This window comes from Euphorbia lathyris, chromosome 1 (genome assembly GCF_963576675.1).
Source record: "Euphorbia lathyris chromosome 1, ddEupLath1.1, whole genome shotgun sequence".
NCBI classification, from domain to species: domain Eukaryota; kingdom Viridiplantae; phylum Streptophyta; class Magnoliopsida; order Malpighiales; family Euphorbiaceae; genus Euphorbia; species Euphorbia lathyris.
Genome location: NC_088910.1, coordinates 33,212,302 through 33,284,390, shown reverse-complemented (window position 1 = coordinate 33,284,390; position 72,089 = coordinate 33,212,302). Strand labels below are relative to the sequence as shown.

At 36.6% G+C, this 72,089-nt stretch overlaps 4 protein-coding genes and 1 pseudogene across 6 annotated transcripts; 4 read left to right on the top strand and 1 right to left on the bottom strand.

Annotated features, from left to right (window-relative positions):
* The first annotated feature begins 3,984 nt into the window (after positions 1-3,984).
* On the top strand, positions 3,985-6,251 carry LOC136217642 (pectinesterase PPME1-like). The gene is made up of 5 exons (XM_066004257.1): positions 3,985-4,440; positions 4,565-4,638; positions 4,702-4,852; positions 4,939-5,177; positions 6,104-6,251. The coding sequence occupies exons 1-5, from the start codon at positions 3,985-3,987 to the stop codon at positions 6,249-6,251; spliced, it is 1,068 nt and encodes a 355-aa protein (XP_065860329.1).
* Positions 6,252-11,400: 5,149 nt separating this feature from the next.
* On the bottom strand, positions 11,401-14,913 carry LOC136227256 (probable aldo-keto reductase 1). Of its 3 annotated transcripts, XM_066015924.1 has the most exons (6): positions 14,377-14,912; positions 14,116-14,258; positions 13,028-13,195; positions 12,729-12,941; positions 12,473-12,645; positions 11,406-11,826 (listed from the first exon to the last, which is right to left on the bottom strand). In XM_066015924.1, exons 3-6 carry the CDS (start codon positions 13,169-13,171, stop codon positions 11,805-11,807), a joined length of 552 nt encoding a protein of 183 aa, XP_065871996.1. In that variant the 5' UTR covers positions 13,172-13,195; positions 14,116-14,258; positions 14,377-14,912; the 3' UTR covers positions 11,406-11,804. The 3 variants fall into 3 exon arrangements, with proteins under 3 accessions (XP_065872000.1, XP_065871996.1, XP_065871992.1); XM_066015928.1 differs by having other exon boundaries at positions 11,401-11,855; positions 13,028-14,258; positions 14,377-14,913; XM_066015920.1 differs by having other exon boundaries at positions 13,028-14,258.
* Positions 14,914-41,147: 26,234 nt separating this feature from the next.
* LOC136217633 (putative pectinesterase 63) lies at positions 41,148-46,493 on the top strand. The gene is made up of 5 exons (XM_066004244.1): positions 41,148-41,222; positions 44,250-44,798; positions 45,603-45,809; positions 45,897-46,144; positions 46,325-46,493. Exons 1-5 carry the CDS (start codon positions 41,148-41,150, stop codon positions 46,491-46,493), a joined length of 1,248 nt encoding a protein of 415 aa, XP_065860316.1.
* A 17,218-nt stretch (positions 46,494-63,711) lies between these two features.
* Positions 63,712-63,830, top strand: LOC136215791 (5S ribosomal RNA; annotated as a pseudogene).
* A 619-nt stretch (positions 63,831-64,449) lies between these two features.
* On the top strand, positions 64,450-68,111 carry LOC136227246 (polyadenylate-binding protein 1). The gene is made up of 6 exons (XM_066015913.1): positions 64,450-64,761; positions 64,846-64,948; positions 65,472-65,542; positions 66,121-66,312; positions 66,401-66,531; positions 67,719-68,111. The coding sequence occupies exons 1-6, from the start codon at positions 64,633-64,635 to the stop codon at positions 67,762-67,764; spliced, it is 672 nt and encodes a 223-aa protein (XP_065871985.1). The 5' UTR covers positions 64,450-64,632; the 3' UTR covers positions 67,765-68,111.
* The last annotated feature ends 3,978 nt before the right edge of the window (positions 68,112-72,089 follow it).

The following is a 72,089-nucleotide window of genomic DNA, read 5'->3' as shown; positions in this document are numbered from 1 at the left end:
TTTTAAATGTCTCAAAAACTTCTGTTTTTTCCTTCAAAAAATACACCCAAGTTTTTCTACTATAATCATCAATGAAAAGTAGAAAATATTTATTTTTATCTAGAGACTGTGGAGTGATCGGTCCACACACGTTTGTGTGAACTAGCTCAAGTGGCGCTTTTGCTCTTGACATGGACTCCTTTGGAAAACTGGTTCTGAATTGTTTTCCAACAAGACATCCTTGACACAGTTGATGAGGCTGGTCAATATGAGGCAATCCGTTTACCATCTGCTTCTGTCCCAACTACTTCAATCCTCCAAAATTGAGATGTCCGTACCGTAAATGCCAAAGCCAGGGGGGCTTTGCACACAAGCTTTCAAACATTTGGCCACGTCCGTCTGAATGTTAATTGTGAACATTCTGTTTCTCGCCATGGGTACTCGTGCAATTCAGCTCCTTTTTCTCATTCAACAGGAGTAGTTTTCGGTCCACCATGTGAACTTCATAATTTTTCTCCAGTAATTGTCCCAAACTCAAAATATTGCTTTTCATGTTGGGAACATAATAAACATTATCAATAAACTGGTGAGCGCCATTTTTGAGCCGAATAAGAATGGTTCCTTTGCCTGTAATATGAACCTTAGAGGAATCTCCAAATACAACATTACCGCGAACAGATTCATAGAACTTCACGAACATCTTCTTATCACCACACATATGGTTACTTGCCGCATTGTCAAGATACCATATATTATTTTCGCGATTTTCTTCACCTTCGTAGGTAAGTAACACAGTGCCAGTTACTTCCTCATCTTGAATATTATTGGCAGTCTCTTCTACCTCCTTAGACGGACTCCAACATTCTACCGTGTACTGACCATACTTGGAGCAATTATAACACTGAATATTAGACTTGTCATGTCCTTCATTCGGCCTCCAGTTTCCTCTTCCTTGACCGCGTCCTCGGCCTCTTCCTCTACCTCTGGTGAATTGAGTGCTTCTGTCATTGTTGTTGTTGTCGTTTTCATTTCTGCCTTGATTTCTGCCACGTCCTCGTCCTCTACTATTTCCTCCTCGACCTCTTCCACGTCCTTTACCGGACTGACTACTTTCACCATTTTTAAACACAGCCTTTGTTGCTAAGACTTGTTCTGCGGAATCTTCTCTTCGTTTCTCTTCGTTTCTCAAACTGCTCCTCTCGTGCTTGTAGTGACCCTACAACTTCGTCAACTGACATTTCACTGATGTCTCTAGACTCCTCCATAGCCACCACTACATAATCAAATTTTGGTAGTAGTGATCGCATAATTTTTTCAACAATTCTGGACTCTTCAATTTTTTCTCCATACTGCCGCATCTAATTTACGACAGATTTTACTCGAGATGAGTAATCACTAATGGCCTCCCTCTCCTTCATCCTCATCATCTCAAATTCTCCTCTCAGCATCTGCAGACGAACTTTTTTAACTTTCTCCTCCCCTTGAAGAGAAACTCGTAAAATTTCCCAGGCTTGTTTGGCAGTCGTAGCTTCGGCTACTTTCTCGAACATTAATTCATCCAAACCTTGATGGATGAGAGTAAGCGTCTTTTGATCGCTTTTGCGATTTTTCTGCAGAGTATCTTTTTCTGCCTGTGACAGCGCTGCCTCGTTGGCTGGGACTACGTAGCCTTTTTCAACAATGTCCCAGACATCTTGACATCCGAGTAACGCCTTCATTCGAATACACCAACTTGAATAATTGGTTTTGGTGAGCTGAGGGTATTGATAAGGAAGTTTGAGACCGTCTGACATTTTTTATAAGGTCTGTTTGGCGGAAGACTGTCTCTCGTAATATGGCTCTGATACCACTTTGTTGGAGCAATAAAATTAATAATGTAAATACACACTATAAACTTTTAATTGATTAATTATTTCTTCTCTCTTCTCTTAATACAATTCCTCACTCACACCATCTTACAATGCAAAGCCTTATTTATAGGCTACTAGTTTGGACGAATTTTTAATTGAAAAAAAACAATACACCTAACCTACATACTTTGACCATAGACTCCATCACACAAATATTGATTTTTTTGATTTTCCATACTTATAAGAAATGTGAAAGGATGAACCAATCCATCAATTATTTTTTGTCCATTTTTGACTTCCCATACTCACAAACATGTGATTGCATTTATTATTTTGTTTTTCTTTTTCTTTTTTTTTATGAAATTAAAATTAAGTTTAATTTATTTTTAACAGAATCGACTGTTCTTCCTGAGTGTAGTTGTGTAACGATCCGGTCCGGAATGGGTGGCGCCGGGGTAGAAGGCCTGAGCAAGGAGCGGCCCTAAGGGATGGCGATGAGGACAGGAATGAACTGAATCCCACATCGCAAATGGAGAGGGAGTGATTGGAGCTTATTAGTAAGATGTGAATCCAATACATGTAGACGCGTTTTAAAGTCGTGAGGCCCAATGTGTTGGAATTGGGCCAGAGCGGACAATATCTACATGGTATTGAATCAGGATGTTACAAGTTGTGGGGAGCAGCTTGCATATTCGTGTGAGCCTGCAAATGAATAGCCGAAACAATCGGTGGGTTAGGCCTATTCCCATTTGAATTGCGGTAATGTTGGGAGGTTTGGGAATGTTTTCCTTCCACACCAGTGGAATTTGGTAATTTCTCCAAGTTGACATATGATTTCTTCCACTGAGATCGCACCTTCCTTTCTTTTTGCTAGAGAACTAGCAACACTTGAGTCAGCCTGATCCTTTTTGTTTTCACATAGATGGTCAATCTTGCGGTTAACCTCCAACAAAGTAATATCATACTTGTTGGCCAGAGCATGAAGCATTTTGGTCATGTTGGCAGTGTACCAAAATTTTATTTCATCTTTTTGTTTCCTATAAACAATGCACCAAAGCATATTGTACTGAATTAATTAGTAATAAACTAAGAATTGAAACTTAGAAAGAAATTGTACTAAAAATGAATAAAACTTATAAGAATTTAACAAATGAACAAAGGAGAATTCTTTGGAATATAGAAAACCAACGGAAAAAATTGCTAAATAACCATTATAGTTTTAGTTTTCAGTCTGATTTTGTGTATTGTTGCGTGTACTTGCATGGTGTTAAAACCTCTTATTTATACGGTAAACAACTGCTTTCAACTTCATCCTACGCCTACAAAGCATACTCCATGATCCTATTGGGCTTTTTTTGGAGACTAATAGATAGGCCCAACTGCAGCAATTAGGGTTTCGGACGGTTAGGGTTTCTTGATGAGTATAAATGTAACATCTTTTTTTGTAATCCGCATCTCTTTCATTATAGTGAAATATCCTGCCTTGGTAGTGCCCCCAGATGTAGTCATTCATATTGAGTGGCGAACTAGGTAAATAATTTTTATGTGTTTGCTTGTTTTTCGTTTATCGTAATTCCATTTATTCCTAACAGATCCAATAAAACTGCCCCTATACCAATTCCAAATGTTTCACATCCAAAACCTCCTACCACTTTCCAAACTAATTGCACATGTGTCTATTTATACCATTAATTAAATAATTACTTATTAACTGATGTAATTAATCAAGAAATCATTTAATTAATTATATATCAATTATTTCTGTAAAATTACAAATTTGAGTCAGAACTTCTGATAATTTACCAATTCGGTCCGTATCGCTACATGTTACACAATTTAGACCAAAAATAATAATTAATTACAAATCCGCCAAGATAAAAATAAGAGTGTAACATAATAATAATAATAATAATAATAATAAATGTAATTTACTCTATAGATATAGAAAACTGATTTTGGGATTGATATAAATAGGTATAGAAAAAAAACAACCATTGCAAAAATAAACCTGGATAACCGTAAAATTAGGCATATGTAGTGGTAAATTGATTGATTATGTTGTGAATCGCATAATTATTTATTTAAGAACCCTATAAATTAATTAAAAATAAATAAACAATTACAAAAAGATAAAAAAAAAATGGAGATACGAAAGATGGGTGCAGTCCGATTTACAGTGTTCCTTGTTGTTTCAATGGTTATTATTACAAAAGTACAGTCAAATGATTTAGCCCCAATTCCACCAGCTAGAGCTGCAGTAGAATCTTGGTTTCAACAAAATATAAAATCAACCACTCTTAATCCAGTGCTTCAAACAGCAGAGAAGAATCGGAAAGAAATAAAAGTCGGTCCCGGCGGGCAATTTAAGACGATAAATGAAGCTCTCAAAAGTATTCCACCGGGAAACACAGGCCGCGTCGTTATAAATATCGCGAAAGGAGTATATAATGAGAGGATCAAAGTCGAAAGAACTAAGCCTTTTATTACATTTCGCGGGGAACCCGGAACTATTGTTCAGGCTTCTGGTACCGCTAAGCAATATGGTACTTATGATAGTGCCACTGTTGATATTCAGGGTGATTATTTCATCGCGGCTCATATTATTTTTAAGGTACGTAATTTATAATATAACACACGAGTTTAATTCTAATATAGTAGGTTTTTAGGAGAAAATTTACACTATTCCGAAAGTAATACACCCAATCAATAAAAAAAAATTATGTATTCTATTATAGAATACGGCACCGAAGCCAACTAAAGCGGATGCCGCAGCTCAAAGTAGTGCAGGAGTTCAAGCAGTTGCGTTTAGGTAAAAATATCAATTTCTAACACGATAACACAGTAAGAATTTACCTAACGCGTTTATTCTCAGGATTGGTGGGAACATGGCAGCATTTTATAGTTGCAAATTTTACGGATATCAAGACACGCTATTGGACGAGAAGGGCCGACACTTTTTTAAGAGTTGCTATATTGAAGGCACTATTGATTTTATTTTCGGCAGTGGAAAATCGTTATATTTGGTAATTATTAGTAATATTTATAGTTGCATTATGATCTAAGTTTTAATTAGGAATTAATTAATCTTAATTAAAAAAAAAAATTGCAGTTGTCGGAGATACATACTTTAAAACAGGAATGGACTACAGTGATAACAGCTCAAGGAAAGGTAGAAGCAAATGAAGATTCAGGTTTTTCATTTGTACATTGCACCGTCACCGGAGAAACTCCGGGAGTGACATACTTGGGCCGAGCATGGCAGAAAATGGCGGAAGTGGCTTTTTTGTATTCCAGCATCGGCAACGCTATTCATCCTTTAGCTTGGGATGCCTTTAATAAACCTAAAACGTAAGTATATCTCGATTTAGTCGCTCATGAGCAGTTCGACTTCATTAAAGTTTGATTATCTTTGCTCGTTTTATAAACGAGAGCCGAGTTTGAACATGGAAAAATTCGATGTGAAAGCTCGTAGGCAGATTTGGTTATAGGTTTATGAACAAATAAATCTCAGTTCGAAGAAATAATATCTACCAAAACATTCAAAACATTCACCGAAGAAGCTAAATCCTTTTGAAAAAAGCTACTCAGCAACGTTTTCTAGTTCAGAAAACTCACCAAGAAGTTTGCTATAAATAGACTTCTGAACAAGCTCGGCTCCATTATTATTTTAATGGTATTTATATAAAAGTCGAAACAACACGTAGCTGTCACCTAGCTAACCGAAACAATACATGTAAGCTAGGTTGCAGCCATGTGTCGTTTTGACTACTGCTGATGTGGCAGTCATGTCACTTTTTCAGTACATTTTTTCTTTTGAAATCGCCTGAGTGACTTCATTAAATAAAATTCAAAGTTGAATAATTGAAGTCTTAAATAGAGTTTCAATAAGATTGTAACTCTACTCAATTTCAATTATTTATTCGTCAATTTTCAAGGGTTGCCGCAGCACAGCTATTCACGAATAAATACTTGTTAATAAATAAATGAGCTGCTCCTGAACAGCTCAAAGTCAAATAATTTTTTTAATAATTAAACTCGAGGTAAAGCTCATTCATTTTTCTTATCGAGCCGAGCATAAACATATTAAAGCTCGACTCGACTCTTCTCTATGTATTATAAGGGACCGGGTTCTCTAAGGTCCTTCCATCCAAAAAACGTGTCAGTTTTTGGGTGGAAGGTGGTTGGAGGATCCGACATTTGAAACGATTTTTTGTGTTTTAATTTACACATTAGTGATGGAACCAATTAATGAAATATTAATTTTGAAAATGCAGGTTCACTTTTAGTGAATTTCAAAACACAGGAGCAGGAGCAGATCTTAAAGGACGTGCTCCGTTTATGAAAAAATTAGACGGTCCCGGAGCTAAAAATTATCTGAATCTTGGTTACATTCAAGCTTCTAAATGGCTTCTTCCACCATAAACTAGGCCCTTGCTGACCCGAAACTGGAGCATAAACCGGATCGTTCAACCCCTAACCCGAACATCGGTTTAGAGGTGGGAGTGAATTTGTTATTTAAGCTTCACTAGTTTTTTCTTTTAAATTGAAATTTATAAATTGATAGTAAGGTACTTATTTTTTTTAGAGAAAAGTGTAAACAACGGAATAGCTTAATGTTACATTCCATTAACAAACTGAGGCAAAATCGGTTAACCGGTGATGCTGAACATATTTTTGTCTTTTTTTAATTTTTAATTTTTTTTGTTTTGTATTTTATCCATTTTCCTATGTCAATTTGAGGGTTTTTCTTCTTCTTGGAATGTTGACATTCCTCGTTGCTCCAACCGGGTGTAACAAAATTGTCTCTTAAGAGAGTTAGTTAAAGTTTAATAATTACGGATGTAACAAAATGTAAAATTCAATAATTTTACATTTTAAAGTTCGGTGATTATACTGTAAAAATTGATAAAGTTCAGTGACCATAGTTATAATTTACCCATACTTTTTTGGCATTAGTTTTTACTCAACGGACCTGAATTACCAAATAAAATTAATTATTCACTATATCTAGACTTATAAAAACTACAAGGTGGAAATTTAAAGTATTATAATTATATTTAATAAATTTAGATCCAACGGTCAATAATCAAATTTAATTTAAATGAAACTACTAGTATTTTTTTTTTTGTCTCTTAAAAAAAACTACTAGTATTTTTAGACATGCGATAGAAAACAAAGTGTAATAGGTTTTCAAATAAATTGTACATTTAATTATAATTTGTATTATTTTGCACCTTTTTACAAGTTCTTTTTTTTTTTTTGCTGAAAAACTTTTTCTACAAGTTTTTTTTGTAGAAGAGCTTTTGTAAAAGTTAGTTTAATTTTTTTGTAATTTTTTTATGAATAAAGTTTAATTATCCACTTAAACTTTAATATTTCTCTATTTAATGTCATTATTTACCTTTATTAATTAGAATTTGATTATTCAATTAATTTCCTTTATGTCTACTAATGCTATTACTTAAATTTATTAATAAGAATTTAATTATCTAATTAAGTCTCATACATATTTACTTATTCAATTTCAAATAGGATACTTCAACATAATTCAAACTAGTATCGTGAACGCGTGTTGCACGTGTGGATACATTTTTTGTACAAAAATTTAACATTTTAAAAATTTTATACCATTTACCTATTGTGATATTAATATTTTTTTAAATAATTTAAATTTATAAATTATAAATAAATTAACAAACATACTTTTATAATTGCTTGATAATAGTGTTTGGAAGTAGTTGAAGTCATAATCTATTGTCCATGTTGATATGTTTGCACGGTTTTGGTCATTCCTTTACGTTCTTGTGTAATATTTTTTCTATATAATCTTGCAATTTTGAAATATTTACTACACTTTGTGGTGATATTTTTTCAATCAAATTCTAGCTTTCCTCAAAATTATTTTTCTCGTGCTTTCTAAAATCTTTGATAAATCCATGAATTTGGAATAAACATGTCTTTCTTTTTAAATTTTATTTGGTTTATATTGGTTTTGCTATTTATTAAAGTTAATTGAATGGAATTTGAATGGATCCTTAAATATTTTTTTGTTGTTATATAATTTTTCAGTATTATTGATTTATATGCTATTTATTAAAGTTGAATGAATCAAATTTGAATGGATCCTTAAATATTTTTTGTCGTTATATAATTTTTTTCGTTGGGATATTTTGTAAGTTATTTTATTATATCTATTAAATATAAATTAGATTAGATTAGATATAGTATTTTTTTATTTTTCTTTGTTACTATTTTGACAAAAAAAAATGCCTCTAAAACTCTCCTCATTAATTTCTCTCCGTTTTTTCTACTATTATATATATAATATAGATATAGAATCCATCACTAAAAATGAGAAAAAAAAAACTTAGAATGGTAATCATGACAAAACTGCGATATTTCATTGTAAGTATAATGTTTCAATACCTCTTTAATTATTTTATTTAATATATATCCAACTTCAATAAACAACTATCGTGTGAAACTTTATATCTATTTGTACTAAAAATGAATAAAAGTAAAAAAATTCAATCCATATGAGTTAGATAGACCTAAATTAAAAAAATCAGTGGACTTCACTAGATTCATAATTTAAAAAATTAATCTAACTCCAATTAAACATAACAATTGAATTCATATAAAGCTGAAAATCCAAATTTTAGTTAGAGTTAACAATCGAAACGATTATAACTTATACTAAAAAAGAATGAAAATACACAAAATATTTTTTTTTTGAAATACGGACCTAGCCCAATGGGAATCCTAACCAGGTTGGCACCCCCGAAAATACACAAAATATTGATTTAGTCATTTTGAAAAAAAAAAGACAAATAAAAAAGAAAACATAGATAAGGCAGTGAGAGATGTGGAACAACACAATTGAGAACAAAATAACTACTACATATGGAAAAAAATCGAATACTTACCTTCAGAAACATAACGATTTTCTGTAATTTTTGACACATTTGCTTTTCCGATTTCAGTTGTTCATGTCTCTTCTATTTCCACCATATTTCTTCAATTGGAGATATGAAAATCTAAATTCTCTAAATTCTTGAAAAAAAATGCTATTAATACAGTTTATCAATGGAAACCGTTCCTAAATAAATCTGAATCTCTTTTTTTATTAGAAGCGAGGAAGGAGCGAATGCTCCGACCCATTTATTAGAAAGAATGAAAGAATCAAAACAATGTCAACGAATCATAGGGATACAAGAGAAAAAATAAGTCGGCCGGACCACTTAATTGAAATGGAACGAGGCTCTGCCCCATATATTGTCTCGGAGAAGGAATTGACAGAAGTCCAGTGTATCATCCCACCAGCATTCCCTTGTCGCACTCCTACCGAAGTTTGCCAGATGGTCCGCTACTTGGTTTCCTTCCCGGTATACGTGAGAGACTGTGAAATTCATTGCCTGCAGTTGAAGCTGGCATTCCGACCAGTCTGGAATTAGGTGCCACGGTACCCTTCTAGTGCGGGATCGCATTACCGCAACCACATCTCTTAATGAAGAAAGAACAAAATTATAAGACTATATTAAATACATTAAGTTTCACCAAAAAAATTAAACGTCTCTAGATTCAAGTAATACTTTAATTGATGCCTTTTGATTTTTCTTACCACATACAATGGATGCATTTAAAATGAAAAATTATCTATAAAATAATAAATATTGATTTATCGATAAATAAATAATTTATTCCTTTATCGATAAAGAAATAATATCGCTTAATGAATATTTTTTCCCGGTCTCAATGATGTGCATTTATCGAGGTTTTACTGTAATACCTAATCAAAATTAAAGGTCGATGAGGTCTTTGATTTTCGGTGGCCAGTGAATATAACGATGAAATATTATATATCATTCTTTATATAAAGGTTTATTTGTGACTTTTAAATTTCTTTCGTTTTGTGTTTTTTCATATTGCTGTAACTTTTAGTTTCTTTTATTACTTTAATAGGCTAGTAATTTGTATTAATATAGTATTCATAATATAGAGATAATTAAAACTCATTAACTCATTTATTCTTTTTGCTCCTACGGTGCCAACTAAGCGAAAAAAGCCTCTAAAGCACTTTTTGAAAATTCTCTCTGGTTCCGTTGTTATATATAGTATAGATGTCAATTCGAAACACATTCAAATTTATGGGATTTAAAGTGACAAATAATTTTCAAAATTCCAAAAATAGATTTATGGAAACTTATATTTAACACATGACTAATAACAATCTAAAATCAAAATGCTTTTGTTGGAAGCTGAAATAGATTGAAAATATCTCAGTGAAATATACAGGGCGAGATTGGATAAAAATGAGTATCTACATATCTAGGAAAAAAAGAATGGGACGTGGGGGATAATAGAGGTTGAGGCAAGTCGGAAAGATATATAAGAACGGTGGGAGAAGGTGCAAGTGACAATCAGATTCGAAGAGAGTTTCAATTTTAAAGATTTGGAAGTATGCAAAGAAGAAGAATCGGATTGGGTTTTTAGTGTCTCCAAGAGAGAAGAGAAGAGGGGTGGTTGGTACCGAGAAATTAGTTTGAGAAAGAAAGAGGAAAGGAGTGGCCAAACACGAAATGTGTGAGAAAAATTAAGTTTTGGTAAAGTTGTAATCTAACTGATAGATAAATATGGGAGAATCGAAAAGAAGAAAAAAGACAGGGGGCCAAAATTTCTTTCGAGTTTTCAATTAGTATTTCTCCTTACCGATAGAATTATTCTATAGGTATCTTAAACTATCCGTATGTGAATTCACGACGAAAAGTTTTACCAGCAGCTCCTTTGGTGAGATGATAATTCATCGACGGAAATTTAATTCTACTATTGTTCCGTTGGTAAGCAACTGCAGAATTTTTTGCAAATAAATTTCACAAGTAAAACGCGTTTTTCTTGTAGCGACATTTGCATTGCGTTAACTTAATAGGGCAATGCACATAGGTTATCAATCATCTGCTTCGCGCAAACTTAAAAGCGCAAGAATGAATAAAATAGGAATAATTGGAATATTATTTTTTTCTATTCTTTTCTTTTATCACTTTCTTTTTCTAATTTTATTCTTTTCATTGTATTATCTCATTTTACTTTTTAAACTTCATACTAACTTTCACTACAAGAAAACAGCTAGTTAGCTACCGCAATTTTGGTAGCTAATTCGGTAGCTACAGAGGTTTACCGACTGAATTTAGTGGTCTACCGACCAAATTCATTCAGTCGGTAAATAGCTAGTCGCTGGACATACACCGACCAGTTTTTGACGATAGTCGCAGATTATAGCGACTGTTTGATTTAGTCGCTGAGTGGTCGCAATTTTTACCGACTACATTATGCGACTACAAGCAGTCGCTAATGGACTAGGTGGAAACATGAGCTGATCCGTTTACCGACGAATTTCTGACAGACATTCTGTCGGTAATGTACTGGATATGTTTTACTAATTTGCCTACGGACTGTTATCACAAATCTCGTTTGTAGTATGCTACAGTTTATTTATTTAATTATAATTATAAATTTTATACGTCATTATAATTGTAGTTACAATTATTCACATATTTTAACCTTCATAATAAATTAACTACAATAAACATGAAAACTAGAAATATATTTAGAAATAAATAATATTTGAAGTTTACATATACCAAAATATATAATGTAACTAATAAGATATGATAATCTAATCTAGGTAGACCAGCAGAACTGGAAGATAAGCAGTTGAATTGAACCCAATCCAAAACTTCCAACATCCCTCTTAACACCTTCAGAAAGACAGACTAAATATACATGCAATCTAATGTTCACAAATCAACTGTCGGATATAGACCTGGCATATAAGAGCGTCCACCTCCGTTAGTATCTGCATTAGCATATAAATGAGGTTGTAGCTCCCTGAGTGACATGACTTTCGGGATCTTGTGTTCTTCGGTAGTCCTGTTGTATCAGCACCCATGTTGCATCCCCTTTCAACTCATTCAGCTTCTACATGAAATTCGTCCAATGTCTATCGAAGGAAAAGATATTCATGAATACCTAAAACGATCTTTTAGCACATCAAAACTATGAATTTTGCTCAGAGAAACTAAAACTAATACTAAACAATTTAAGAGCATATCCACATCTACTGAAATAAAAAGTCCAGTATGTGCACCAGTAAGTTTGGGTAAAAAAAATTAAAGCTCCAAACAGGTTCAATAAAAAATAGCACACCACAATTTTTGTGTTCTTCATGCATGCCAGTAAAAAATGTAGAGAAAAATAACATCAATCTCAAACTCAACTGGCTGCCATTTACAATTGTCTAACTAAATTAAGAGCTGCAAAAATTTAAACTAAAACATCAGATTCAAAAACTTAGGCATCATGGTTAAATTCATAGTTATAGGAATCCAAACTAAGCACATTTATCACAAAAAGCATGAACCTGATATGAAATTGTGATTTTCTAATGATAGTAAAAAATGAACAAAAACACAAATATACCTAATGAAGGGAGGAATTCCCAGATCGAAATAGAGACTATAACAGGGAATCCCGATCTAAATGGAAATAAGGATAGGGGAAACGATCCTACCTCCACCAGTTCCATTTACAAAACTACTAAGAGATTTCTATTTGGTAAACAAACAATGAAGCTTAGCTAATTTCACCTGCAAATTGGGATTATATCTTCCTCAAGATCACAAGTCCAAATTGACCATTCCATTTGGACTGCAGTAATAGGATGAACAACATGTGCTCTCCTTATTGTATCAGGACTTGCTTCAGATAGTCCTATGTATCTTATTTTTCCTTCTTCCACCAACTTCTTAAGCTCCCCCATCTGCCAAAATACACAATTAATTGCATTCAAGATTACTAATATCAATTTCAAAAAATCAATGTCCACATTCACATCATACATACAGTTTCCTCAATTGGTACCGTAGTGTAAATACGATGTACATAGTAGAGATCGATATATTCCACATCCAAACGATTCAAGCTAGCCTCGCAGCAAGCCCGAACATATTCAAGTTTGCCATTGATTGAAGCATTCACAAAACTAGAGCCGTTCGCCACGACCACACCAAATTTTGTAGCCAATTGGATTCTTTCTCTCGGCAGTTTCTTCAATGCCTGAAACACATCATTGTTTATTTATACATACATTGGGCAGAGCAGAACAGAACAGAGAATAACCGAATAGATAGATTGATAGATACCTTGGCGAGTAAGAGTTCATTAGTAAGGGGTCCATAAACATCAGAAGTGTCGAAAAATGTAATTCCTCTATTGAATACTTCCTTTATGATTGAAATTCCATCCTCTTCGGCGATGGGTGCATTGTAAACACCAGTAAGTCCCATACATACAAACCCTAATTTTGACACCTGATATCATATCAACATGTTCAAATGAAATTATGAGCAGAAATTGAAATTGGAAATAGAAGGAAGAGAAATTGGTGGTCTGATTGACCAACATTCAAACAAAACACATCCAAGGAGGAAGAACCACTATCGCCATTTGGTGAAGGCTCACCAGTGTCACTGGAACCTCACATTGTTCGCCTTGCTCTATTTTCCCTGTTCTACTCTGACTACCAAGCTTGAAAATTCAAATCCTTAATTAAAACATCCAAGATTGAATTGATCTAGTAAATTATCATGTTATAAGTAAAAAGGCTATGTAAATCAGAATGGGCATATGAAATAATATTCAGCAAGAACCATAATACACATCTTTCTAATATAAAATTATACGTGTTTAGCATGTCCACGAACCAATTAAGTGAAAATCAGACCCTTCCCAAATCTAATTAAATGACATGTCAGTTTAATCAAAACTCGGAAAACTCATTTACATATTTAACAATCATGCCTTTTGTGTTCAGAATTTCAACATCTAACTATTGTTCATTTGAGAGCAAAAAGAGCAAACTTTTTTGTAAGGAACTAAGTTTTGAAAAAAGCCAAGAAAGTATAGTTACATGGACATGAGGGTCTCTAGTATATCTATTAGCATCAGTAGCAGGAAAAAAGGTGTAAAGGAGAACAAAAGTGCCAATAATCTCAACAGCAAGCTTATCACCCATAGTGTAGCCATGAACAACAACATTAGCTCCACCTCATTGGACCTATAAGCCATAAAGTTAGTAAAGTGATAGATCTGGACAATCTTAGTTCAAATTCAAAACCCATTACACATATAAGAACAAAACAAAACCCAGGAAAACAAAATCAACAGTAAAAAATTTAATTGGTGATTTCGAACTGCTAGAAAGAAAAGAATGAAGTAGCAAGAAACTTACCTGACCAGCAGAACCAGCAGTGATGTCTTCGTTCTATCATCCATCTCCGGTCTCCTCATTTACCTTCTTCGATTCCTTTTGTTTCTTCCTTCCTTCGTTCCTTCCTCGTTTAGGTAAAACAAATGGAGCCAAAGGTAATAGCACTAAACGTAACAGCGGCGGAATGAGTGGGATTCCGACGAGGTTAGTTTAGTCGATACGAGTAGAAAAGAGAATCAAAGGCTCATCCATCTTGAAAAGTGAAAAGGAAGAGATATTTACCTTGAATGAAATAGAATTGATCGATGCAGGAAGAACCACCGTCGTTTGGTGAAGGATCACCATCGCCATCGAAACCTCTAGGGTTTCGATCTAGAGCAGAGGAAAGAAAAGAGAGAGATCACAAGAGAAGTGTGGAGAGGAGTGAAAGGAAAAATGTGTTGGGAATAACGCGGAAAAATTATTCCGTAAAAATATTGACGAGCAAAATAATCAATAAAAATGATACCGATAATTTTAGCAGACTACGTCCACGAACAAGATTGAGAGTAAATTCTTCCACTATAAAATAGTAGGCGTACAAAGAGGGCGTTCTCTAGAAACTTTCTAGAGTTACAATGAGATAAGACTAAAATAGTAGCACTCAGATGTTTCCCGAAAATACCCCAAAATAATTATCTTACTATTTTATCTCTTCCCGAAAATAATTAGACTACCCTCAAATCACTAACTCTCAAATTAAAGACCCGTACCTCACTCAAATTGAGAACTCTCAATTTGCTCACCTATCAACTCTCTGGATTTCTTACTCCCTCAAATCCAAAAAATATATTAAGCATCTCCTTGGCTTATAAAGCCAAGGAGGAGACAAGGTCAACAATTGTTGTTGGCCTAATTAATGTTGGCCAGCAACAATTGCTGCTGCCCATTAGTTGACCACCGAAATTTCGGTGGTCAACTTCATTTATTGGACCACCAATTTCGGTGGTCCAACTTTCATAATTTTTTTATATATATATTTACAAATTACATAAAAGACTCTCTAATTAATATAAATTACACAAATGATCCCTCATTTAATTGGGACTTCAAACTAACAATTCTCCCCCTCCCGATTACATGAGGGTATCGTAATTCCTGCAGCCATTCGACAGTATTCGAACTTCTCCCTTGGTAAGATCTTCGTTAACATGTCTGATCCATTTTCATCTGTATGGATCTTTTCAAGCTGTAATAACTTCATCTCTAGCACATCCCTGATCCAATGATATCTTACATTAATATACTTTGATCTGGAATGGAACGAGGAATTCTTTCCAAGGTGAATAGCACTCTGACTGTCACAAAATAACTGATATTTTTCCTGACGGAAGCCAAGTTCGTTAAAGAACTTCTTCATCCATAATAGCTCTTTACACGCTTCCGTTGCTGCAATGAATTCTGCTTCAGTCGTGGAAAGTGCAACACACTTTTGTAATCTTGACTGCCATGACACAGCTCCCCCTGCAAATGTAATCAGGTACCCTGATGTAGACTTCCTTGTGTCAGTATCACCAGCCATATCCGCATCTATGTAGCCAACTAGCACTGGTTCGGTATCTCCAAAACATAAACACATTTTTGAAGTACCGCGAAGATACCTGAATATCCATTTAACAGCTTCCCAATGTTCCTTTCCTGGATTTGAAAGGAATCTACTCACGATACCAACTGCATGTGCAATATCTGGTCGTGTGCATACCATGGCATACATTAGACTTCCGACTACTGAAGCATATGGAACTCTGCTCATTTCTTCCTTCTCTTTCTCAGTAGAAGGGCTCTGCTTGGAACTGAGTTTAAAATGATTAGCAAGAGGACAACTAACCATTTTAGCTTTATCCATCTTAAACCTTTGAAGTACTTTCTCAATGTACTTCTCCTACGACAACCATATCTTCTTGGCGCTTCTATCTCGAATGATTCTCATGCCAAGAATTTGTTTTGCTGGCCCCAAGTCTTTCATGGCAAAAGACTTGCTCAACTGTTTCTTCAGATTGTTAATTCTGGAGATGTTCCTGCCAACAATCAACATATCATCCACATAGAGCAATAAAATAATAAAATCATCATCAGAGAATTTTTGAACAAAGACGCAGTGATCTGAAGTAGTCTTCTTGTAGCCTTGCTCCCCCATAACTGACTCGAACTTCTTATACCATTGCCTTGGTGCCTGATTTAAGCCGTAGAGACTCTTCTTTAGCTTGCAAACATAATCCTCTTTTCCTTTCTTCTTGAAACCCTCTGGCTGCTCCATGTATATTTCTTCTTCCAAATCTCCATGTAGGAAGGCAGTCTTCACATCCATTTGCTCAACCTCCAGGTTCTGACTTGCTGCTAACCCCAGCACAGTACGAATGGATGTCATCTTCACCACCGGTGAGAAAATCTCATCAAAGTCGATGCCTTTTCTTTAACTGTATCCATTCACAACCAGCCTGGCTTTGAATCTTGGTTGTGAGCTAGCTTCTTCGTTCTTGATTCTGAACACCCATCTGTTCTTCAAAGTCTTCTTGCCTTCAGGCAACTTCACTAGCTCAAAAGTTTTATTCTCATGCAAGGATTTCATCTCATCTTGCATGGCCTCGATCCAATTTTGCTTGTGTTCATCATCCATGGCTTCTTCAAAGCTTCCTGGTTCTCCCCAGTCAGTCACTAGGACATAATCATTCGGAGAATATCTGGTAGAACGTTGAATGGCTCTACCGGATCTTGTTCGAACTGGAGAACGTTCTGTAACTGGTGGTTGATGGTGAACCTCTTCATCAGTATCAACTGGTTCATTCTGAATGGGAGCGTCTTGAGCAACTATCTCTGGTTGATCAATTTGAATTTCTTTTCCAACCTGTCTTGGCACCGTAGTTGGAGGCACTAACTGAAGGCTTGGTGAGCTAGTTTCAGATCCGGAAGCATCTTTTCCAGACTTCTCAATCTCTTCAATTGTCTGGTCTTCCATAAAGACCGCATCACGGCTTCTGATTAACTTCTTCTGGACTGGATCAAAGAACTTATAGCCAAATTCATCTTGGCCATAACCAATAAATATACACTCTTTGGTTTTGACATCAAGCTTGGATCTTTCATCCCTGGGAATGTGGACAAAAGCTTTACAACCGAACACTCGCAGATGTTTGTAGGAACAGTCTTTTCCAGACCACACCTTTTCTGGAACATCGTAATCCAATGGGACACATGGTGAAAGATTCAGAATATAAGCTGCTACGACTAGAGCTTCACCCCAGAACTCATTTGGCAACTTTGAATGTGAAAGCAAGCATCTGACTCTCTCCATTAAAGTTCTGTTCATCCTTTCAGCCAACCCGTTCAACTGCGGTGTTTTTGGAGGGGTTTGTTGATGTCGAATACCATGCTCCTTGCAGTACACATTGAATGAACCAGTGTACTCTCCACCGTTATCTGTCCGAATGCACTTTAGCTTCTTGCCAGTTTGTCTCTCAACCTGGGCTACAAAATGCTTGAAAACATATAAGACTTGATCTTTTGATTTTAGAGTGTATACCCATGTTTTTCTAGAGTGGTCATCTATGAAAGTCACAAAATAATGAGCACCACCAAGTGACTTTGGAAATGGACCACATAGATCTGAGTGTACCAGATCTAATATATTTTCCACTCTAGAAGGAGAGGAACTCTTGAAAGCAACTCTGTTTTGTTTTCCGACCCGACAGTTAGCACATTTATTTAAATTAACATGATCCAATCCAGTCAGAATATTTTTCTTGGCCAATTTTGTCATGCCTTTCTCGGGTATGTGTGCGAGGCGTCTATGCCATAATTCAATTGCGTTTTCCTTCTCCACTGCGTTGATCGCTTCTTGGGAGAGCTTTGTCTGTATAAGATACAGCCTTGAATATTTTCTGCCTCTTGCAACCACCATCGAACCTTTGGTGAGCTTCCATTGGCCATTGCGGAAGGTATTACAGAAGCCTTCTTCATCAAGCTTGTCTACAGAGATCAGATTCAGGCGCATATCTGGAACATGCCTGACATCTTTCAATACTAACTTCATGCCATTCTCAGCTTCTAGGTGAACGTCACCTTTTCCCACAACTTTGGAGAAGTTGTCATTTCCCATCCTTACAACACCAAAATCTCCTTGTGTGTAAGATGAGAAAAATTCCCTTCGAGGCGTGGCATGAATAGTAGCACCACTATCAATCACCCAACTAGTCTCCTGGGTCACAAGATTGATAATATCAACATCGTAGACAATATTGAACTCGGCAACAACATTTGTTCGTTCGTCGTCGGTACTGTCATCTCTCTTCTCTTCCTTACCTTTGCTTTTCTCTTGCTTGAGCTTCCTGCAGAATCTTCTGATGTGGCCTTTTTTCTTGCAATGATGGCATTCAACATTGGCATACTTGTTGGATTTTCCCCTGCTCTTGCCTCTGTCTTTGGATCCTCTAGCTTCGCTCCTTCCTCTGGAATTTACAACCAGAACATCTGATTGTTGTGTAGAGGCTCCTTGCATCCTGCGCCGCATCTCTTCATTTAAAATTCCACTTTTGACAAACTCCATGGAAATTTTGCCATCTGGTGCTGAATTTGAAAGTGAAATTCTTAGAGTCTCCCATGACTCCGGTAAGGAAGCCAGTGTAAGTAAAGCAGTGAGCTCATTTTCAATTTTAAGCCCCATACTGGAAAGTTGATCCACGATCCCTTAGAACTCGTTCAAGTGGTCTGCGAGAGAAGTACCGTCTCGATATTTTAGTTGAATCAACTTGGTCAAATAAAATAATTTGTTGTTGCCGGTCTTTGAGGCGTAGAAATCTTCGAGCTTATTCCACAACGTTCGTGCATGAGTTTCGCCAGCAATGTGATTATACACATTACCGTCAACAAACTGTCGGATAAATCCGCAGACTTGCTCATGCTCGAAACCCCAGTCTCTATCCGACTTGCCGTCGGGCTTGTCTGTCCCGAACACCGGAAGATGCATCTTCGTCACATATAGGAGATCCTTCATTTTGCTTCTCCATATGTGGTAGTTCGAACCATTTAGACTGGCCATTTTGCTTGTCAATTTTGCCTCCATGTTAACTAGGCTCTGATACCAGTTGTTGGGAATAATGCGGAAAAATTATTCCGTAAAAATATTGACAAGCAAAATAATCAATAAAAATGACACCGCTAATTTTAGCAGACTACGTCCACGAACAAGATTGAGAGTAAATTCTTCCACTATAAAATAGTAGGCGTACAAAGAGGGCGTTCTCTAGAAACTTTCTAGAGTTACAATGAGATAAGACTAAAATAGTAGCACTCAGGTGTTTCCCGAAAATACCCCAAAATAATTATCTTACTATTTTATCTCTCCCCGAAAATAATTAGACTACCCTCAAATCACTAACTCTCAAATTAAAGACCCGTACCTCACTCAAATTGAGAACTCTCAATTTGCTCACCTATCAACTCTCTGGATTTCTTACTCCCTCAAATCCAAAAAATATATTAAGCATCTCCTTGGCTTATAAAGCCAAGGAGGAGACAAGGTCAGCAATTGTTGCTGGCCTAATTAATGTTGGCCAGCAACAATTGCTGCTGCCCATTAGTTGACCACTGAAATTTCGGTGGTCAACTTCATTTACTTAGACCACCAATTTCGGTGGTCCAACTTTCATAAAAAAAAATTTATATATATTTATAAATTACATAAAAGACTCTCTAATTAATACAAATTACACAAATCATCCCTCATTTAATTGGGACTTCAAACTAACAAAATGAACTAGGGCTTTTTTTTGTCCTTTTCTTCTTGTTTTTAACTTCTAACTTTTAGTTTTTAGTTTTGAAAGAATTTTATGAGACAGACACGTGGTTTTCTAGAAAAGGACAATGTAAAGTGGGCGGCAATTTTGCCGCCCAGTTTCTACAACTCTCAGCGAGTCATAGGAGCGGTATTTTTTCAGTATTTAGCGACCGAAATTTAGATGGTCGCTAATGCCCTGTTTTCTTGTAGTGTTTTATCATAAAATTCAATCAAAATTATAATATTCTCTTTAAAGATTTGTGTTAGGTTTATCCTTTCAATAATAAGAGATTTCACATTTTTATGGGTTTAGCTCGTGAATACCAGAATTAATTTAGTTTAGTTAGAGAAGAAACATCTTTGTTGATTTAAGATTAAAATCAACTAGTTTAACATTAATCTATATCACTATGCATGGAAAACTTATATTGAAATCAAAACATCAAAACTTGAATCTTGTAGAGAAGATAGAGGTCCCTAGGACTGGGGCCGATTCTGAGATTTTTTAGGCCGGTGGGCGAACAAGCAATTGAGGGCCCTGGATAAATAATTACAAAAAAAATTATGTAAAAGAAAAATTACTTAAAATGACACATTTTATTACATTTAACAAAAAAATCTAATAAAAACATTCGATTTCATATAAAACAAACATTTTATTTTACTTTAAATATCTAATTACTCATACATAATATTATCTACAAACACTTCTAGACGCAGAATCACTAATAATAGTGTCTATATCAAAATATGTACTAACATATTTCTCTTAATACATAAAAATTTTAGCTAAGTCATACAATTTATCTTGTGGCGTTGATGATCTCAACTGCTTCTCCAATAATTTTAACAATGAAAAAAATCTTTTAGCACATACAATGGTCACTGGCATAATTAGGATGATACAAAAAGCAAATGAAATATTTGTACAATATTTTGTTGCTTTGACAAATTCAAAAATTTCAAATGCTGACATCAACATGTTTGGCAAAGTCATTTGCATCAATTTCATTCTAAAAGCAAATTATCTCCATCAACGTGTGAAAAATTATTATAAGAAAATGTATTATAAAATTGTGTGTTGTGATTGTTTAGGTCTAGGGATTATAATAATTTCTGTTATCGCATCTTTTTGAGATTTTAGTTTCACTATTTTTTTTATGAAAATGTCATTTTTGGACCCTCCTTCCCTTGTACCCTAAAAGTGTGCTGCAATTTGGCTTGGTCCAATATTGTTTTCGTAAATATTTCATCTTTTGGGAATTAATTTATGTATTCTTTTTTTTTTAATATTACTTTTTGGCTCCTCCTTCTGTTGGGCTCTGGGCAGGTGCCCCTCCTATCCATGCCGAGGTACGGCCCTGCTTAGTGCTCTGAGCAGGCGCCCCTCCTTCTATTGTGCTCTGCGTAGGCGCCCCTCCTTCTGTAGTGCTCTGGGCAGGCGCCCCTCCTTCTGTTATGCTTTGGGCAGGCGCCCCTCCTATCCATGCCGAGGTACGACCCTGCTTAGGGCTCTGAGCAGCCGCCCCTCCTTCTGTAGGCGCCCCTCCTTCTGTTGTGCTCTGAGCAGGTACCCCTCCTTCTGTAGGTGCCCCTCCTTCTGTTGTGCTTTGGGAAGGCGCCCCTCCTGCCCATGCCCAGGTTCGGCCCTGCTTAGGACTCTGAGCAGGCGCCCCTCCTTCTGTTGTGCTCTGAACAGTCACCCCTCCTTCTGTAGACGCCCCTTCTTCTGTTGTGCTGTGGGCAGGTGCTCCTCCTGTCCATGCCCAGGTACGACCCTGCTTAAGGCTAGCGGTTGGAGTAGGTGGTTGGACGCCTGTATTGGGGCTAGCAGTTGGAGTAGGTGGTTGGACATCTACATTAGGACTAGAGATTGGAGGTGGTTGGACACCAGACAGGTCAAAAAAAGGGCGGCCTGAATCTGTAGCCATTGGAGATCCACCTGCATTTGGTGGAAGTAGCCATTTAGAAGCTTGAATGTACTCAAGATTGAGGAAACGTTTGGCTCCTGCATGATCCAATTGCTTAGCAAAAGGGGCACGCCCTTGAAAATTTGATCCTGGTCCTGTATTTTTGTATTCACCAAACAAGAAATTCCTGCAATGCAAATTCACATTACAATTTACATTATAAAATATAAAAAAAAGAAGTCTTTCTTACTTTGGTTCTTTTCCAAAAGGATCCCAGGCTACGGAATAAATAGCATCATTCATAGTACAATAGGAAAACACCACTTGAGGCATATTCATCCAAGCTCTCCCCAAGTCTGTCCATACAGGAATGTCTCCAGTTACGGTGCAATGTACAAACGAAAACCCCGAATCTTCATTCGGCTCTTGCTTTCCTTGCGCTGTTATCACCGTGTTCCAATCATTTTTTAAAACATGTATCTCGGATAACAAATATAAGGTCTTTCCGCTCCCGAAAATAAAATCAACAGTGCCTTCGACGTAACAGTTCTTGAATAAATGTCTGCCCTTCTCGTCACATATTGTATCTTGATATCCATAAAATTTACAGTTATAAAAAGCCGCATAGTCCCCTCCAATCCTGAAAGCAAGTGCCTGAGCTGCTGCATTGCTTTGGCTAGCTGCATCCTCTCTGGTTGGCATTGGTGCTGTATTCCTAAAGATAATATTATAGGCCATAAAATAATCGGACTGCACAATCACGGTGGCACTGGCGAAAGTTCCGAATTGCTTAGCAGTGCCACCGGCTTGAATGATGGTTCCGGGTTCTCCATAAAATGTAATAAAAGGCTTAGTTCTTTCCACTTTAATCTTCTCATTATATACTCCTTTAGCAATGTTTATATTTATCCTTTGTGTGTTTCCTGCTGGAACACTTGCCAAAGCTTCAGTTATTGTCTTGAAATGCCCACCCGGACCGACCTTGATTACTTTCGGGTTCTTCTCGGCTGTTTGAAGGATATGATTCAATGAGGTTGATTTTAAATTTTCCTGGAACCATGCCTCTACTGAGCCTTTATCAGCAGGAATTTCTGATTCATCGTGACATTTTACTCTTATACTAATTCCAACAACAATAAAGATCAACCATTGCAGTGCAAATCTATATCTTTTCTCCATTTTTAGTTAATAAATAACTTGTTCATTTATAAATGATCTTGATTTATAGGCTTCTTAATAATTACCAAAAATTACTCAATGGGATGGGAAGATGCCCTTGTCCTCGGCTGAATTTTAGGTTTATCCAGGTTATTTTTGCACATACATTACATATGTGGTTTTTATGCTTTTTGAAAAAAATATTAATATATAATAACCACTCAAAAATTCATAGTTTACAATGCTTTGTGACGTCTTTAAACATGCATAGTTTACAATGCTTTGTGACGTCTTTAAACATGTATCTGCACTTTTTAATTAAATTATGTATCATTATTTTTTAAGGGCTTAATATATCATCAACTCCTTGAAATTTAGATTGGTTCCTAAATTTCTCAAGTGTCTCACCAATTCAGTGAATTTGATTATTCCATCTCACCAACTCCCCAACTCCCTAAACTTATTTATTCTGTGCCAACTAAATATAAAAACTTATTAAATCTAAATTCTAACAACACATCTTCATCTATTTGAGAGGTAATTTTTTCTCTACTCCTACCTTTTCAATCTATTATAAGAGTTAGTGTTGTAGGTTTGAGAGATCGAATGGATTATAATTTAGATATCATTATATTGTAGACATTTATATAAGGGATAAGGTGCAAAAATATCCCGAACGTTTACACCTAAGAGTAATTTTATCTGTAATGTCTAAAATTGTGCAATTATACCCTTAACGCTGGCAGTCAAGAGCAATTTTTCGCTAATATTGAGAAGTTTGGTCAATTAGAAAAATTATTCATCAAATTGTTTTCTTAGTCATGAATCTTGTCATTAACACTTCACATATGCGTCATTTTATCACTCACTAGTAACAGATCACAAACATATGATTAAAAATGAATTTTTTTTCTAGAAAAAATTAATAAAATATACTGTATTTTGTACGAGTTTGACAAAAAAATTAAATATTTCACCGAAATTAAAAATATTAATCTTCAATTCTTTTTAAATCACAAAAATTATGAATTTTTTTTTAGAATCAACTTAGGTGTAATTAGTGCAAAATAAGGAACAAACTATATTCTTGTTCAAACACTCATTTTTTTCTTTTTTAATATATTGCGGGTTGGACAGTTCTTGGTAGAGGTGCACACAAAAATCCGGAAAACCGAAAAACCAAACCGAACCCAAACCGAAAATAAGGTTAACCAAAACCGATGGACTAGTGTACGGTTTTTAATTTTAAAAATAGTGGTTAATGTTTACGTGATGCGGGGCATCTTTCCCTAGGATCGGGTCTGAATGAGGGAAGTCGGAGGAAGAACCAAGCGCGAGCAACAAGCGAGTAAAGAGGCCAAAACAATACAACACAGCAGCTCAGACACGCTCCGCGTGTATTTGGGCACGCTCCGCGTGTATTTGAGATTGATCCGGAGAAAGTCCAGAAGGTCACATACGCAGGGCTTGGATTGAGCACGCTCCGTGTGGAAGAAAACACGCCCTGCGTACTTGAGTGTCTGATCCGGAGAAGAGTTCAACAGCCAAAGTACATCCCATGTAGAATTGGGCACGCCCCGCCTAGAATGAGTACTGATCCAGAGAAGAGCTCATCAGCCAAACTACGTCCCGCGTAGATTTGGGCACGTCCCGCGTACTTTCACTTTTCAGGAACTTGTTCCTTACTCCAGCTCCTCCTTAATTACAATCCTGCCACTCCTTATTTACACATTTGCCACTCCCTAATTACAACTCTACCACTCCTATATTTACACTCATGCCACCCCTTATTATTTAACCTCATTTACCCCTATCTTATTATTTTGTTTAGCTATGTTCTTTACCCTTTAATGTAATTTAGCAATTAGGTTTTAGATGATATAAATTCATCTCCTTCATTGTAATTCCTTTAACTTTTTATCAATCAAATTAATATCTTCTTCAAGAAGCTTGTTAAGGTTTTCACCTTCAACAATGGGGATTTTATTATTCCTATGGATTTAGTCCATGAATTTGGGATTCACTCCTTCTAGTTTAGCTAGAGAAGAACATCTTTGTTAGTTTACGATTAAAACTAACACGTCACGAATTTCAGATAAAATCGATCTGTATCAGTTGGTATCAGAGCCGATCGTTTTCCTTGAACGGAGACTTCTTTCGACAATGATTCAACCGAGTTATTCACAAGCCTTAAAGGAACGTCTTGAAGCCGACACAATGGAGATGGAGCTCCAATATGTTGAGATGATAATAAAGACAATAGAGAATTTAGAGCAAGAAGAGATGGAAAGACTTCAAAGGAGAACCCGAAGTAGCCGGAGGCGACAACGTCGATCCCAACGGAAAGGAGATGGAGAAACCACTATCTCGCCTCCTAAGGATTCATCCCAAATCAGTCCTCTATTGCACGAGGAAAAGGTAAATCCAAAGCTTTCAATTCTTGATATGGAAGTTGTGGGTATGCCTACTCTTAGTGAGGATTTGGTTGTTTGTGGTGTTGTTAGCAATTTAAATTCTCATTGTGGAGTTGTTGATAATGAATGTATGAATGAGGATTTAAATGTATGTGTGGATGAGGAGGAAGGGATGCTTGTGTGTGAGAACATGGGGAAGGTTGAATTTGTGTGTGGTAATATTGAGGAAACCCATGTTGCAAGGGATACTCCCCAAGTGTTTGATAAAATGCCCCTTAGGCCTAGCTATATAAGTATGCTTAAGGAAATTGATGGCATATGTCTTGAAGAGGGGCAGAAGGAGTTTGGGCTTATTAATCTTTTTGGGAAGCATGATGAAATTAGTTTATGTGTGGAGATTGATGGCTATGGAGATGGTAGAGATGTTGGTGGTTCTACCATATTGGGTTGTAGCATGTCTTTTGAGTCGGACGACTTGGCACGTGAATTAGTCGGTTCGAATTATGAAGAGGAGTGGGAGGAAACGAAAGGTCATGGGAAAAGACGGATCGTGGATGAAGATGGTAGAGTTTACCATGAGGAGGATGAACATCAAAGAGTTGAGTGGAACCAATATGGGGCCGCTCATGAGGAAGACGAAGATGGGGTCTACTATGATGAGAATGGGCGTCGGCGTGTTGAGTGGGATCGACACGGGGCTCCTTATGAAGATAACGAAGGTAGATTCTATTGTGATGATGAGTTGGAGGATGTTGAACGAAACTACAACGAAGATATCTATGAGTATGATGGAGGTAGGTTCCATCATGATGATGAGTTGGGAAATGTAGAATGGAACCGAAACGAAGAAGCTTATGATGATGATGAAGGTCGGTTCCAAGATGAAAATGAGTCGAGAAATATTGGGTGGAACCGAAATGAAGACACTTATGAGTATGATGAAGGTCGGTTCCGAGATGACTATGAGACGAGAAATGTAGAGTGGAATCGAAATAAAGATGCTTATGATGATGAAGAAAATCGGTTCCAAGATGAGGATGAGTCGGGAAGTGTTGAGTGGAGCCAAGGTGAAGACACTTATGAAGTTGATGATGATGGAAATGAGCACAATGTGTATTTGGTGACTAGGGTGCCAATGCCTAGTGAAGAGGAGCCTAGCCAACGTCATCGATTATTTAGAACTCGATGCTTAGTTCTTGGGAAGAAGTGTGAGATGGTGATCGATGGAGGAAGCCAAGTGAATATCATTAGTCGGTCCGCCATGAGCAAGTTTGGGTTGGTTCCCGAGCCACATCCTAGACCTTACCGCCTTGGTTGGGTCAACGAGGTGGAAAAGCTTCAAGTTACTCATTGGTGTAAAGTTCCTTTCACTATTGGAGCTTATGGGGATGAAGCTATGTGTGATGTTGTGGAGATGGGTGCTTATGATGTGCTACTTGGTAGGCCATGGCAATTTGATTGTGATGCCTCATATGTGGGAAGAAGCAACACCTACACCATATGCAAAGACGGAATCTGATATGTCCTTACACCTTTGAAGAGTTCTCCTAGTAAGAAAAATGGAGACAACTTTGGGAGATTTTCCAACTCGGGAGTTGAATGTGAATGGGTGCATTGGTGGAACAGTTGAGACATTAAATCATCTTGACTTGGGTTCCATGGATGAGCTAGCTAGCCACTCTCCTAGTGAAGTCAAATCCAAAGAGGAGAATGAGGTTGAGAAGGGGGGTAGCGAAGTTGGAAGTGAGGAAGTTGAGCCGATGTCCGAGGGTGACAAGCACGTGTCTTCCAACGAGCCACCTAAAGGGCTTCTTAAAGGGCTTCCACCTTTGAGAAGGCTACCAAGAGACATAGCATGGGATCCGGGAGATAGTGCACCTAGCTCTACATATGGTGAGTTGAGCTTTAGAAAGGAGGATGAAGGTTGCTCTATGAAGCCTATTGATAGCACCGAGATGCCTAGCACATACCACATACAAAAGAATCGAGTCACTCATTGGGTAAAATCTGAACTTATTCTTTTATGCTTTGTTGAAATGTATGTGTTGGAAGTTTGGTTGTGTATGTTGAGGGAGAACCTTTCCTATGAGGAGCCCATGAGGGGTGACCTTGTCATGAGGAATGGGAGTTTTATGTTGAGGGAGGATCTTTCCTATGATGAGCCCATGAGAGATGATCTTGTTGTGAGGAATGTGGACTCTATGTTGAGTGAGAACCTTCCCTATGAAAAGCCTATGGGAGGCAAGCTTGTTATGAGGAATGTGAGCTTTATATGGAGGGAGAACATTTCCTATGATGGGACCATAAGGGTTGATCTTGTTGTGGGCTTTGGGGATTGTTTGTTGAGGGGGAATGGCTTCCCGTGGAATCTAGAGAGGATGGAAGGAGGTCAAGACTTGGTAAATTCGGAACTCACAATGTTGTGCTTTGTTGACATGAATGAGTGTGGGTATGTGGTGTGCTTGTTGAGGAAGCACCAACCTTATGAGGAGTCAATAAGAAGCGATCTTGTGATGAAGAGAGTGAGGTTTATGAAGTCTTTGATGAATGGGGATAGCCACCCGAGAGATGTTGAGGAGGTAGGAGAAATTCAAGACTTAGGGAGTAATGGCCAAGTTAGTAAAGTGGGAAGTCTAGAAGTTCCGGGATTGTTAACCCAAGGTGAGGGAAGAGCTACTATATATATGTGTGCTTGGGTTCACTATGATGTGGGTTGACAAGTGTCGTCGGGATATTCCGTTTGATGTGGGCCATGGGCAAGGACAGAATGGGCATGATAGCCGAGTTAGTGGAACGAGTGATAGCCAAGTCCGGACATATTCAAGTCAAAATCATGTTTGGGTTGTGAAGAGTACTCAAGGGATCGCTCTAATTTGGGTTGATATATGGCACCGGGACATGACACTTGAGGTTGGCTATGAGCGAGTGGAGATTGAGTCTAGCATCCGGGTTGATGGCGTGAGGTATATTGAGGTCTGGGCATATTCGACTCAAGGCCATGTTGGGGTTTTGAAGAGTGCTTATGGGATTGATCCTAGTTGGGTTGATATGTGTCGTCAGGACATTCCATTCGAGGTAGGCCAAGAGCGGAAGAAGAGTGTGTTGATTCCTCAAGTTCGTGATGGGGAGATCAAGAGGATCCAATGGTGGTCTGTTCGACGAGGTGAGGGGCGTTGGAAGACCATCCAAGCACTTAATGGGAAGTGGTTTGACAAGCTTCGCCAAGACATACCATTCGATGTTGGAAGAGCATCCGATATTGGTGGAGATGGGGAGATGAGTACCACGGAAGATGAAGTCCGGGGTGAGGCACTTGTGGAGATATGGGGAAAAGCTCTTTAGGAGAAGGTGAGTCCGACAATATGTGGAGTGGACTTCTTGAATTCATCTCGAACAACACTTTGGTTTGATTTGAGGGCTTGGGTTCATTCACAACGAACACGTCTCATCAATATGTGGCAAGCAACTTGGGGTCAAGTTCTTTTTAAAGAGAGAGTGTATGATGCGGGGCATCTTTCCCTAGGATCGGGTCCGGACGAGGGAAGTCGGAGGAAGAACCAAGCGCGAGCAACAAGCAAGTAAAGAGGCCAAAACAATACAACACAGCAGCTCAGACACACTCCGCGTGTATTTGAGATTGATCTGGAGAAAGTCCAGAAGGTCACATACGCAGGGCTTGGATTGGGCACGCTCCGCGTGGAAGAAAACACGCCCTACGTACTTAAGTGTCTGATCCGGAGAAGAGTTCAACAACCAAAGTAGTCTCGTGTAGAATTGGGCACGCCCCGCATAGAATGAGTACTGATCCAGAGAAGAGCTCATCAGCCAAACTATGTCCCGCGTAGATTTGGGCACGTTCCGCGTACTTTCACTTTTCAGGAACTTGTTCCTTACTCCAGCTCCTCCTTAATTACAATCCTACCACTCCTTATTTACACATTTGCCACTCCCTATTTACAACTCTACCACTCTTATATTTACACCCATGCCACCCCTTATTATTTAACCCCATTTACCCCGATCTTATTATTTTGTTTAGCTATGTTCTTTACCCTTTAATGTAATTTAGCAATTAGGTTTTAGATGATATAAATTCATCTCCTTCATTGTAATTCCTTTAACTTTTTATCAATCAAATTAATATCTTCTTCAAGAAGCTTGTTAAGGTTTTCACCTTCAACAATGTGGATTTTATTATTCCTATGGATTTAGTCCATGAATTTTGGATTCACTCCTTCTAGTTTAGCTAGAGAAGAACATCTTTGTTAGTTTACGATTAAAACTAACACGTCACGAATTTCAGATAAAACTGATCTGTATCATTACGGTTATGGTTTTTGTATTTCAAAAACCATGGTTAACCGAAACCGACCGAATATCGATTAAACATTAAAAATATATAAAAAAAATTAATTATATTAATAATATTAATCCACACTATTCCACTAATTATATTATACAATCCATCCATTATTAATTTATTATTATGGCATTTTATTTACACTTACTAAGTTACTGAGTTTCGCAAAAAAAAAATCTGACAAACAATCCATCAACTATAATAGGTTGAAACGGAGTTTATAGAAATTTCAATTTATATGAGAAATTTTAGGTTGCATGATCATTAATCTTTTATAGTTTTAGCTATTTGGGATAGAAAGTTCTACATGTGTCTCTACTTGGGATAGAATAAAACCTTACCATATTATGTGATTTGTTATTTTTATTTAATATTTACGAGTCAGTTTTGAAATATTAAACTTTGATTTGGTTTGTAGTTAATGTCATAAACTTTAAAATGCATCAGTTAATTTTATTTGGCGGTAAAATTTAATTTCAATTCTTTTATTATTTTTATGTTTGATAACACTGGAGAAACTTCTGATCGGATCACGTCCCTGTGAGGCGCCGTTGGGATCGGCCGGGGACACTCCGATGCTTAAGTCAGTAGCTAATATGAAGAATAAACTATATTGACAAGGATGAGGGAACGTAAGAATGAATGTACCTCTTGGTAGCCCTAGATGTAGGCTATTTATAGTTGGAGAATTCGTAACCCCTAGGTAACTGGAAAGTCTCTATTAATGCTCATTTATTGGCGGTTATAAGTTACTCTTAACCTGACGGTTTTGAGAATATTAATGATTCATTTATGGCCGAGACGGCGGCCAGCCGTTATATGGGAAAATGGAGAGACTCGCCTTAGAGATCCGCCAGCGGATCTCTTAGAGCTAATCCAGGGAGATCCGTCGGGCGGCTTCTTGTGCTACGTGGCATACTTGAGGCAATTATCTCTTTTGGTCCTTGCGATAATATCTCGATGTTATCAGAAGCCCCCCCGAAATGCCTTTAAAATCCTTCAGGGCTTTTGGGTCCTCTGCGCGTCGTCTTATGCTTCTGCGAGCATTCTGTTCAATGTTCTTTTATGGCCGACGCGTGTAGTAACATCACAGTGGTGACGGATGATTTTTAAAGGGATACTACCAGCCTTTGATTTCGTCTTTTCGTTAGGTTTTGTTCCTTAAGAAATATCTTTACTGGTGGCGAATCTATGGCTGTGGAGGAGGACCCTCAAGCGGCGAGGGCAAAGAAGAAGGGGGTAACCCTATTTTTTCGATTTTGCTTAGAGATTTTGGTTTGGAGTAGGTGGCCAGCCATACTCCATTGTATGAACCTTTGTGAAGGTTTTGAAGCTGTTCTATTCCTTCTTAGAGGAAGTAAAGCTGCCCAGGGGTTCAATTTGCTACCTATCTTTGAGGTGAAATGATCCGCCCGCAGGACTTATAAATCCTTCTCTAGGAAGGGTATGAGAGTGTAGAGACCTTGCGTCCAAGGATCGTTTTAACTCTATTGGTGACCATGATCCGCCAAGTGGCGGATCTATTGTGAATGTAGAGAACTTGGGATGTTCTCTTTATGGAAAACTGAAATTGCAACAGTAAAAGACGTAAAGTTGATCAACAATGTTTATTGATAGGAAAGACACCTTATTACAGTGAATAGGTCTTTTACAAAGGAGCTTCATTTAATAACCTTTTAACAAGAAAAACCACATGGGATAAAATCTTGCTAAAGGAAAAAGAGTACTCAAGACCGTGAGCGCGCTCTATTTTCTGACAAAGTATTTGCGGAGGTTTTGGAGATTCCACGTGCGTGGTAGCGTATTGCCCTCCATATCTTGTATCTTAAATGTGGGTGGTCCAACCTTCTCCACTATCTGATATGGACCTACCCAACTGATCCCTAGCTTGCCTTTGCCTTCTCGAGATTAGATTTTATCGGCTTTACGAAGCACCAAATCCCCCATCTTCAAATCCACAAGCTTGACATTTTTGTCATGATAAGAGGCAATCCGCTGCTTATACGCTGCCATGCGCACATAGGATTGGTCTCTACGGTCTTCAACCCGATCCAGGCGGTCCCTCAACCGTTTATCATTGTCCTCTTCGCAGTAAAAGGCCACTCGATCACTGGGGACTTGTATTTCAACTGGGATTACGGCCTCCACTCCATGAGAAAGGGCGAATGGCGTTTCTCTTGTAGCAGTTCTAGGAGTTGTACGATAAGCCCACAAAACACTCGTAAGCTGATCTGCCCATTTTTTGTCGTGTTCTCCTAGTCTCTTTTTTATCCCTTTTACAATCGTTCGGTTGGTTACCTCGGTCATTCCATTGGACTGAGGATAATAAACGGAAGCGAATCTGTTCAGGATGCCCAATCCCTCACAAAAAGCCTTGAATTTGCCACAGTTAAATTGTGTCCCGTTGTCGGTGATAATAGTATGTGGAATGCCATATCTTCCTACGATGTTGTCCTTAACAAACTCTACTATCTGCTCCGCTGTAATGGAGGAAACAGCCTCGGCTTCCACCCATTTGGTGAAATGGTCCACTGCCACTATTACGCACCTCTTTTGCCGGCGAGTTGGAGGAAATGGGCCAACAATGTCTATTCCCCAGAGGGCGAACGGACGGCCTTCAATAATTGGTTTTTGGATGTGCTTGGTAGTGTGCGACTCATTTGCATGAATCTGGCAACTGTAACAAGATTCTACCAAACTCTGGGCGTCTAACTCGGCTGTGGGCCAGTAGAAACCCGCTAACCTGGATTTTTTCAAAATCGTGGCGGATGCCTCATGTGACCCACAAGATCCCTCGTGTAGTTCCTTAAGGATTTGTTGTCCCTCTTCAGGTAGAATGCACTTCAGCCAAGGATGGCTAAAGGATTTTCTATAGAGACCATCGTTGATCAAAGAGAAATAAGCTGCCCTTCTGATTATCCTTCGTGACTCTTCTTTATCTTCAGGTAATGTTCCATTTAGCAGATATTGGCGGATGACCGTCCTCCAATCATCTTCTACTGTTGTGAGTAGAGATACTTCCGCAGATACAAATGCCGGAGCCATTTTTACTTCGAAGGGACAGTCCGGATCCGCCCAGTTTGCCTCACAAGAAGCCATTTTTGCCAATTGATCTGCCTCTGTGTTGGATTCTCTTGGTATGTGAACCAATTCCCATCTGGCTTCTTTAGCTTCAAGGCTATCTAGCAATTTCTTGACTTCTGCTACATATTTGGCCAGGATCTCGTCTTTTACCTCATAATTCTTGATGACTTGGTTGACCATTAGTTTTGAATCGCTGTAGATCACGATCCGCTCTGGGGTGATCTCTTGAAGTATACGTAGACCCAATATCAAGGCCTCGTACTCAGCAGCATTATTAGTGGCATGAAAATTTAGTTTTGCTGCGTACCGCAATTTTATGTAATGGGGACCCTTGATCACAACTCCCACCCCTGCTCCCTCCGCCGATGAAGCCCCGTCGGTATACATCGACCATTCTTCTAACGGAGGTTTGGGATGAGATATCCCCTCATCAGTGAATTCATTCACGAAGTCCGCCAGGACTTGACTTTTCAATGATGACCTGCTTTCATATCTTACATCAAACTCGCCCAGGCGGATCGCCCACTCCATCAACCTTCCCGAAGTGTCCGGCTTCTGTAATACTTTTCTCATTGGTATATTGGTACGAACTATTACTGTATGCGCCTGAAAATATGGCCTAAGGCATATTGCCGTGGTTACAACAGCCAGTGCCATTTTATCTAGTCTTGAATACCTGGTTTCAGCATCTTTCAAAACCTTGCTCACGTAATAAATTGGGAACTGTTGGCCATCCTCCTCCCGTATCATGACCGTGCATACGGCTTTATCCGTGACCGATACATACGTGTATAAATCTTCTCCCTTCAAAGGTCGACTCATCATAGGTGGTTCTGTGAGGAACCGTTTGATTCCTTCGAAGGCATTCTGACAATCTTCATTCCACTCGAATGCTTTTTGCTGTTTGATAACTTCGAAAAAAGGCTGACATCTACGGGCTGAGCAAGAAATAAACCTGCCCAAGGCTATGATACGCCCATTAAGGCGTTGTACCTCCTTGATATTCCGGGGCGCTTGCATCTCAAGAACTGCTTTGACTTTGTCAGGATTTGGGCTAACTCCTTTTTCGCTGATCATGAATCCTAAAAATTTTCCATATGTAGCTCCAAAAGTGCATTTCTCGGGATTTAACTTGATGTTGTGGTGTCGCAGTACGCCCAGTACTTCCCTTATATCCTCCGCATGCCTTTCTGCCATCATGCTTTTAATGATCATGTCATCTACGTAGACGAAATAATTACCACTTTTATTGTCCGCGAATATCTTGTTCATCATCCTCTGATAGGTAGCTCCCGCATTCTTGAGCCCGAAGGGCATAACCTTGAAACAGTAAGTGGCCTGATGTGTTACGAATGAGGTTTTGATTCTATCTGAGGGCTCCATAGGGATTTGATGATAACTAGACTTTACATCAGTAAAGGAATACATTGCGTGACCAGCAGTTCCATCTACAAGCATGTCTATGCACGGTAGAGGATAATTATCTTTGGGACAAGCTTTATTAAGATCTGTGAAATCGATGCACATACGATAAGATCCGCCAGCTTTCTTGACTAATACGACGTTCGCCAACCACTGGGTATAAAGCACCTCCTCAATGGCATCCGCCTTTTGGAGCTTGGCGATTTTATCCTCAATCACTTTTTGCCTTTCCGGACCATGGTTTCTCCGCTTCTGAGCCACAGGAACCGCATTTTTGTCAATGTTGAGTTTGTGGGTGATCACATCTGGGCTAATTCTGGGGAGTACTTCATCTTTCCATGCGAAAACATCTTCAGCTTCGCCAAGTACCTTGGTGATTGCGTCTCTGATCTCACCTTGTAGACTTTTAGCTATCCGTACCTGCTTCCCATCCGCCACAGGGTACATTTCGGTTTCCCCCAAAGCCATTGTGACGTGTTCCTCTTCATCTTCCTCCTTAGATTGAGGGCGAATCATTAAGGATGCAGAATATGTCTCTTGGGCCTCCTTTTGACAACCTTTAACCATCATGCATCCCTTGACCGTGGGAATGTAGAGTGCTAAATGGCGAATGGAGATAAGAGCTGCAACTCCGGAGATAAAAGGTCGTCCAAGGATAATATTGTAAGCTAATTGTCCGTCTAAGACCGAAAACTCCAAATCTTCTCTCCAAACTTGATCATCCCCGGTAAGCTCGCAATCCAAAGTAACCTGACCTTTCGTCCGAATGGTATGACCAGTGACTCCTAAAATATCGACCACAGTTGGTTCTATCCGGACAGGATCAATCTTGAGTTTGGCGAATGCTCCTCGCGTAATAATGTTACATGAACTTCCCGTATCAATCATTACTCGCCTCATTTCCCAACCTTCAACCATCATGGTGACGACCAGTGCGTCCGCATGGGGTGCAATCTTCTGACCTGCATCTGAAAAAGGGCGGTTTAATGACGTTCTTTCAAGGGTGGTCACCCTTGCCTTTTTTGCTGTTGGCTGATAACCTGGTCCGCCAGCTATGACGTTAATTGTGTCTTTTCTCTTCCTTTTCATCGAGTCCTCTTTGAGTCTAGCATCAGTGTAGCCATCTTCCTTGTGATATTTATAATAAGTCTCATGAGTGGTCATATTTGTGTGACCAGCACTTGGCGGTGTAATTATCAGTGATTTAATCCCAGAGGAGAAATTTAGTCTTTCCTCCGTCATGATGTTTCAGTGTGAACGAAAAATCCTTTATCTTGACCAAGGATTCCACGTTCACCGCACCAATTGATAACACTGGAGAAACTTCTGATCGGATCACGTCCCTGTGAGGCGCCGTTGGGATCGGCCGAGGACACTCCGATGCTTAAGTCAGTAGCTAATATGAAGAATAAACTGTATTGACAAGGATGAGGGAACGTAAGAATGAATGTACCTCTTGGTAGCCTTAGATGTAGGCTATTTATAGTTGGAGAATTCGTAACCCCTAGGTAACTGGAAAGTCTCTATTAATGCTCATTTATTGGCGGTTATAAGTTACTCTTAACCTGACGGTTTTGAGAATATTAATGATTCATTTATGGCCGAGACGGCGGCCAGCCGTTATATGGGAAAATGGAGAGACTCGCCTTAGAGATCCGCCAGCGGATCTCTTAGAGCTAATCCAGGGAGATCCGCCGGGCGGCTTCTTGTGCTACGTGGCATACTTGAGGCAATTATCTCTTTTGGTCCTTGCGATAATATCTCGATGTTATCAATGTTTAATTACTAATGGTTAGAAACCGAAATAAAAAGGTTAACCGACCGAATAATTAGTTAACCGATTATTGGTTAATCGAATTTAATGGACTAGTGTACGATTAGTGTATTTAAAAAACCGATGAAATGATTAACTGACCTAATTAACTTTAATGGAATGGTTAACCGACCACGTGCACCCCTAGTTCTTGGACCATATATCTTAAAACAGATATCCCTCTTTTCTTCCTCTCTCAATCTGTGTCCAAGCCTCTCACTCACCCATCGATTTTTAACATCCCCTCACTGCTCTCTCTCTCTCTCTCCACTTCCATCATTTTCAATTTCTCAAAGTCATCGAATGATACTCAAACGGATTGTATTTTGAAAGGAAACTGCTATTTTCGGATGTCTCACAACCATCAAGCGCCAGATTTTGCTTAATTGGGTGAGTTAAATTCTCAAGTTTGAATGGATTTTATTTGGGCTTCCTTTAATTTTGAATTAATTCGGTGATTTCCTTTTAATTTCGGAGTTTGGGTTTAAAGTGGGAAAGGAGAAAGAAGATGAAAATGATAAATGTACTTGAATAATGGCCTGAAAATGAATGCCATGTTGAATTTTCTCAGTTTGAATGAAAATTGATTAAATGTAACTGTGATTTGAATTGATATTTGGGTGTTAGAAAAGTTGATGTTTGCCATTAAAGTTTTGCGGTTAGATGTAATAGCTTTCCCATTCCCTTAGTATCTCTGTCCTTTGGAATTCCAAAGCACTTCAACTTCTTCTCACAGAGATGAGCAGGCAAGGAAGTCTTTCTGCTTAAGGTGTAGAGATCTTCAAGGATATCAATGTTGGACTCCTTCAGAGCTTTGAAAGACTTCACAAGCTTTCATTAACTCTCACCCATCTACATCCACTTCAGTTGATACCTCTTCTTGCCCCGTTGCTAATGACAAAATGGGGAGGCACGAGCAAGAGAAAGAGACAGAGCAAGAACCAGCAAAACCAGAAGAAGAAAGACTAAATCAAAATCCAACTCAGTAGAGACTAGTGGTGGGAATTTTTCTCGATCGCGATAATTTAGCAGAAGCCATAAATCTCAAAGCACAAGAATTTTTTTAAATTTATGAGATTTACAAGAGTGTGTTCTCTAGAAACTTTCTAGAGTTACAATGAGATAAAACAAAAATAGTAGCACTCGGGTGTTTCCCAAAAATATCCAAACTAATTATCTTTACTATTTTTATCTCTCCCCAAAATAAATAGACTACCCTCTAAAATAAACTTTCAAAATTCACAAGGCACAACTGTGCCTCCTCCCACTCTACATCATTCCTCTTTCTATTAACTCCCTTTCTTTTCTCACAATTTTTTTTCCTTGCTTAATACCTCAAATCCTTGGCTTTTATAAGCCAAGGTATGCACTCAATTAATTGTGTTGCTGACACGATTAATTGATACATTCGGTGGTCAATTTTCAAACTTTTAATTTTTTTTAATAATTACAAATTATAAAAGCTAATCCCTCAATAATACAAATTACAAAAATGATCCTTCATCAATTGGAACTTCATAAAAATTTTCTTTTTTTATTTAATTGTTTTAAATTAATAGTTAATTTTCTCAACAATCTTCCCCTTAACTATTAATTTAAAACTTTCATTTTTTTCATACTTTTCCATCATCACCTTTGTATACGGAGCACTTCTCTCCGGAAACAACTTCTCGGAGCATTTCTCACCGAATCGATTTGTTAATGCACTTCTCATCAACCTTCAACTGTTGGAGCACTTCTCTCCAAATTAAGTAAATTCTTTTTCATCAACATGATGTGCCAAATTGACACTCTCTTCTTTCTTATTCATGCAATTCCATTGCACGTGCCCAAACTTCTTACACGAAACATTGAGGCTTCCCCTTGCCAGCAGTCCTTCCCTCAACTGCTTGCTCATTTTCTCTATTTTCTCACGCCTAATTGATTTGGTGCGTGACGCTACATTGAACCATAGCTCTGATACCACTGTTGGGAATTTTTCTGGATCGCGACATTTTAGCGGAAGCGATAAATCTCAAAGCACAAGAATTTTTTTAAATTTATGAGATTTACAAGAGGGTGTTCTCTAGACACTTTCTAGAGTTACAATGAGATAAAACAAAAATAGTAGCACTCGGTTGTTTCCCAAAAATACTCAAACTAATTATCTTGACTATTTTTATCTCTTCCCAAAATAATTAGACTACCCTCTAAAATAAATTTTCAAAATTCAAAAGGCACAATTGTGCCTCCTCTCACTCTACATCATTCCTCTCTCTATTAACTCCCTCTCTTTTCTCACAATTTTTTTTCCTTGCTTAATACCTCAAATCCTTCGCTTTTATAAGCCAAGGTATGCACTCAATTAATTGTGCCAGCAACATGTTGCTGGCACAATTAATTGATACATTGACCACCGAATTCGGTGGTCAATTTTCAAACTTTTAATTTTTTTTTAATAATTACAAATTACAAAAATTAATCCCTCAATAATACAAATTACAAAAATGATCTTTCATCAATTGGAACTTCACAATAATTTCTTTTTTTATTTAATTATTTTAAATTAATAGTTAATTTTCCCAACAACTAGGTCATTTGTTATAAGATTATAAGTTGTTCAATTTTATCTTTTACCTTAACAATGTACTTATGTGTAATTATTTCTTAATATAATTTTGAATTACTCTGACTCACTCTTATACTTAAATTCTATATTTATGCTTAAATCTTATACTATGAATATTATTTTGAACTGTTCAAACTTATGTTATGATCTGATATTTACTCTGAACCTTTCAAAAACACCTTTAAGCTTTGATATATTTTTTTTTGGCTATGATACTTTTCCCTATTAAGCAATGAACATTTTTTTCTATTGTGAACATTTTTTTCTATTGTAATATTTAACCCTCTTAGTGTTTTCTTCCTAGTAAAATTCAGTAACTCAACCCTTATGGGGGAGTTTTGAAAACCAGCATAAGTTTACGATTCTTGAGGAGTAAGTGAAATCTATTCATTCCTCTGAATATTTTTGTCATTATCAAAATTAGGGAGATTGTTGAACCCAATTTCAATAATATTTTGGTTATGACAGAAATTACAATTAAGGAATTAGATCTCTCAAGTAATTAAAATTCAGAATTAATATATATCCTTATGAGCTAACAATTTTGTTTAAGTGATTAATATTGTATAAGGCATTAGAGGCTAATTCCAAAAGAAAAAAAATGGCCTTAAGAGAATTAAAGGTCCAAGTGGAAGAAAGCCCAGAACCTGAAGCCTATATGCAAAGTCAAAAAAAAAAGACTTAAGCCAAAACGGTATATATATAATCCAACAATAACAGCTCTAATTGGATGTTGTGATCCACTATCAAATAACCCAACAAAGATAAGAAATGTATTTTATAAAAATTTAATCAGAACCTCCACAAAGACAATGCACAAAGAAATAAATATTTAAGTTTCCAAATTAAATTTCTAGTAGCAGATTATTTGTGCATTATTTAAAATCGAGTAAAAGATCTTACTAGAGAAAGACTTGATTAAATCAAATAAAAAGAAAATGGTTTTCTCTCAAAAATTGTTAGAAATAATTTATGGTCAATTAAATCAGAAATAAAAATTATATTCAATGAAATCAATATAATCGGATATACCAAAATATTTAATTACAATTCAATACTAATTATAAACAAATAAACAACTTTTTCAAAAAAAAAAAAAACTATAATTTAATTAAGAATAGGTTCAGGATATCATGTGAATTTATGAATTGAAACACGTTGATTTGTAATGTCCTTTGAGAGAATTGGTCTGTCTACACTGAGTATTAATCAATCATGTCTCTCTCGCACGATACACTTCAGTCTACTGAAATTCTTATACGGAGCTAAGAATTTTCCGTATTCTCAATGCTCAAATAAGAATCATAATTGAAGAAATTGTATATGTGCTTATATTGACAAAAGTCACAAAATAAAAGAAATTATTTAAGCGTTATTGAGCAAAAATACTTAAAGATATGAATTGTTAATGGTTTGGTATATCATTTAATAGCTCATAAAATCAATGTGTTGAGATGAAACGAAACAAAGTTTTTATAGAGATATTAGTGCTTTGTAGTTAAAAAAATCAAATGTGTGTGGAAGGAGAATAGGAAAAGAATTATGAGAGAAACTTGCCTCTAAGCAAATTAACTTTTCCATTCTAGATAAAACCTAGAGGACAAAAGACTCTGTCAGTTACTCATCTCTCTTTGCTATCACTGAAATAGGGAACGCTCAGTCTACAGTCTCGAAATCAGAAACCAGAAGAAGATCATTCGTTAAAGCTCTCAACGGTCAACAGTCTTCTGAAGATAGAAACAACTAGTTTCCTTAATTGGCAATATAGGGAGAATAACCAGAAGCTCCAGAGAAGAATATAGGTTGTTTCTTCATAATGATCATCTTCTGATTCAAACGGCTAGTTTGAATGCTCCGACTATATAAGCCAAGTTCAAGCTCAAGTTTCACAACTGATCATCAACTTATACGAGATATATTGTAAAAGTGAGCAAAGGGAAAAAACACAAAGCAAGTTCATATTTATGAAATTGATTAGAGAGAGATTAGTTCAAACAATTCATATCTGAAATTGTAATCTTTCAATTGTAAAATTAGTAGCTCTCTTGTTGCTTTGGTTATAAGCAGCATATAATGTAGAAGTTGACTGTTAAGTGAAAAAAGGTATTTTACTCAAACTTCGGCTATCTTGTAAAAGTTTTGTTCTCTACCTTCGAAAGAGTTCAGTAGTGAAAGCTCAAACGAATGTATTCTAAGAACTGGACGTGTAACCCCCGTTCCGGGGCGTATAGAAAACCAAGCAATTATCATAATTTAAGCAAAAACACCAACATAACTATATAAAGGCTCCTCATTTATTACCGTCTATCAAAATCTCACAACCAAGGAATTAAATAACCAACCAAACAATTTAACCTGTCAATAATATTCATTTAAATTTAAACAAATAATCAAATCCAATAGTATAATAAATATAATCAATGTCTATAAAATTTGCTAATGGAAATAAGACCGTTGTGCTTACCAGCCTGAATGCAGGAAAAACCTGAAAATCTAGTAAATAGGAGAACTTCTGAACCTAGCCTGAAAATTTCAACATGGCAAGGGGTGAGCTGCCTACTCAATAAGCATAATGGTAAATATCTATATATATATATATATATATATATATATATATACACACACACACATACAGTTCACATATATTATATTTGATCAGTCAAGTAATCATTAAAATTAAATAGATGATATCACAAACCAGACTCTTTACTACGCCTAATATCCTAAAGTTATATTTATTTTAAGGGCCCTAGCTAAACTTAAGTAATATATATATATATATATATATATATATATAATGGTCCTATGGTGTTTTATCATCAAAATAGGTATGCGTTATCGTCTACTCTTGCAAGACACACAACCTTGAGACTTCACAATATAAGTACTTTTATAACGGTACTGCTATCGTCTAATCTTGCAAGACGCAGTACCAAACCCGATCCAAAATTTAATAACACCCTATCGTCTCCTCTTTCAAGACAGGTGTATACATTCACAGTATCAACAACCTCCAAACTATTGTACCTATCCACTTAAGCTAGCTAATTAAGTGAAATTCTAAAATGAGACGCCTTTCCATTCAACCACAGACATTTTCCTTGTAAGGTAATGATTCAATATGTGATAAAATAATATGCACCTTCTACGATTTAATTAAGCAAAACCATACCACTAAATAATAATGGTTCACCACAACAATTGATTGTCCAGAACAAAAACTAGCTCATACTTAACATTATCATGAACAACATATAATATACCAATAAGTTATAGATATAACTTTCCTGGAATGAATGTACATATATTTATTGACATATAGTTATAGGCATAACAACATATAAACAATTCTTCCTAAAACAGTATAGATATAGACATAACCCTTTTTGGAATAAATTATAATGTATACAGGTATATAAGTATTAATTATGTAGATATATATATATATATATATTTATTTATTTATAATTATGGTTACCTCTCGTTTCAAAAGCTAATCAAACTGTTCGGGGTCCTGCTCACCCGTCTCTTCCTCTCCTATAATTATAGAAATGCATTTCTATAATTAATTATTATTGAAACAATAATATATATGCAAATGTATACTCAAAATGCTCATAACCCCACCAAATACTTTAAGATTTCATATTAATCTAATTAGTTCAATTCTCCTAATACCAAGAATTAAGAAGCACTATTATGTAGACTGGAACCTAAACGAAATGATTAAAATTCTGTCCGGAACGCTCATCGGAGTTTCGCCGGAAACCGGTGGTCGGAAATTCGCCGGAGTTGTCGAAAGCACGAACCGATACTACCACAAGCTAGCCAACGTTTAGGAGAGTCCAAAAGTGTGCTCCTTTCGCTATTAAAATCACTTAAAAGGTCGAAATCTAACACTTTGTCGGTGAAAAACGCACGCACCGGTCACCATATTTTTCGATCAGAAAAATAGCAATATTGGTCTTGAAATCTTCCTTACATGATAAGGAATTTGATGGTGAAATTTTTTGTCTCAAATGGTGCCCGGAATAAGGAGTTACGGAAGAAATTAAAATAAAAAGAAAAAGGAAAACGAAGACCGCGCAAGAGGAAGGGCTTTGATTCTGGAAAAAAAAAAACAGAACTTCTTTTCACCGCCAACCCTTCTAATATAATAATAATACTAATAAACAATTTGACATAAGTTAATATAATGATAATAACTAATAAACAATTTGATATAAGTTATTATAATAACTAATAGCTAATAATAATAATAAAATGTTAAAATAATACACTTATTTTAATATAATTTAAAATAACTTTTATAATTTTTATTTTGCAAAATCACTCCCTAAATTTACGGATATTACAGGACGTACGCAGAAAGTCGAACCAGTATAAATCTACTGAGTAATTTCTTTCTTTCCTTGCTATTACCTTTTACTTCTATTTAATATTACATGCTCTAATCTTTATCTCACATATTAACCCTGTGGATATTTTTTTGCTTAACTTAAATATCATTTGCCATAAGCTCTTAGGAGCCTTTGATAAAAGAGTTTGTGAGTGGGAATAATTAGAAGTTGAAGCAATCTCATTAGATTGAAATGTTGAAAAGCACACTAGATTGACTTGAGTAAAAAAAGTTTTGAGTAAAAAAATTTTTTAGGGACTAAACTACTCAATAGTTCTATTCACCCTTATATATTCAATGTTTTTCTTTTGTATGTTTAACAAATCAACACAAAATCTAAGACTCTCATACGGTTGAGCTTTTAGAATAGATAATGTAATATAGTTATTAGTTTGATAACATATCAAATGTTATCTTTTGATTCATACACAAAAATCAATAAAACCTATAAATCCCTTATGATACACCAGATCGGGCTCGGTTATTTATAGAGTGGATAGATCTGTCATTTCTTGAAATCTCTCTTCTGATTCAAAATCATGGTGTACAGTTCCAATCCTTGGTTCCTGAATATTTTCTGGATCTCAATGGATCAGATATATCCCAGACATATAACTCTATTCTAAATAGGATGCTAGAACAATGTTATTTCTTATACAAGTGATTCTTATGATAATCTCGATGATATTCTTAAGAGAGAATTTAATTTCATTTGTAAGAAGAGTACTAATTTAACAACTGATTATTTACCCCAAATATTGTCATGGAACCGATTGAACTAAAAGCTCAAACTTATAGTTAAGGCTCAATCATATATCTTATATTAATCTCTGACACACCCCCACATGACCATTTGGTCCTAGAGGCTCTGATGCCATGTCATAAAACTGATTGAACTAAAAGCTCGAACTTATAGTTAAGGCACAATCATATATCTTATATTAATCTCTAACAAATATCATACTTACAGCTTGTTAAATTTGTTTTCTCCTTTTAAATCCTAATTAGCTCTCCACCCTATTTTAAGAAATTTTAAAACCTATATTATATGTGTCTATAGAGAAGTTTAAAAGATTTAAATGGAATGCTGCATATTTATGTTTTTTCCACCATACATAAAAACATGTTATATATGTAATGAAAGCGAAGAATTCTCTTAATCCTACAATTTTTAGTCTTCTTTTTTCTTGCTTATAAAAACTTACAATATCCACCCCCAAAACAACATAATAACAAAAATGACTTGCATCATTAGTAGTATCCAATATGCCATATTATTCATTCTTGTAATTGCTATAACAGTTAACTCCGACGATGCATCGCCAATTCCGACCGAAAAAACGAAGGTAAGCAAATGGTTCCTCGGCAATATCAAGCCGTACCAAGAGCGTAAAAATACCTTAGACCCTCTCCTCTACAAGGCGGAGGCCTCCCGTCGAACGATCAAAGTGAGAAAAGACGGAAAGGGAGATTTTAAGACGGTCATGGAAGCAATTGAAAGCATTCCATCTGGAAATAAACAACGTGTAATTGTAAATATTGGAGATGGAGTTTTTAATGAGAAAATCATAATTAATAGAACTAAGCCTTTTGTTACATTATATGGAGCTGGTAAATTTACCACTTTGCAATTTGATGGTACGGCCAAGCAATATGGGACTATTAATAGTGCTTCTGTGGCTGTGGAGTCTGATTACTTCGTAGCTTCTAATCTTATTATTAAGGTATATTTATATATAAAATCTATCTTAATTATTATAATTCATGTTTTTCAGACATAATTAATCATATACGTTTTCGTGAAAACATGGGCGACGGAAAATTCAGTGTTAGATTCTGACCATATTACAAAATTCGTTTCATTTTCTAAATTTGAATGTAATACCAACGAAAAGTTTACCTTTAGCAACCACATTTTCCGCGGTAATTACAATTTTTCTTTATTTTTCCTCATCGTAATGTGACCCCAATAAATCCGTCTTGACCCGAAAACATAAATTAATGTGTAAGTAAGGTGTAAGAATATGATTTTTTTCAATCAAAAAATCATATTCTTACACCTCACTTATAAATTAATTTATGTTTTCGGGTCAAGGAGGATTTATAGGGGTCACGTCACGATAAGGAAAAATAAAGAAAAATTGTAATTACAGCGGAAATTTTGGTTGCTAATTGTAAACTTTTCGTCGGCATTACATTCTAATTTAGAATCTGCAACGAATTTTCTAATATGGATGGAATTTTCCGTCGCAGATGTTTATCCCGGAAAACTATATGTAATTTTTAACAAAATTTCGTCTATTGACCCCAATGTTTTGTTCTAGCTCGGCCATAACTGGGGTTGATTTATTGTTTTATATAATATCATTGTTGCTAAAACTAAAAAGTTAAGAGTTCGAATCATGGTAAAATCCTTATTTGATGAATTTCAATGCAGATAGAAGAGACATGTATTGTAATATTTCGAGTTTAAAGAATATTTGATTATTATATATTAATGTTTTGGTTATAAATTTTTGTTGGTTTAGAATACGGCACCAAGGCCAAACAGCAAAACGCGTGGAGCTCAAGCCGTTGCTTTAAGAATTTCAGGAGACAAGGCAGCTATATATAAATGCAACATTTTAGGATTTCAAGACACATTGTGTGATGATAAAGGCCGTCATTTTTTCTACGGTTGTTACATTGAGGGCACAATGGATTTCATTTTTGGAAGTGGAAAATCTCTTTATTTGGTAATCAATCTAATTCTCAACATCAATATTGAGTACTATTAATTTAGTCAAATTGATTGATAGTTATTTGATACGTGTGAAATGCAGCGAACACGTATTCATGCGTTACATGACGAAACGGGCGTAACAATTATAACAGCACAAGCAAGGAATTCGAAGTTGGACGATTCGGGATACTCATTTGTACATTGTCAAGTAACCGGAGATAAGACTGGTAATACATATTTAGGAAGATTATGGATAAAATTGCCTCAAGTAGTGTTTGCATATACTACTATGACTGATGTTATTGTACCCGAAGCCTGGCTCAACGAAGATCACCCTGAGAAAAATGGGTACAAATATAAATTATTAACAGTTAATTTCAAATAAATGTTCTCTAGTTTCACGTTTTTACAGATCATGGTATCTGTGTTTTTTGTTTTTGTTAAAAACTACATATACCGATCTGGAAAAACGTGAAACCACAGGATCTGGTTTGATAAACTAATTTAATTGACAATTATTTAATGCAGAGATATCTTATTTGGAGAATATAAAAACTCAGGACGAGGGGCAACTCTTGCTGGACGAGCTAAACACAGCAAACAACTAGATGATAAACAAGCTAGATACTTTCTCAGTTTGGGTTATATTCAGGCTTCTAAATGGTTGCTTCCTCCTCCAGCCTCTAGAATAATTTAGGGTTTTTTATATTTATATTTATTTAGATAACTACAATTTTGTTATTATCTATTGGTAGGGCTGTTACTAATCAATTCAGTTTGATATTTCTGTAATTCAATTTGAAGTTATGACAATATAATGAATTCAGATCAATTGCCTCTCTCTCTCTCTCTTTTCTATTTTTGCCAATTTCAATTTCCCTTGCTAGGGTTCCTAACGGTAACCCCCAATTCTCAAATACCTTCTAGAAACATCTCACTCATCCTTACCATACACCCCGCCGTACCTCATCTACCCTAACCAGCTCATCACACTGTCCATTTGCATCAGAATCACCGTACCTATTGCCGTTGGAGATCGACCAAGGACTGAATGCCACCTCATGGAATTTGTTATTCTCCATGTGCAATTTGTTATTTTTATGCCTTTCCTATTTTGTCATGTTGCTTTTCTATCTTCTTATATATTGTAATGGATGTTTTTCTTTCTTCTTTAATGAGAATTACAGAGAAAGATATTTTACAATCTTTCCTCATTCATCTTCTTATGGTATCAGAGTGAAATTAGCTCCGCTAAAGCTCTCTTAACCTTCTTCAATGGCTGGAATCAATTCAACGAGCCCCTATCATCTTCCTCCAAATGAAACTCCATCGCTCTCGCTAGTAACACAAATCCTCACTGGACCCAACTACCATCAATGGTCTCGAACCATGAAAATAGCTTTGCTGTCCAAGAACAAGTATGGATTTGTGGATGGAACTATCACTATACCAACCAGAGGAGATAACATGTATACCTACTGGGAACGCTGCAACAATATGGTTTTATCCTGGATAAACCATGCTATCACACCATCAATAGCTCAGAGTCTTGGGTGGCTTGAGAAGGCGTCGGATGTTTGGGTAGATCTGAAAGAGAGATTTGCACAAACAGATTCATTGAGAATCACTGAGTTGAGAAGAGAAATACACAGTCTTAGCCAGGGGACTAACAATGTTACAGACTACTACACTCACCTGAAGATCCTCTATGATGAGCTTCTTCATCTCAAGCCCGTGCCTACCTGTAGCTGCAACCCAGCATGCCATTGTGGTGCTTTTAAGAAACTCAGAGATCAGCGCGATGCAGATCAAGTCATAACCTTCCTGCAAGGGTTAAATGACAATTATTCAACAATTTGCTCTCAGATTCTTCTGGTTGAGCCTCTACCTCCTTTGAGCAAGGTCTTTGCTTTGTCCATACAGCATGAGAGACAGCTCGGATTCACTAATCAGAGAGCAACAATGAATCAGGAAAACACTCCTTTTGTAGGGTTTGTGAATACAAACAACAAACAAGGTGGAAACAAAGGCAATTTCAAACAGCAAAATCGCAAGAATAACAGCAAGAACAGATCTGTCTGCACATATTGCGATAATACATGACACACAGAGGAGATATGCTATAAGAAACATGGCTATCCTGCTGGATATGGGAATAGAAACAAGTCAAACAACAACCAGTATAGGGCCAACTATGCAGCAACACAGGGACAAGAAAGAAGTGATGTAGACTCTGGTGATGAGGATACACAATACACTCCACAGGCCAAGGGAGAACAATTCACACTTACCAGGGAGCAATATCAAAGGTTGATCTCCATGTTGCCACATGAGCAAGCTTCAAAGGCATCATCAAACTATAATGCAAACAACACAGTTAAGGGGCATGGTAGCATCAACACATTCAACAGGAATGAGAACTCTGGTATTATCCTAAGCTCATCTTTAAATGAACCTGCAAAAACATTGTGGATCATCGATACAGGGGCTACAGATCATATAATTTGTGATAAAAGTTATTATAGCACATACACAAAAATCAAGGGTTGTAGTGTGAACCTATGAAATGGAAACATTGTCCCTATGCCTTACATTGGTACAGTTGAGCTAAGCCCCAAATTAGTACTGCATAAAGTCTTGTGCATACCCAGTTTTGAGTATAACTTGATTTCGACTAGCAAATTGCTTGCAACTAGTCAAATTTGCATAATTGTAACAGGATCACTGTGCATATTACAGGGGTTTACAAATTGGGAGAGGATTGGCTTGGCTGGACAGCATGGAGGACTCTATTACCTAGAAGAACCCTTTCCTAATTTGCAGAATAGTTCAGCTGTTATATTAGTTTCTAGCAGTTTAAATGTTTGGCACCAAAGACTAGGTCATTCCTCTTACAAAAGGGTGAGTAGTCTAGATTTACCTTGTACCTTTTCTAATTCAATCAATGAAAGGGCCTATGACATTTGTCAAAGAGCAAAACAAAAGAAACAACCATTTGCTTTGAGTAATAGTATTGCTAAGGAAATTTTTGATATGATACATATTGATATTTGAGGCCCTGTTAGAGAATCATTTTCTGGCAAACATTACTTCTTGACCATATTAGATGACCACAGCAGGTACACTTGGGTAACTTTAATGAGCACAAAAGGGGAGGCAGGACCCCTTTTACAGCAGTTTTGCAAATATGTCCTTACACAGTTCAATAAGCAAGTAAGAGTCATTAGGTCTGACAATGGACCAGAATTTACAATGAAAGAGTTCTATGCCCATACTGGAATTATGCATCAAACCTCTTGTCCTGAAACTCCCCAACAAAATGGGAGAGTGTAGAGGAAACACCAGGATATCATGAACACTACTAGGGCAATAATGTTTCAGAATGGTCTACCTAAGGGATTATGGTCATAAGCAGTTTTACATGCAGTGTATTTGATTAACAGATTACCATCTGTATCAATTCAGAATGGCACACCATATGAGAGATTGTATGGACACAGACCATGTTTGGATGATTTAAAGGTGTTTGGTTGCCTAGCCTATGCCTCAACTCTCAACAGAAACAAGGATAAATTCACAGACAGGGCTGTGAAGTGTGTGTTCTTAGGCTACAGGAATGGAATCAAGGGTTATAAATTGTTAAATTTAACCACTAACGTGATATTCTTTTCCAGGCATGTTGAGTTTCATGAAGAAAACTTCCCATATGCAGAACCACAGACAATTAATGATACTCAATTCTGCAGTGAGAATATCTTGGATGCATCTCATGATGCATTGCAAGAAGATGAAGATGAAAATGAGGAAGCAGAATCTGCACAGCAAGAAACAATAGTCATCTCAAATCCAAACATTGAGACACACCTGGATAAGGAATATGCACCTGATGATCAGACACAAACACAACAAATATTGTTAGAGTTTAGTGTCCTAAAGATAATTGTTTTAGGATATAAATATTAATGAATAAATTGTTTATTTAATCATTTGTTTAATCAGATATATAGCATTAAAATGTAACTATATATAAAGGCACAAATCTTTCATAAAGAAAGTAATCCTAAGTTTATTTAAGTAGTTATAAAGTATTCATACAAGCATGAAGTGAGACTATACTTTATAATAAGATCAATAAACTTAAAATCAACCCAAGTCAAGTAATATGTTATAGGGGTTGGCATATCACTGTTGAGACTTGCATGTAACAATGTTTTCTGTCGAGACAGAAAGCTGATCTCACAAGCTTTAGATATTTAGATATCTAGACAGTTACATGGATACGGTGAAGGAGTTCATTAGGATTGGGACCCGACTTGAGATAACAGTATGGATTAATTTATCTAAAAGTGTCAACTGTTCATCTCATTGGTATTAGTAGGTATAACTAATCCTCGGACTCAAACATTCGTTAATTAGTGATTCTGGATTATGGAGTCTGATACTTTGATTCTGTGCGAGCACGATCCAACAGGTGAGAGCCTGGGGTGTATGAGAGCAGGGTTGGGTATCACACAAAGTAATTGCAGAATAGTTAATGTCAGATTGAGCATTCGTCACTCCCGATAAGTGGGAGATATATCCAAATGGCCGCTTATGGTGAATTGACTGAAATCCTTGCAAGGTGATAGAGTTAAGAGTAGAAATGAACATTTCACTTAACTTATCTTTCAGAGTGAATTCAACCTGTACAAATAAAACCGGACTCTTCGTTATATGTAACCTTGACACGTTCCATGGTTATAAGGAATTGACCGGCAGGATATAGTTGATGAAGGATCGTATTATACTGTACCTAATACAGAAAGGTTAACGTCAGTTATCAACCTGACTTCTTAATTGCTCTGGGGGAATATCATAGGTTCTGCTAGTAACAGCTCGCGACGATATTCCGTTATATATATATGTTGGAATTAATCGTGATGAATAATTTCGAAGGATATATACGGCTAGTGGCAATAAAGAACCTAATGGGTCGCATATGGGACTTGGAATCGGAGGACGAAAATGTAATTAGTGAGACACTTAATAATAATTATCTAGATATATGTTAGGCGAATTCCGCAGGTGCACGGTTTCGCTTGTAGTAATAAAATATCGATCCCATAGGGAACGTATGATAATTTGGTTAGAATTTATTGTCTTTATTACATTCGTCTTCTCAAAGTTTATAGGAAAACGTTTATGGTTTGAAATGGTTTAAATTGGTTTAAATTGGTTTCTAATCCTAATTTTGGTTACAGTTAAGATTACAACATGTAGAGATTAAGTTTAGGTTAAAGTAGAATTCGAGACTTGTTTACACAAAGCAAGAAAACAACTTATAACTTTGATAAGATTATTAAGATGTAACAATTTATCGATTAACACAATTAATAGGCTTTGAACTGTAGAAATCTCTCTGGATCATAGCAGATTTCTACCTTAATCAAATTGGTATTTATATCCGATAAGCCGACCTAACGATCATATCTTCCATAAAAACTAATTCTTTCAAGTGTTCAACTAAGTTTCCTTGTAATTATATGAAATGTATACGTTTTAATGAAAACACCAGAACCTTACTTCGAAGGTAACATCAAAGTAACAATAGAAGAATATATTGAATTGAAAAGATATATTATTAATTGATTATAAATCGAATCAAGTTAACAGAGAAGAAAAAACATGGATAGCATTTTGACGAAATCTTTGAGTTCCGGGTTATCAATCTTTCCCTCAAACTCCGTAGGTTTGTCAAATCCTTTTGCGCTTCAGCCGTTAGTTCCTCTCGTTGAATCTCGGAATAGAGATGGATCGTCTACCACCAGAATGCAACTTATCTTCGAACCAAACTTGAACTCTAAACGACAACAATAATAACTACATATTGTGTCTTAAACTATTTACACAAACTTGTAACTTTATAACAAGTTTGTGTAACCAAACTTATGAACTAGAACTACCAACATAACAACATTGAAATAATCAACATTGCACCACCTTAATTCTGAAACTTCTTCATCTATTTATAATATTCCAAGAGGTATGTTTGAAGCGACATGTCGATGCCTCTATCCGGATGAACGGATACGTTGTTTGGAATTAAAACATGTGAAAACTGTGCAGGATCTTCGCTGTCGCAACTGAGATTATTAGAATCTCAGTCGCGACCTGGGCTTGAGGGAGATTGCTGACGAAAATGTATTTCCGGTGCTGAAGTGAGCGTGTCGCGATCGAGATATTGGGAATCTCGGTCGCGACAGGGACTTATGTTCCCGCTCCCGACTGCTTCCCAACTCCTCGTATCGGTCTTCTGATCTTGCACGTGTTTTTAGCTCGTAAATATGATTTTCCTCTCGTTTTTGCTCCGTTTTAGCTCCTATTTAGATTTTACCAAATAATTAAGTACCTTGCATAATAGAAACAAATATTGACGTAAAAGTATTCTGAATGAACGTAATCAACATAATTTTCATACAAAACTGAAGTAAATATCGATGTTATTTTAGGTATATTTTGGGCTTAACAATATAATTAGTTATTATTTAGATAATAGTAAAGTGTTTATTTAATTATCTAATTAGGAATCCTATTCCGAATAAGATTCCAATTATTTAATTACCTAATACAACTGGGATTAGGGTTTTGAGAAGTCTATAAATAGACTCCCTAACCCCATAATTCAGCCAACACTAAATAAAAGGGCTAGAGGAATCGTTCTGCAACCGTCTCGGCTAATTACAATCTTTCTTACTCTCTCTTTGATCTCGTATCGATTTCTGTTAGAGGCAATCATTACGATTACTATTATTAAGGTTGATTACTGATTAGTTATCTTTTTCTGTGTTGTTTCTTTTGTTGTTCGTGATACACGGATTAAGAGTTGTGGGCACTTCGTTTGCAACCGTAGATAGTTCTTCACCGAAGGTATTACTTTCTATCCCTCTTTATATGAAATAACAATTAACAGATCTTGGAAAAAGGAAATAGATAAAATAGATAAAATTTTATTATTCCGTTGCGCCTAGACTTGTCTATTTTCCTACAAATACAACCCACCAGAACCTCAACCAGACCCAAATATCCACCTTCATACCTGAAGGACTACCATGTGGCCCTCATTCAGGGTAAACAACTACCACCACCATATAAGACCACATATACACTTGACAAATACCTATCCTACTCAAATCTAAACACTGAAAAACAAGTCTTTGCCATAAATGCAACATGTTATTCATAACCTAGATCATACAAGGAAGCAAGTCAAGATCTCAACTGGCAGAGAGCCATGAATGAAGAACTAGTGGCATTGGAATCAAACAATACATGGGAATTGACAGAGTTACCTGAAGGGAAGCAAGCAATTGGTTGCAGATGGGTTTTTAAACTCAAATACAACACAGATGGGAGCATAGCCATGTTCAAGGCTAGGCTTATTGCCAAGGGCTTCACACAGAGAGAAGGAATAGATTTCACAACCACATTTGCACCTGTTGCAAAATTTACCACAATTAGAGTTCTGTTGACAATAGCAGTGGCAAGGGGATGATTTATTGAACAAATGGATATTAACAATGCTTACCTTCATGGTGAATTGCAGGAAGAAGTGTACATGGTGCTCCCACCATGAGTCCAAGGCACTACACCAAATCAGATGTGTAGGTTGAGGAAATCACTTTATGGTTTGCGTCAAGCAGGGCGAGAATGGAACAAGAAGCTTACTTCATCAATCAAACAGATGGGATTCAATCAATCAACATCAGATCCGTCTCTGTTTACATCAGCTATTGATCAAAACACATACATTGTCCTGCTCATCTATGTTGATGATGTAATTGTCATAGGGAACTCAATGTAGCACATCAACTTTGTCAAACAAGGTTTGGACTCACTTTTCAGCATCAATGACCTTGGCCCTATTCATTACTTTCTGGGATTCGAGTTTGCTCGAAATTCCAAAGGATTACACATGTCCCAATGCAAATATACCCTCGAATTGCTTCATGACACACAATTTCTCAATTGTAAACCAGCCTCATCCCCAGCATTACCAAACCATAAACGCAACCCCAAAGCAGAACCACTCACAAACACTACTAGCTATCGCCAATTGATTGGCTAAATGCTATACATAACACACACCAGACCAGACCTTTCATACATTGTGAATCAACTGTCTCAGCACCTATCTGATCCAACTACTGATGATCTTCTTCGAGCACACAGCGTGCTCAGATATCTCAAAGGCACAATTGGTCTAGGTCTCCTTTTCCCTGTTGAGAGTACACTTCAACTTCAGGCTTTCAGCGACTCTGATTGGGCCTCCTGCCCAGAATCCAGTCGATCCCTCACTATTTATGTGGTATTCCTTGGCATCTCCCCTATCTCCTGGCGCTCTAAAAAGCAAAATACTGTTTCACGATCATCATCGGAAGCAGAATATCATGCCATGGCGTCCACTTCCTGCGAATTGCACTGGCTTACAAACCTGTTACGAGATTTTCTCGTACACTCTCCATCGGCCTTGCTATTTGTGATAATCAATCGGCCCAGCACATTGCACAAAATCTGGTGTTCCATGAGCGGACAAAACACATAGACATCGATTGCCATGTGATCCGTGAACGAGTTCAGTCAGGCATAATTCGCTTAATGCCTATCTCCTTAGTGCTCCAATTAGCGGATTTGTTCACCAAAGCTCAACATTCGCCCCATCTGCGTTTCTTGTTATCCAAACTTGGCTTGTTTAATCTGTACCAAGTCAAGTTTAAGGGAGGCTAATGAATTCAGATCAATTGCCCCAATTGCCTCTCTCTCTCTCTCTGTTTTCTATTTTTTCCAATTTCAATTTCCCTTGCTAGGGTTCCTAACGGTAACCCTCAATTCTCAAATACCTTCTAGAAACATCTCACTCATCCTTACCATACACCCCGTCGTACCTCATCTACCCTCACCAGCTCATCACACTGTCCATTTGCATCAGAATCACCGTACCTATTGCCGTTGGAGATCGACCAAGGACTGAATGCCACCTCATGGAATTTGTTATTCTACATGTGCAATTTGTTATTTTTATTACATGTAACCGTCTTTCCTATTTTGTCATGTTGCTTTTATATCTTCTTATATATTGTAATGGTTGTTCTTCTTTCTTCTTTAATGAGAATTACAGAGAAAGATATTTTACAATCTTTCCTCATTCATCTTCTTACAATAAAAAAAATTAAGTTTAATACTAATTTAATTAGCTAATGATGGTTGGTCTAAGTGATAAAGAGTTGGATGTCTGCTTGTTAAGTTTGAGGTTTGATTCCTCACTCCATCAAAATTTAGTCCTGATTGTTAAGTAATTTAGGGTTGGTGCTTATTTTGCTTGCCAAATCATATTCAGTTGCTAGTAGATTTTTAGGAACAAACAAGTACTGGACTTGTGAGAAGAGGTGAAAGTTAGAGGTTGATGCTTGATTTTAGGAATGGAACATGTGAGAAGAGGGAATTGTGTTTCAGGAATCAATTCAAGGATTGAAATTTGAATTGAAGTTTCATAAGGTGCTAATATTGAACAACCATTCAGGAATTGAAGTGTTAAGGAGATTCTTCTCTAGCTTCAGGATTTTAAAATTGCTAAACTTTGATTGTGGTCAGGGGCGGATACAGGGAGGGGGTCCGGCAACCGGAATCACCATGACCAGGTGTAGTTTTGGTCCCTTGTCTCCACAAAACTTGAAGTTGTGGTAGTTCCAGCTCCCGGTCTCCAAGAAATTTTGATGGTGCTAATAAATTGGTTCAGGTCTGTTAGGTATCTCCAAATCCAAAATTTTAAATTTTTTTTTACCTGTTAGGTCCTCTTTAAATCCAAAATTCTAATTTTTTTTGCCTGTTAGACCTTTTTTAAATCCAAAATTATAATTTTTTTTTCCTATTAGGCCCTTCTTAAATCCGTAAATTTTTGTAGCCTGTTAAGTCATTCTTAAATACAAATTTCTAAATTTTTTTTTGCATATTAGGTCCTCCTCTCTAAATCCGATTTTTTCCATTATTAGACACAATGTAGCTTAATTTTTGAGAAATTTTACATTGGTTCTTGATCACTCAGATTATAATACATGTATATACAAAAAATTTGTGAACAAGTTCGATTATAGCATCCCACCATTTTATTTTCAAGCCCGCCATAAATTTTTTGCCCAGCCCGCCATACATTTAAATTTTTTGCCCAGCCCGCCTAAAATTTCTCCCCAAACCGCTCCAGCATCCCGCCTAATTATAGAGACCCAGGGTCACACCCGTTCCCGGCCGGACCGTCGGGTCCCGGGTCTCTCCGGTTTTTTACTCATTCAAATAACCGGACAAGCTCGGACCGGCTTCCTCGCCGTTTCTGGTTGAACCGGTTGGACCGGCCGATCCGGTCCAAACCTGATAATATTGGTTATTTGTCATACATAGGGAAAGTCCTCATCTCTGAAGATTGTTATCTTCTTGTTTCCTGTTTTGAGAGAGAACTGTCTTTCTATTATTATCTTTGAATTTTTGCAATGTCATATGTGAAATGTGTAGTGTGATGGCATATATATATGAAATGTGTAGTGTGATAATATTATCTATATCTTTATATCAGCAGCAAAAATATGTAGTGTGATGTTATATATGAAAATGTGTATTGAAAAAAAAAATTCATTCATTTGTGTTGGCCCTATTTAAGGAACCACGCAAATGAGTAACTATTTGCATCACCCCAATTTAAGGATTGGCGCAAATAAACTCATCATTTGTGTTGGCCCTCTTTAAGTGCAGACGCAAATCATAGAATCATTTGCATCGATGACTGACCATCAATATAAACACATTTGCATCTGGCCAATGGCCGATGCAAATAGACCAATGCAAATGACATTTTTTCTATTAGTGAAACTTGATTATTATGGTGTTGCTATATATTGTAGGAAATGAGTAATTAATTACTTCCCTTTTATTCGCTTGCTTACAAAAATCAAAGAACCAATCGATCGCATTGTTAAAGAGACCAACAGAAGTAGTAAGCCCAACAAAATTCCAACATCGCACGACATAAGGAAATGCAGCAAAGAAGTGCCAATTGTACTCCACATCCACCTCACATAATGAACAACCAATGGGCACAAAGATACCCTTAATACGGAGAAGGGATCTAAGTGGTAAGCAACACGAATAAAATTTTCACATAAAAAGCTTGATCTTGAGGGGTAAATTAAGATTTTTTAATAAAGGCGGGTAATTAGTATTGGCAGTCACAAAAGTTTGGACAGTATTCTTAAAATGTTACAAAAGTTCAATTTGTTAATAAAATTACTTAAGTTTACTTTTGTCTGAATAAAGCCACTTCAAAGGTTTTCAGACATTTTTTTTCCACCGTAATTGCTGACGTGGTATCTCAGCGTCACATTAGCGCCACCTGGCATAGTAAAAGAACTTAACTATAAATTTTAATTGAGAATCCATATGCCACGTGGGTTAATTTGTGGTTAAAAATTTAACTGTCACTCCTTATTTACTTTGGTTAATTTGTGGTTAATTTTTTTAATGTGCCATGTAGCGCTGAAACATATGATTAGATGCAACGTAATCAACTCCGATGAAAAAATGACCGAAAAATGTGCAAAGTGACTTTACTAGGACAAAAGCAAACTTAAATGATTTTATCATAAATTAAACTTATGTGACCTTTTTAGAGACATTGTCCAAATTTTTGGAACCACTAATACTAATTACCTTAATGAAGACCAACCAGTAATTAAAGACTGATTATGAATAGTTGCATCTAAGAGACAGTAACCAGATTTAGAAGAATATATGCCATCTTTTATAAAGTTCCAAATAAAATCTATAATTATGCTGCGCCTAGGCTTGTCTACTTTCCTTTAATAGGAAGATTCAAGGAATTGACTATGATGAAACCTTTTTAGCAGTAGCAATGCTCACATACAACAACAACAACAAAGCTTTAGTTCCGAAATGATTCGGGGTCAGCTAACATGAACCATCATATAAAACCGTGAAATCAAGTCGTGTCAGCGACACAAATTCGCTCCCTCCACTCTGTCCTATCCACTACCATATTTTTCTCAATTCCCAGTAAACTCATATCACTCTCGATCACCCTCCTCCAAGTTTTCTTAGGTCTTCCCTTACCCCTCACCACTACATCCCTTTGACACTCTTCGATTCTCCTAACCGGCGCATCAAGCGCTCTACGTCTCACATGGCCAAACCACCTTAGTCGGTTTTCTCTCATTTTATTCTCAATAGATGTGACCCCTACTTTTGTCCTAATTATTTCATTACTCACCCGATCCTTTCTCATATGACCACACATCCATCTCAACATACGCATCTCCGCCACCGACATCTTATGGATGTGGCAGTGTTTCACTGCCCAACACTCCGTACCATATAACAATGTTGGTCTAATTGCCGTCCGGTAGAATTTTCCCTTCAATCTATTAGGCATGCCGGGGTCACAAAGGAAACCCGTAGCACTCTTCCACTTTGACCAACCAGCTTTAATCCTATGAGCAACATCTCCATCTACTTCTCCATCCGTTTGGATAATAGATCCTAAATACTGGAAGCAATCCGAGGCCTGAACAACTCTCCCATCTAGGGTGATTGTCCCTGCCTCCCTACTCCTATGGCCGCTAAACTTACATTCCAAATATTCTGTCTTACTTCGGCTCAACTTAAAGCCTCTAGATTCTAGAGTTTGTCTCCACAGTTCCAACTTCCTCTCCACTCCTTCTTTTGTCTCATCAACCAACACAATATCATCTGCAAACAGCATGCACCATGGTATACCATCTTGAAGTGAACTTGTTAGTTCATCCATAACGATGGCAAAAAGAAATGGGCTTAGTGCGGAACCTTGATGCACTCCAATCGTAATAGGAAACTCTTCAGTCTTCCTAACACTAGTACGTACACTCATGCATGCTCCCTCATACATGTCCTTTATGATGTCAATATATTTCCGCGACATGCCTTTCCTTACCAAGGCCCACCAAAGTACTTCCATTGGTACCTTATCATATGCTTTCTCCAAGTCAATGAAAACCATATGCAAGTCTTTCTTCTTATTTCGATAGTGCTCCATTAATTGTCTCATTAGATGGATGGCTTCTATAGTTGATCTTCCCGGCATAAAGCCAAACCGGTTTATTGAGATCTTCAACGTCCTCCTTAGCCTTTGTTCGATCACTCGCTCCCAAAGTATCATAGTGTGACTCATTAATTTGATTCCCCGATAGTTGGCACAATCTTGGACATCGCCTTTGTTCTTATACAAAGGGATTAAGATACTTTTCCTCCATTCTGATGGCATCTTATTGTTTCTCCAAATTTTGTTGAAGAACGTCGTCAACCATTCGATTCCTCTTTCTCCCAAACATCTCTAAATCTCAATTGGGATGCCATCAGGTCCTACTGATTTCTTCAACTTCATCTTACTTAATGCCATTTTGACTTCACCCTTTTGAATTCTCCGCGGGCATTCATGATTTATCATATCGTGATGGATACTTATATCTCCAACATCTTGTCTGCGATCTCCATTAAATAAGTCATCAAAATAGGACCTCCATCGTTCCTTGATATCCTTATCTCCAACTAGGACTTTCTGGTCCACATCCTTCACACATTTAACTTTTCCGAGATCTCGAGTCTTCCTATCTCTCATCCGAGCAATTCTATATATGTCTCTTTCCCCTTCTTTCATATCCAATCTTGTATACAGATCCCGATTCACCTTTGCTCTAGCATCTCGTATGACTTTCTTTACTTCCCTTTTAGCCTCTTTGTATTTTTCGTAGTTCTCATCACTCCTACATTTCCCCAATATTTTATAGGATTCTTGCTTACTTTTTACTGCTTGTCGTACTTCTTCTGTCCACCAAGATGTGTCCTTACCCAGTGGCATGCTACCTTTAGATTCCCCTAGAACTTCCTTCGCTACTTCCCTTATACTATGCTCCATCTTAGTCCATATCGAATCTATATCTAAATCCATATTACAAGTCCAAACATCTTTTTTGGTCATCTCATCCACAAATTTTTGTTGATTCTCCCCTTGCAATTTCCACCACTTAATCTTAGTCTCTACTTGTGGAGTTTGTTTTCTTATACATTTCCTACTTCGAAAATCAAGCACCACTACTCTATGTTGGGTTGTCGTACTCTCACCAGGGATCACCTTACAATCAATATAACTCTTTCTCCAAGCACTTCTTACTAAGAAGAAGTCAATTTGGTTCGCATTACCCTCACTCCGATAAGTCACTAAGTGGGATGTTCTCTTCATAAACCATGTGTTCATGATACTCAAGTCATAGGCTGATGCGAATTCCAAAATATCATTTCCTGCTTCATTCTTATCTCCAAAACCATATCCTCCATGAACACTCTCAAACCCATCTCGCCTAGAACCCACGTGTCCATTGAGATCACCCCCCAGTACCATTTTTTCATCCTTAGGATGTTCTCTTCATAAACCATGTGTTCATGATACTCAAGTCATAGGCTGATGCGAATTCCAAAATATCATTTCCTGCTTCATTCTTATCTCCAAAACCATATCCTCCCTGAACACTCTCAAACCCATCTCGCCTAGAACCCACATGTCCATAGCTGCATGGTATGACTATAAGATATCGCAGATAGATGTTAAAACTGCTTTCATGAATGGAAAGTTACTCGAGGATGTCTACATGGCACAACTAAAGGGTTTTATCGATCCAAAATATCCTGACTGAGTATGGAAGCTTCAGAAATCCATTTATAGGTTAAAGCAAGCGTCTCGATCTTGGAATCAGAGATTCAACGAAGCCATCACAGAATATGGACTCGTGTAGAATCTTGATGAGCCATGTGTGTATATAAAAGTTAGTGGGAACGTAAAAAATTTCCTAGTGTTGTATGTCGATGATATACTCCTTATTGGAGGCGATGTTACAACACTACAAGGTGTCAAGCAGTGGTTGAACAAGTGCTTCACAATGAAGGACCTAAGAGAAGCTGCAACAATATTAGGGATCAGAATCTACAGAGATATATCCCGATGGATTCTAGGTTTAAGTCAAGCCTTATACATAGACAATGTTCTTAAAAGGTTCAACATGGACAAAGCAAAGAAGGGATTCCTTCCTATGCACCACGGGTTGAAACTGAGTAAGAAGCAAAGTCCTAAGACCAAAGAGGATGGAGCATATGCAAAAGATTCATTATGCATCAGCTATATGATCTATCATGTATTCCATGTTATGTATGAGAATTGCTATTTTTTTGCATTATGCATTAGTTGTCGATACCAATTAGATCCCGACGAGGAGTACTGGACAACGGTTAAGGCAATCCTAAAGTACCTTGACCGAACAAAGGATGCATTCCTGCTGTTCGGAGGACAGTAGGAGCTGGAAATATCGGGCTACACTGATGGAAGTTTTATGCTGATCATGATGAATTCCAATCACAATCTGGATATGTTTTTTTCCTGAACAGCGGTGTCATTAGTTGGAGGTCACCAAAGCAGCCGACTATTGCAGATTCTACAATGGAGACTGAGTACATCGATGTATATGACATTACAAAGGAAGCGGTTTGGATCAAGAAGTACATAACCGATTTAGGACTAGGTAAATTTGTCCTAAGATCAGTTTATGTTTTCTGTGATAATAACGGGCCATAGCACAAGCACTAGAGCCCTACTCACACAAGAGATCCAAACGCATGCTTAGGAAATTTCACTATATTCGAGAAATCGTGAATAGATGTGAAATATCATTAGAGAGGGTTGAGACAGAGGACGATGTCGTTGATCCTTTGACCAAGGCGCTACATCAGACAAAGCATGATGGTCACACTAGAAATATAAGAATTAGGGCAATGCCTACTTGGACCTAGGTCAAGTAGGAGATTGTTGGTGTGCCCTAGTTCTTAGGCATTGGTTTTATGCTATGTATTGAACATTATGTATATTGTTATAAGTGTTTTATAGATAAATGCATTAATTCGTTCTATTTATATCTTCTGCTATAAACATGAATAAAGTATCCATTTGTTGTTTTTCATAAACTTGTCCGATGCCTATTCTATTCATGGGAATGAATAAAACCAAAGGTCTATACGTCTAGTATTTGTGCAGTAGTGTTGAACATACGACTGCAATACTTGTATAGTAAGATATGGATATAGGTACATGTTGATGTAGCTCCATACAGGACTGGACCGATCCGCTCTAGAAAGATTCATGGTGGACGTGGCATTGATTTGTCTATATGTAGAACTCTAGTATCTCTAGAACTGATTTTATTATAGTAACTGACATGGAATCTGGTTCACTTTGATATACGCCTAACAGGTTCTTAATAGGATGCCAAATATGGGTATGTTGGGTGAATCAGTGAACATATTGTTGCGGATAAGTGAAGTGAAGGAATTACCACTTACTTAATGGCGAGCTGATATCACTGGCCACTTGATAAGTGGAATTTAAGAAGTCTATGACCATACCCTGATAAGTAGTTTTACTTATCTGATTCATCAGTTCACTTTCGATCAAAAAAATATCATAAACCACACAGAGAATGACAGCCACCATGTCTCTGGTTTATAAATCGATATGCAATTTGTAAGAGATACTGAGAGATCATCTATTGGGTTTCATGTCTCTTTGAGATGGCTAAAATAATGTGTATCAGTTGGGGGCTGTAATGGTTTGCTAGAACCCGCTTAGGATCATTGGGCTTTAGGACCATGACTAACTGAGGACGGATCCATAGGATCGTACACACACAACTGTTGGGATCCATAGTAATAAATACATGTTGTGTATTTAATCAGAAAGGAAGCAGTTAATTAATTAACTGTGGGGACTAATTGATTATTTGTTAAATAACAAGTTAATCAATTTAGTATTAAAATTGATTATAGTTAATTAATAAACTTTCTAATGTAATTAATTAGTCAGTTGATTAATTAGATTGCATCGGTAATTTATTAGTGGGATTGATAACTCAATTAAGTTCTTCCGAGCCTGAATGGTAACTGTTGGTTATTCTAATTAATCGAATTAATGTCAATTGAGTTAAATAAATATTCTTGGATGTTATTTATGAGATTGAATTAATTAGGAGTTAATTTGCAATTGACTAAGCCTTTGTTTTTGAGTTTGGTTGGAGTTGAATGGGGGTGAGAGTTAAATGAGGTAATGGAAATGGAAGGGAATTGATGGAAATGGAAGTTAAAAATTAACCTTATTTGGGAGTTTTATAGAGTGTAAAATGAAAGTTACAAGTTTAATTTCGTTTGGAAGTTCAAATAGGAAGGGGAATTAAAGTTAAATTTAAACTGCAGAGATAAAAAATAAATAAATTTTTACGTTACTTCCATTAACCTCTGATTTGAAGGTTAGAGTTTGAATGTTAAAGGAAGTAACCATTTAACTTTCATTAACCTTAATTTACTCTAAAAAAAACTCTCAATTGAGGTTAATGTGATATTTAATCTTCCAGTACTCTCATTACCTCCATTAACCTCCTCCCAAAAAAGTATTTAAGGCCTAATCATAGCCTACATTCTCAAAATTTCGGCCAGCACCCTAGTCTTCATAGTTCGGCGTTCGTCGATTTCCTTTCTTGCTCAGCTAGCACTAGTCTCATTCCAATAGAGTTGGTACACGAGACCTTTGGACAATCAAACAACTTGTGGATTTCTTCAGACATCTCTAGAAGAAATTTAACTCGTAAGTTTTTTTATAACTTTTAGGAAAAATGATTTAAGGTCCATGGTAATCTAACACATTCTATGAATTCTAAATAATTTTAAACCTTAACATTCCGCTGCACATCTTTATACCATGACTGGAAACACTTTTGTTATTTTGTCATTTTGCAATTCATGCAAAAGCGGGGTGCGATCATACCAGCACTAATGCATTGGATCTTATTAGAACTCCGAATTTAAACGTGCTTGGGTGAGAGTAGTACTAAGAGATGTGATATCTTAAAAAGTCCTCGTGCTGCACCCCAAAACTTTATAAGATCAAAAAAAAATTTCCTGCAAAAGCATGTCATCTCTATTGAGACATATCGTTGATTTCACAGCAACACATACGTAGATACTTGGGGAAATTACACAGAAAAGCCTTTATAAAAAGTAATTTACAGTTATAACAAATCATATTTTGTATTTTGTCAATTAGGAAGTTATCAATAAATGATTGGTTAGAAATGGTTAGAGAATGTTGAAAGATGATAGAAATTCAAAAATATCTGATATTTTTAAAATAAAAAATGATATATTTGATATAATACTAATAAAATTATTAATTTAATTAAATTATAAATATTTTTATCATTTCTGATCTTTATGTAAAAGACTAGTCTTAGTAAGAGGGGGAAGGGTTAAGGATTTACCCGGTGTGAGATATCACATTGTTCGAGGAACCCTAGATGCTGTCGGAGTAAAGGATCGTCAACAAGGGCGTTCTAGTGCGTTGTAGATTCTTATCCAAGATACTTCATGTATTTAAGCATAGCCCAATTAGCTAGTCAGGCCTCTGGCTTAATGGGCCTGCACATAGAGGGTAGGAATGGAAACCCAAGAGTGCTTCTAAGTTTTCAAAAATTCACAAATTAACCCTTGTTTTCTTCCCCAAAATTCCCAATCCGCCGAGCTCGATCGCACGCACCGAACTCTGGATCCACTTAATATCAGTTCTTTTTTTTTTAGCCCCAAATAGAAAACCCCAAACCCCATTGATATTGTAATTTTACGTTCGTATAAGAATCCTAATCTCCCCGCAGTCTCCACTGTAGAGGTTGAGAGCGATGGATCAAAATGAAGAGCAGGAACATGAGGTTTACGGAAGTGAAATCCCTGACGAGGGAGAGATGGACGACGAGATGGACATGTCTGCTAGGGCAGAAGAGGATGACGACCAAGCTCCTAACTCTAAGGTTCCTCCTCTTTCTTTTTCTCTCTACTTCGCTTGGGATTCTTGGTCTATGTACCTGATTTTCTTGTCCTCTTATATGGATTAGGATTTGGAGGACATGAAGAAGAGACTGAAGGAAATCGAAGAAGAAGCTGGTGCTCTTCGCGAAATGCAGGCTAAGGTTGAGAAGGAGATGGGCGCTGTTCAAGGTATCTTTCTTTCTACTTAATTTGTGTATATTACTCTCGCTTACTTCTTGATTTTATGGGTTAGAGAACATCTATTCTTTTTATTTAGTTGTGCTTGGATTTATATTTAACTTGTATTAGCCTCCATATATTGATTGATATGGTCGCAGAAACTCAATTTTAGGGAATTACATTTTTGTGTATTTTCTTCTGGTGAAATGTGAATTTGTGCTTTATGAATTTGGACGACAACAGAAACTCAAATTTAGGGAATTGCATTTTTGTGTATTTTCTTCTGGTGAAATGTGAATTTGAGTTTTATGAATTTGGACGACAATAAATCCAGGTTTTTGTAATGAAATTGGAATTTTTCAATTTACATTTCTAGCTAAGTAGCAAAGAATTACTGGCAACTAGATAATATCTCATGTGTTAGCTGCTATATGCATATATATGTGTGTTTATATTCTTGATTTAATTAGTTTGTTTATTGTTATCTTTATTGTCTCTCATGTGTTTCCAACTCCTTGAAACATGTATAAAGATTCTTCAAGTGCTTCCGCCTCTCAGGCTGAAAAGGAGGAGGTGGATTCCCGATCAATTTATGTCGGTAATGTGAGGGCTTTTTATCCTTTCTCTTTTTTTTTTCTTATTACATATATTATTTCTGTATATAACTGGTTAATATGTATGCAACTTGCACTAGTATTTGCAAGTACCATTTAATGGTGATCATCTCATGCTTTTGAATATGCAAATTTAGTTTCACGGTTAACTGTGTTTCCTTGAGCAATCTCTTGATCATATGTTCTTATGACTGCCACACACTGTATTTATCAACCACTGATCCAAATTCTTGAATTCAAACATGTATGCTATTTCTTATTCATTGGTTGTTTTAGTTACCTGCGCGGATATATGCTGATGCAACTTGGAAGCGAGTAGTTTCTTTTTCTATTTTCTACATATTTGATTTATTTTGCAACTTTGAGTTGGTTACTTGGTTTGGTGTGGGAATAATCAATAACTTTTTTGCATTGACAATATTCTGACATTTTATCAGTGTGATGCTCTGGAAGAACTGCATGTGGAAAACTTAATATTATTGCTTTTCATGTATGTTTTTTACTTCAGGTAAGCTGCTGTAATGAAAAGCTAATATCATTGCTTGTAATTTATGTTCTTTACTTCAGGTAGATTATGCATGTACACCTGAAGAAGTACAGCAGCATTTCCAATCCTGTGGAACAGTGAACAGAGTGACAATTTTGACTGACAAGTTTGGTCAACCAAAAGGATTTGCTTATGTTGAATTTGTAGAGATTGATGCTGTTCAAAATGCACTTTTGTTAAATGAATCAGAACTTCATGGCCGTCAGTTAAAGGTAGTTTAGATTGTTCTTGTTGTCGTGCCGTTTAGAAGCTCCCTCAATTGCCTTATATATAATTGTGGTGGATCTGATGTATGCTTAGGTCTCTGCCAAGCGAACCAATGTTCCTGGAATGAAGCAGTATCGAGGAAGGCGCCCCAATCCACATCTTGGGTTTAGATCGCGAAGGCCCTTCGCTGTAGCTGCCCCTTACCTTCCCCCATATGCTTATGGGTAAGCATCTAAGCATCTTTGTGTCTTCTAACCACTAGGTTGATATGGAAAATGCTAGAAAATTATCACTGAAATTTAATAGAGCATTTATTGTCTTTCAAACATGTGGTTAAATTAACAGTAATACAACATGGTTTATCTGGTGTGATTGTTGATCTGTTCTTCATCAGTGTTTTTAGCTTTCCAGAAAAGTTGTCTTAATTTCTGAAAGGACATATGTGAATATTGAAAACTTGGATTAAAAGGCTGATATATTTGAACCAATTAAAAGGAATAAGGTGTTGAGCAGCCACTTTTACCTTTTTTTTTACTCTTAAGTAAGCACTGTTTCTCAATCTGCAATGGTGATGTCATATGATACATAAAGCTTCAAAATTTTGAACTTGAAAAGGTACTAGATGATGCTTCTAGTGGCTAAAGAAAAGAATTTTTGTAATGTGACTTAGTGTGATAGAATTTTACTTTAATCTTATTGACATTTTCATAATGTATTTGCTTGTCATGATTGGAAATAGCATTAATCATATCTATGGTTTTGATCGCTTGTCGCTGAATCTTTACTATAGGAGAAGGGGTAAAATACATCTATGGCCCCTGATCTATAACACTACTAATATTATGGCCCCTAAACTTCATTTCATGACATAAAATTTTATCATAAACTTCATTTCATGACATAAATGTCCTTGAACTTTATGTTATACCAACATTGAAGTCCAAATCAAAGAAAATCTGTTAATTTTTTTTGTCAAAATGATGACTTGGAAATAAGTAGTTGACCATAATCAAGTAGCATGGATAAAATAAAAAATCATGTAATGAAACTTGTCCAGCTTATAATTTCGTTAATTTTTTAAATGGATTTTCTTTTGTTTGGAATTTAATATTAGTGTAAAGTTCAAGGACTTCTATTTTACAAAATGAAGTTTAGGGGTCTTATTGTTAGTAGCTATAGTTCAGGGGCCATGGAGTATTTTGCCCACATGAGAAGTTCTAGCAAACCGGCTAGTTTGAGTCTCTCTGAGTTATGGCTTGATTAGATGAAGAATGTTTTGATTCCTGTTATTGATTGTTGTCAAGTCACATAAATGAATTTCTTTGTTCCAAGATGATCATATATTAGCCATCCGTATACTGAGTTGATTTATTGCCCGACGTTTTGATCAATTTAAATTATCAATTTGCAGGAGAGTTCCAAGGTTTCGGAGACCCATGAGGTACAGGCCATACTAACGAGCAGTGGGTGTATGAATTGGTAACATATTGGAGTGTATGTGGGGGGGACAAGAGAGGACTTGTACCAATATTTTCATGGCAAAGGCCAGCCTGATTTTTCTCAAATTAATCGCTTCCTGGAGCGCTGTAGTATTGTTCATCAATTAAATCTTACACTTGCCTTATAGAGTAAATGGACGCTGGATGTTCAAATGTTGTGGAAATGTTATTTCTTTCCTAAATGTAGTTTTCAATTTATGATCTAAGATTTGAAGTTTCTTTTAGCGAGATGAAGTTGTAACTTCTGGAAACTCTTAATAGACCACGCAAAGCATTTATAAATTTAGTCAAAGTTAATTATTTTATGCTCAATTCTATATCTAATTGAAGTTTAGTTAGCTGTGCGCAGTTTGTATCCGCCTGTTTTGTGCAGAAAACCTTCATAAAATAGCATGACTCTTAATTAGAAGCATAAGTGTTGATTATGCGAGTTTCTGTGGGACTGCTTTCAACTGTGAATTATTTTATTTTATTTTTATTTTTATTCAGGAGGTTATTTTTTTATTCAACTGTGAATTATTAATCTGCTTGCTTGGATGACTCCAATTTAAGATAATATATATTTATTAGATTTTTTTTGTTCTTTTAATCGCAGGTGTCCTTTGGTTATTGATTGAAATTCTCGTATATTATCAGATGGTCCGTCCTAAATGGAGTCCTCTGTTGGATGGGTTTCCTGATATTTTGAGTGGATCATGCAGTGTGTTGCAGTGTGTTACTATAGTTCAGGTTTAGTCTCAATGGGAAAGAGATCGGTCTTATCATTCCCAGACGTGGTCTTGGATAGGGATGTCCTCTATCTCCTTACCTTTTCATTTTCTGCATAGGTCTTTCTCAGTTGGTTAAGAGTGCTGAGGTTAGAGGCGATCCGCATGGTATACGTATTTGTACGGGAGCTTTTGTTCTTTCAGATGATAATATGTTCTTTTTTTTTGAACCAACATGACTAAGTGTGCTACTATTCAAGCAATCCTTGAGCAGTTCGAAAATGAGTATGCTGTTATTCAAGTTATTCTTAGCAGTTCGAAACTGATTTTGGACAACAGGTTAATTTTCAGAAGTTAAGACTTTTTTAAAAATAATGTTTCAGTGGATTTTCAGAATGATGCTAAAAGAACTTTTGAAGTTGTTAGTCTCTTGGATGTTGGTAGATATCTAGGTCTATCTTCCTTGATTGGTCAGAGCAAGAAAGTTGTTTTTAGCTTTCTTTGTGTCACCTGAGCAACCTCTGAGTGCTTTAGTGGATATTTGAAATAGGGATGCCCTCTATCTCTTTACCTTTTCATTTTCTACGTGGGTCTTTCTCAATTGGTTAAGAGTGCTGAGGTTAAAGGTGATCTGCATGGTATTAGTATTTGTACGGGAGCTTATTCTATCTCGCATTTGTTCTTTCAGATGATAATATGTTCTTTTTTCGAACCAACATGACTGAGTGTGCTACTATTCATGCGATCCTTGAGCAGTTTGAAAATGATTTTGGGCAACAGGTTAATTTTTAGAAGTTAGAACTCTTTTTCAAAAATAATGTTTCAGTGAATATTCAGAATGATACTAAAAAAACTTCTGAAGTTGTTAGTCCTTTGATCATTGGTAGATATCTGGATCTATCTTCCTTGATTGGTCAGAGCAAGAAAGTTGTTTTTAGCTTTCTTTGTGGCACTTGAGCAACCTCTGAGTGCTTTAGTGGATATTCAGAATATGGATGTCCTCTACCTCCTTACCTTTTCATTTTCTACGTGGGTCTTTCTCAGTTGGTTAAGAGTGCTGAGGTTAGAGGTGCTCCGCATGGTATACGTATTTGTACGGGAGCTTCTTCTATCTCGCATTTGTTCTTTCAGATGATAATATGTTCTTTTTTCGAACCAACATGATTGAGTGTGCTACTATTCAAGCAGTCCTTGAACAGTTCGAAAATGAGTGTGCTACTATTTAAGCGATCATTGAGCAGTTCGAAAGTGATTTTGGGAAACAGGTTAATTTTAAGAAGTTAAGACTTTTTCAGAAATAATGTTTCAGTGGATATTCAGAATGATACTAAAAGAACTTTTGAAGTTGTTAGTCCTTTGAATATTGGTAGATATTTGGGTCTATCTTCCTTGATTGGTCATAGCAAGAAAGTTGTTTTTAGCTTTCTTCGTGGCACCTGAGCAACCTCTGAGTGCTTTAGAAATTGTTTACCTTAGCGCTTTGAATTATCCCATTCCTGCTTATTAGAAGAATCCAACTATTACTGCTGATGATATCAATGTTTTGGCTAACTTAGCCTAACAGCTTAAAAACAAAGGAGAAGCAATATCCAAAGGGATTTAGGATAAGTCTGCCTCTACTTCTGAAACTCTTTCTAAGGAAGACATTCTCAAAATTCTTCAAGAAGCTGCAAATAGAATGATTGAGATTGCTAACTTCTTCCATTCCTCCACCAACTCCGCCTTCCACTCTGTCTTAGCCTACTGACATAATTGCACACTCAGTAGGTGAGACCACCTTTATCTTGAATGAGCTAGCAAGTATCAAAAGCCTTTTACATACAATGGTGGCTCTGGTCTCTCAGCAAGGCGTCCACACTTATGTTGATCGCATAGCATCCATCCAATTGGGAATGATCACTCACATGGCTACTTTAGAGCACACTATCTGTTTCATCCCTTCTGGCTCTGCCATTACCTTTGAAGTTTCAAATCGCCTATCTTCTGAACTTCGAACCATCTCTGCTGAGCTGACTGAGATCAATGATCAACTTTAGAAGTTTGGAGAAGAGCATCTTGCTGAATTCATAGCTGATGTCATTCAATATCTCCGAACAAAATAAATATCCTATAAATGCTCTTGATAAAAAGGTCTCTGACCTCACAACTCAGCATCAGGCTTTGCAGCAACAAGTTCAATATATCTCTTCTCAGAATAAAGCCTTGGATCGTACCTTGATCAAAATACTCTAGATGTACTCTCATTCCTTATTTGCCACAACCCTCTAGAATGTTAAAGCTATGCAACTCATTCTCATGGAGATGAGAAAAAATAACTAACTGTCTGCTGAAGGTACCATCATGTTCAATGATATTAATGCTGGATTACTCTAGAGTTCTGAATACCTTTAACTATGTACTTCTCAGCTTAACTCTCGCATTTCAACTTCAGCTTCTCCGCCCAATGTTGCTAATGAAAAAGGGGGAAAGATAAAGAGAATGAAAAAGAAAACTTAGTAAAACGATCAGAAGACTCTCAAAGCAAAAGCTAGAATCCTAAACCTCCGAAACCAACCAAATATGTTATGGGTTCTAGACCTTTGAGAATAGGTTTATAAGTTGTTCAACTTTATCTTCTGATGTAAACGCTTATGAATGTACTTATCTCAATACAATGGCTTTGAATTTTTCCATGAATTACTCTTATATTTAAATTGTTACATCCTCTAAAATATTTTATGTCATGCTGCCATGCTTTGATAAATGATATAGAACCAATTTCAGAAAGCAACTTAAAAACCTATATCAAGCTCTGATATTTACCTTTATACATTTAAGCTTCGATATAATTATGCTTCTGATAATAATTCATTGTTTAGCTCTGAACCAATTTTGCTATTGAACTATTTAACGAGTGTTTTCATTCTTAGCAAAATTCAATAGCTCAACTCTTATATGGGACTATCCATAGGCAGAGTAAGTTCATCAATTCTAGGGAAGTAAAGTCTATTCCTTGCTTTACATATTTTTGTATCAAAATGGGGGAGATTGTTGAAACCCAATTTTAATCAATTTTTTTATTATGACAAAAATAACAATTTAAGGAATTAAATCCCCGATGTATTGAAATTCAGATTTAATTCAATGTGTTTTTATTGCTAACAAATTGTTTAAGTGTATATATATTTGAAGCAACACAAACAAGTAAAAAGGCCTTAATAAAATTAAAGGCCCAAGTCGAAACAGCCCAAAATCCAGAAGTAGAAGCCCATGCGAAAGTCAACATAAGAATTTCCATTTTTGGTAAAATTTCAGAAGACATAAGACTATCAGACAACCTATCTCTCTCGACAATCACGAATCGGGAAATGTGCAGTCTTTACATCTGTAAGTTCAGGATTCAGAAGCTGATCATTGGATACGAGTCTCAATGATCAAGTGGCCTCTTAATTGTGAAACATCTATTTTCTTATTTGGCAAAACAAGCCCAGCAAGTCAAAAGCTCCAGAGAAGAACATAAGTTGTTTCTTCGTAACGGATATCTTCTGATTTAAATGGGAAGTTTGGAACGCTCCACCTATAAAAGCCAAACTCAAG

What these genes read in the sequence shown, in the direction of transcription:
- LOC136227256 (XM_066015920.1), bottom strand. Translation starts at nt 13,171, where the DNA reads ATGGGACTTACTGGTGTTTACAATGCACCCATCGCCGAAGAGGATGGA. An exon ending in ATGAACTCTTACTCGCCAAG is followed by an intron (nt 12,942 to 13,027) that starts GTATCTATCAAT and finishes GATGTGTTTCAG; the next exon opens with GCATTGAAGAAACTGCCGAG. An exon ending in GATATAATCCCAATTTGCAG is followed by an intron (nt 11,827 to 12,472) that starts GTGAAATTAGCT and finishes TTCCTTCGATAG; the next exon opens with ACATTGGACGAATTTCATGT.
- LOC136227246 (XM_066015913.1), top strand. Translation starts at nt 64,633, where the DNA reads ATGGATCAAAATGAAGAGCAGGAACATGAGGTTTACGGAAGTGAAATC. An exon ending in GATCAATTTATGTCGGTAAT is followed by an intron (nt 65,543 to 66,120) that starts GTGAGGGCTTTT and finishes TCTTTACTTCAG; the next exon opens with GTAGATTATGCATGTACACC. An exon ending in TTCATGGCCGTCAGTTAAAG is followed by an intron (nt 66,313 to 66,400) that starts GTAGTTTAGATT and finishes ATGTATGCTTAG; the next exon opens with GTCTCTGCCAAGCGAACCAA.
- LOC136217633 (XM_066004244.1), top strand. Translation starts at nt 41,148, where the DNA reads ATGCAGGAAAAACCTGAAAATCTAGTAAATAGGAGAACTTCTGAACCT. An exon ending in AAATTTCAACATGGCAAGGG is followed by an intron (nt 41,223 to 44,249) that starts GTGAGCTGCCTA and finishes TACAATTTTTAG; the next exon opens with TCTTCTTTTTTCTTGCTTAT. An exon ending in GATCACCCTGAGAAAAATGG is followed by an intron (nt 46,145 to 46,324) that starts GTACAAATATAA and finishes TATTTAATGCAG; the next exon opens with AGATATCTTATTTGGAGAAT.
- LOC136217642 (XM_066004257.1), top strand. Translation starts at nt 3,985, where the DNA reads ATGGGTGCAGTCCGATTTACAGTGTTCCTTGTTGTTTCAATGGTTATT. An exon ending in GTTCAAGCAGTTGCGTTTAG is followed by an intron (nt 4,639 to 4,701) that starts GTAAAAATATCA and finishes GTTTATTCTCAG; the next exon opens with GATTGGTGGGAACATGGCAG. An exon ending in GTGGAAAATCGTTATATTTG is followed by an intron (nt 4,853 to 4,938) that starts GTAATTATTAGT and finishes AAAAAATTGCAG; the next exon opens with TTGTCGGAGATACATACTTT.